The following is a 72,089-nucleotide window of genomic DNA, read 5'->3' on the forward strand; positions in this document are numbered from 1 at the left end:
TCAGCTTGTTGTCCAGAAGGACCCCCAGGTGGTTTTTTTGCAAAGCTGATTTCTGGCTCAGTCCCCACCCTGTACTGTTGCACGGTGTTATTCTATCCCAGATGCCAGACTGCATTTTCCTTCGTTGAATTTCATAAAATGTTTGTCAGACCATTTCTCCAGCTTGCGAAGGTACCTCCAATGGCAGCCATATCATCCAGCACAATGACTGCTCCCTTCAGTTGGGTATCATCTGTGCACTTGTGGAGGGCACACGCTGTTCCACTGTCAAAGCCATGAACGGAGATGTTAAACCATATTGGTCCCAATATGAATGCCGAAGGAATACCACTTATAAATAGCCACCATGACAATTTCAGCCTGTTGCTCCAGCCTGTTTTTCACTCACTTTGTAATTCACCCAGATAGTCCATATTTCTCTAGTTTAGCTCCAAAGATGCTGCAAGAGACTAAGTCAAAAGCTTGCCAAAGTGAAAGTAAATGACATCCACTGCTCTGCCCTCATCTTCAAATCCAGTCATTAGATGGTAGAAGGCAATTAGGTTGGTCAAGCACAATTTGCACTTGGTAAATCCATGCTGGTTTTTCCCAATCACATTCTTCTTCCTTATGTGCCTGGATATGGCTTACAGAAGGATTTGCTCCATAACCTTTGCAAGGACTGAAGTAAAGCCAACTGGCCTGCATTTCTTCCTCCTTGGCCTTCTGGAAGATGGGTGTGCCATTTGCTTCTGCAGTCATTGGGAACTTCTGATCACTGCAGCCTTTTGAAGAGATAGGGAACAGCCTTGAAGTGATATCAGCCGTCCATCCTGCTTGGCTCTGTGTTCAGGTTGCTTAAGTAATCCCTAACTCAGTCTTCCTCTAACATTGGCTGTATTCCACCAAACACATGGGAAGCCTGGGAGCAGACCTTGCCAGTAAAGACTGGGGCCTCAGCCCAGCCCACCTCAGCCTTCCATCTCCTTCATCACTAGGTCACCTGTCCACTTGGCCTTAGTCTTCCTCTTGCTGCTTTTGTTCCTACAGAAGCCCTTCTTGTAACCCTTCATGTCCTTCACCAGTTTTTACTCTGGCTAAGCTTTAGCTTTCCTAATTCAATCTCTGCGTGCTTGGGCATTGCTTCTTTATTCCTCCTGAGCAGCCCATCCCTGCTTCCATCTTCCATAGGCTTCCTTTTTCCATCTAAGCCCAGTCAGGAGTTCCCCATTCAGCTAGTCTGGCCTCCTCACGCCTGCATCATGTCCTGCAGACAGAAGTGGATGCTTCTTGTGCTTTGAGGAGGTTGTCCCTGAATATCAACCCACTCTCCTGAGCTCCTTTGTCTTTCAAAGCAGCAGCCCCTGGGAACTCATGCACCAGGAATCTTCCTGAAGTCCTCTCTATTGAAGTTCAAAGTCATTATTGCTAATTGCCTCTTTTGCGTTCCATCTTTAAATCCTATGGCTTGCTAGGAGTAGACCAAACAAGCCCAGTTCTTTTGTTATTAGAATCAGCTAAGAAGAAATAAACCCAAATTTTATTATTCAATCATTTTATTTAAAAAAAAATAAAGACTTTTGTCATGTTGACATGTATTAATAAATTGATCCTCAGAGTACGTTAACATGATAAACATTTTATTGTGCTCTTCTAGTGCAGCACCTTTGGCCTCCCTCACATTTTCAGTTGCCACTTTCTCAATGAAAATGCAAGTATCATATTTCTGTTGGTGCTTCTGCCTGTAAATAACATAAAATAGGTGTCCATAAAGACTCTACTGAAGTCCACTGAGTCCTGTTCATTTATACAAGCTGAGGAGCTGTTCCAGCTGTTGCTTCATGAATTCTCAAGGTAATTCAGATACAGAGCTATTATTCTGTGTCCATGAGCACCTCTGTTCCTATGATTTTTGGGCAGGTATTACAGTATCTGGTTGGTCTTTGTCATTTGGGCATACCTTAATATCGCCTTTAACAGATAGATCCTCTTCCAGTGCCAGGCTTCCCAGGTTTTGGTTTTAAGCATCCTGCTCCATTACATAGATAAGACCTAAAATTTTGAGACAAGACCTGAGGCAAAATAAAGGTTTGTGGCTAGATGCGAGGTTGATAAAATGTGCATGGCAGATAAAATGTGCATATTTTGTGCACCTACTCATATGCGATAGCTGCCTTTTAAAAAGCACAACAGTTTAGGGTGTCACCTTGCCTTCTGGGACTCCATTTAGCTGCCATGTAGAGTTGTGACTCTTACCTTGGGGACAGGTGACTTCACTCTCACCAGAGCTTTGTAATCCTGGTAGAATCTTCCCGACTATTAATTGCCTCTTGCACTAAGAGTGGATGGCTCACAGGCTAACAGCAAGCCCAGCACCACAACACCCTGCAATGGGCAGTGCAAACCCCTGCAGGAAGCACAGCAGCCCTCCCTGGGGATTTCCCTGCCTGTCCCCAGGCCGGAGAGATGGACGTATGGCAACTTTCGCTGAGTGGGGACAGGAGCTTGTAGAAGACAGTTTCAAGGTCCTTTACAAGGTAATGGCTGTTTTTCTGATTTCAACAACTAAGTGCCCTTATCTTGCATTATCTTTTTCTGCTCTTGTTTTGTCCTCTTAAAACACCATTGTGTTATACACACACACAACTACTACAAAAATTTCTGTTGAGAACCCTGCCAACTAAAAAGCTTTAGAACAGCCACTGCATGAAAATGTACAAGAAAACTCTTACACATTTTGTGAGAAATTTGGCATTTCACCATACAGCGTAGGAAATGGTCTGTCTTATACGTGTCTGGCTTGCCTACAACTACCTAGTGGGTCTTCAGGTTCTTTCAAAGCAAGGTCCTGGGGGCTCTTGCCCTAACTGATCATGCCTGACTATGGTGCTGGACAGACCTGTGAACCATGGGTTTATACTAGTGAGTCGACAAGACTTAGCTAACTTAAGGGAGATCCCAATATTTTTGCTCTACTCCATTCCAAAGAGCTGGAACTGTCATTGCTCTTCTCTAGGCTTGATTTCACCATCCATAAAATTAAATTAATAATACCTGCTTATCTCAGTAGGGTGTTATATGGCTAACCTGCTGTTCATAAAATATATAACCCTGTGGCAAATAGTTCCACATGATCTTCTGGGGATCACAGAATCATAGAATGGTTTGGGTTGGAAGGGACCTTAAAGATCATCTGGTTCCAACCCCCCTGCCATGGGCAGGGACACCTTCCACTAGACCAGGTTGCTCAAAGCCCCATCCAACCTGGCCTTGAACACTTCCAGGCATGGGGCATCCACAACTTCTCTGGGCAACCTCTTCCAGTGCCTCACCACCCTCACAGTAAAGAATTTCTTCCTTATGCCTAATCTAAATCTACCCTCTTTCAGTTGAAAGCCATTACCCGTTGTCCTATCACTATGCTCCCTTGTAAAAAGTCCCTCTCCAGCTTTCTTGTAGGCCCCTTTCAGGTGCTGGAAGGCTGCTATAAGGTCTCGCTGGAGCCTTCTCTTCTCCAGCCTGAACAACCCCAGCTCTCTCAGCTTGTCTTCATAGGAGAAGTGCTCCAGCCCTCTGAGCATCTCTATGGTCCTCCTCCAGACAACGCAAACCTCTAATGAGGACTGGCATTCGGGCTGTCCGTCAAGAGCATACAGATCTACAGAATATTCCCCTGGCAGAGTGAAAGACGGAATGTGTGCCAGGTCACACCGGTTCAGAGGCCCTTATGTAACTCCTTTACCACATTTTTGTCCTCCACACATCACACAGATAAAGGGTATGCCCAGCACCATCATCACCACCCATACTCACACAGGTACGGCAGCAGCAGCTAGAGACAGCGTAATAGGACACAGCTTGCGTAACCAGCACCCTTCCACCTAACTATATTGCTATAAGCGGCTTCGGCAGGGGACTATGCCCTACATTTCAGGCCATTACTAACACAGAAGCAAAGGTGCAAAATCATCCCTACAAACAGCTACACACCTTCAGGAGGCTGACACACCCAGTGAAGTGGGTGCAGTAGCAGTGACACACACCTATGGAAAAGGCTGGATTTGGTAGTTAGCGAGGTGCTGCAGATCTGACTGTACATGTTGCTGTTGTTTCAACATAGTGCCCTCAAAACATCAGCTGATAGTTTGGCATAGCCGTTCTCCGTGAAGCCCTCATTGCAAAAGCGTGCTTGCCACACCTCACAAATGATAGATGCTGTGACAGATATCGCTGCAGATAAAAATCTTAACTGTGTAAAAGTATGAGAAACCATGTAAGAAAAGTATCAGTAAGGCAGAATGAGATAGTATGCATACAGGTTTTTATCATCCTTGTGTCCATGAAACACTCCTTTTTAAAAGGAAGCTGAAGCGCAGGTAAAGCAATGAACGTCTACCTGCTGAGTATACAACACATCTCATATACTGTGTATTAGACGTTAACTTCTTGGTTAGGGTGAAATCTCCCACAGAGGAATTAATTAATAATTAATAATCTCTCAGAGTGGGGCTGGGAAGCGCTGGAATAATAGCTCCTCTTCTGGACCAGTACAGAACAGCAGCAGTTTAAGTTGGACGCAGCCCAGCACTGAAGGCCAGCACTTCCAGTCACTGTCCAGATTTGCAGTAAATGGGGTTAGTTCTACAGTGTAAAACCTGTAAACATAATGATCTGGAGTCAAACCATAGTTCTGTTGACTTGGGAATAAAACCTGATGTAGCTTGGGAGAAGGCTGTCCACCACTTCCCTGGTCTTCTTCTCGGGACCAAATTTTTGGGTAGAAAGATGGAGAAGAAATGTCAATACGTACATAGAGTCCTGTGGAAACAAAAGTTGTATTTACTTCACTAGGAATTCTCTCTGTTGGATCTGGCCCTCGAGCAATTAAGCCAGGATATTAAACATATTTTAATTCTGATATTTCAGATCGAGCCACAGCAAAAATGGCTGATGTTCAAAACATGAAGACGCTACAGACCAGAAGGCAAATTCAGTGCTGGTGCCGGCAGATGCAAGTGAGGCGGAACCTAGTGGGAACTTACATCAAAGGTAAGTTTTGGCCAAAGCCTGCACTGAGTATTAACATCTCTGGACACTTTCTGATGCATCATTCCAATATATTCGGTTTGGAAAAAAACTGTTTTGATGCAGCTGAATGTTTGAAAGGACAGATGGCATCTAGCCGATGGTTTAGAAGACAAAAGAGATGGATCTGTTCCAGATCCTCCGGAAGACTCCCTGTGCAAAAGCTGTGTAATCCCTGTGTGCCTGAGTTACCCCACCTCAAATTATGGAGTTAACAACATGTTACACAATAAACAAATTAATTAGTGCTGAAAGACACATTGTTGGTTTTCATGTTAATATTTTTTAAAAATTATGGTTGTTTGAAGACAGCTATAGTATAAAGCTGCCTTAAACCAGCCTCTGTACTGAAGCAGATAGCAGTTGTACTATTGCATATGCGTACACTTAAGCCTGTACTTGTTGATTCAGAGATCAGATAAGCTTTTTTGGCACAGCTAGCAGTCTTTATAATTCATATCAGCTAGAAAACTTCAATGCAAGGAGCACATAAATTTGACAGGCTGTGCAAGAAAATCCCATACACTCCAAATTGATGTGCTGATATATCATTTTCCCTCTTAAAACATGGATGGAATAAAATGAAAAAAATATTCAATAGTTAAAGTAATCAAACCACATAAATTTCTAAAGTTAAGGTCTTTTGAACAATTTTAATTTGGTCACGCTTAGCACATATAATACTCTGTATGCCTTCTTTACTGGGAAGTGAATAGGTTGTCCCTCACCACACGGTGTAACATTTAGCTCTCCTGTCAAATGCGTTGATTCAAGCACTTTTATGGTTTCCCACCAGGAAAGTTCCTGGTTGTTGCGATTCTCTTTGTAGCTAAGCACAGTTCTGCTGCTGCTGGTTTTGTCTTGTGGTGAGCTGCCTGGAGGGATCAGTGGCAGCACCGTACAAAGCTCTGACTACTTTCTTCCTACTACACTTCACAAATATTATCCAGCATACCCGTATTTCACCTTCCCCTTACAACAATCTCATTGCTAACCTGAAGCAAAACCCAAGTGGGAATACTTTCAATTAGTGCAGAACCATCTGCTCATTCATCAAACATTACAGTAGAATATGCTTCACTGAAATTAATGAATAAATGCTCTTTCACGTGCATTACTAAATGCATTGATCATCTGGACTTTGTAACATTTTTACTGCTATTTATTTGTGTCATGAAGAGGCAGAAAATGGCTTGAAATAGTTCTGAAATGAGGTATCTAATTGTTTTTTTACAAAAAGGTCTGGAAGGAATACAAATGGTTTGTACCTCCGAGTATAAGCAAACCTTGAATGGGAACAGGGAGGAGACCTTCCTTGGGGCAGGCTGTCCCACAGCTTCCTGTTACCTTCCGCGCCTGTCCTCAAGCACGCGGCTTGCCTGCTGCCAGCACAAGCACCCTGGAGCGCTGGACAAATGGCCAGAGCACAGCTGGGAATTCGTGTGCTCCCCTGGGGTCAGGCACCACAGGCCTGCCTTCTCCAAGATTAAATTTGCCCATCTGAGATGTCCAGGTTTTAGGAACGTGTAGGTAGCCAAGTAGAAGATGACAACACTGGCTAATGAATGATATTAAAAATACTGGCTAATTAATGATATTAAAAATTCATCTTTTTCTGACTACCATGCTGCAGATTTCCTCAGAGGCTGCTTCAATGCTATGCCCTTGGATACCCTCCTCCTTCTGCTCTCTTTAAGTAGAAGACATGGGTCTGAGCTTTCTTAGAACCAGCACATCCTGCTGGGTGCGCAAACATAAGAAACCAGCTGGGATGTGTTTGGAAGCCCTCAGACACAGAAGTAATTTTAAAACCATCTCCGCATGCTTGCAGGCTGAAAGTTAAACGAATGAGAATAGTTTGTCATAAACTTAGTCACATTTTCTAAAGCCAATGTCAATTCTTGAAGCACAGAAGAAGTTACTCTGGTTAGATTGTTCATCTTCTCCCTGTTCCTCATGCTCTGCAGCTCTGTTGTGGCTCTTCTCCAGACTTAATTGCTCTGTAAAATTATCTATATACAATCATATTGCCAATATAAAGAAGTTAATTGCAATCAAGGAGAAGTAATCTAATCTGAAATAGATGAAACAGTAAACTGGATTGTATAAATGTTTTATAAACAATAATTATCAGTATCAATTGTGCAAAAAAGACTTCCATGGAATAAATAAATAATGATTTTAATAAAGTAAGTATATCTACAGTATCATATAAAATAATTATTATGAAAACATATTAATATTGCTAATATATCTTATTCCTTTTTGTGCTTGGGTAGGCTGTGGATCTTTACTCCTTGTGTTGGTGGCACTCTGCTTAGTCCACATCTTGCCTGACATCAAGGACAGGAGGGGAGTGCAATCCTTTGTCATGTTGATTCATTCAGTGGCCCATTCTGTTTCAAACATGTGGCCAAGGCAAAGGGCCACATACCAATCTGAGGATTATGACTCATTCTTCTGGTTTCCTTTTGATATAAATGATAATGTTAAAAAAAAGTTCTGAAGCTGTGCTTTAGACGATGCCAAACACGCATCAAGTTCCTAACTGCCCAACGATCCACTACAGTGGTTTCACCTGAAGGAGGCACAGGAACCACGGCTAACACTACGCTGTCTGCCTGCAACTTGGGAAGCAGGTTGGTGTTCACCGTGCCCTACCCAGTGGCAGATCCATTTCTGAGCTCTCACCGAACCTCCTGCCATGATCAGTGCCACCAAAATAAAATGTAATACAAGTCAGTGCAATTCATGAAGAGTTTTGATTGACTTTTCTCACGTGAGAGAAGTAGCAGATGTCCATACATCAGCACGCGGTAACCTTGCTTCGGCTCTGACTTTCAGGCAGCATTGGGATAAGTTGGACTGCCTTGTCCATCCAGGCCTCCAGGGGTTGACAAAGCTCCTCTTCCTTTTCTGGGTGCAGGTGATCCCTGCTCCCAAACACTTGCTGGTTTCCAAGCTCCAGGCTCATGGTGGAGTAGCTAGCGATGGCGAATGTGCCTCTCCCATCCATAGGGCTGGGATCGCAGGTGCCAGGGTGGTCCTAGAGCTGAGCGAAGGGTGACTCACCCAGGAGGAGGAGTGCGAGCTGTGCTCACCAAGACCAAGTGACAACGAGCGACACAGGTGCTGGTGCACTGCGGGAGGGAGAGGTAGATACCATCTGATCTGCTGCCTGCCAGGAGGAAAGCTCACAACTCAGGTGGAGCAGCTCCTCTCCTGTCCCTTGGCAGGGAAACTGATCTTGAGGGCGTCATGCAGCCATCCACACTACGTGGATCGTGGGAGAGGGAGGGAGAGAGGCAAGCTGGCAGGAGATAAGAGGCAAAGGGTGTGAGGAGCAGCTGGTGCACCCACACCAGGCAGAGGGTTTCTTGGGGTTGAAATGTAGGATGCAGAATGGATGAATGGGGACTGCCCCCACAGCCCTGCTGGCCTTTGCCACGGAGGCTCCTTCTCCTGCAGCACTCGGCAAGGGGACAGGCGGGCAAACCTCTCTGCGCCCTGAAGTGACCACAAAGGCTGTACTCCGGGAGATGCAGGGGAGAGCGTGCGAAACGCACCTCGGTGGCACCTGGAGGCTGGGCAAGCTGCTGGCCAGGGAAATGCCACCAACCACTGCCGGTGGAGCCGGGAGATAGCGAGATCCCATTGCGATCGCTGGTTTTATCAGCGCTGGGAGGGGAAGCGATTTTAGCGGAGGCTTCTTGGCGCGGTCAGCTGAAAAGCCGATACCTCAGTACGAACAGCGTGAGGTAAAGCGAGCGCCGCTCACACGGGTGCCTCGGCCTGTCTGCCAAGGGGGAGCAAGAGGGGAAGGAGAGAGGAAGAAACCGCTAAAAAGAGAAAAGGAAGAAAGGAAATAAAAGTTGACTGAAATATTTATTCCCCCGACTGGTAAAAACATACCTATTTTTAAAAAAAAAAAGGCAAATTAAGATAATAAGCACCTCTTTTCCACCCCGGACGCCCGCTGAGGGAAGAGGGGCCGCCGAGCCGCCCTGCACCTGCTCCCGCTCCCCTCCGCCGGGAGGCGGTTGGGCGCCCGCACTGCGCCTGCGCGGCCGGGCCGGGCCGGGCGCCGCGCACCCCGCGGGCAGCGGCCGGCGGGCAGCGAGCCGGCGGTCACGTGACGCGAGCGCACCGCACCGCACCGCACCGCACCGCGTCGCGCGCTGCGGAGGGTGCTGCGGTGCCGCCCCCCCCCGCCGCCTCCGCCTCCTCGCCCTCCTCCCTGCCCGCGGGGCACGGGAGCCGGTGACGGGAGCGAGGCGGAGTCTGGAGGGAAGACACCGAGAGATAGAGATTTAAATCACATCCCCGGCTGTAGAAGGGCAGCAGCAGCAGCAGCCCCGGCGCAGAGGCACGGACGCACGCGCCGAGACAGGTCTGCCGGCTCCGCCGCTGCTGCTGCTGCTCACCATGGGTGCCGCCGCCGCCGACCCCCCCCGCGCCATGGGCCTGGTGTCCAGCGTGGTGAACGACACCCTCGAGTTCTACCGCTGGACCTGGAGCATCCGAGGTAACGCGCCAGGGCGGCCCGCGGCCCCGCCGTCGCCATCGCCGTGCCCGGCGCCCCCCGCCCGCTGTCGGCGAGGCGCAGCGGGTTCAAAATGGCTCCGTCTCCCGGGAGACGCGGCGCGCGCCGAGGGGGCTGAGGCGGCGGGGCGGGCCCGGGTCCCCGGGCCTGGGACCGCGGCGGGGGGCCGGGCCCCCCCGCACCCGCTTCTCCTCCTCGTCCTTCTGGGTGCGCTTGGGTGCTTTGTTTGTTTATCTCTCTTAATCCCGTGTAACGGCCCGGGGTGCGCCGGGCATCTCTTCGTGGCAAGGTGAGGGTGTCCCCCGGGCGCCCGCGGGCTGGACGGAGCAAAATCCGCTTCCCACAGCCGTCGTTCCTCTGGTTCCCTCACACCGCAGCGTGCCCTGGGGTGCTCATACGGGAACCTGATGCCGGAGGTAAGCGAGGCCCGCCGGTAATTCCTGCTGGAGCTCGGGCGGCGAAGCTGTGGCTTCTGCGGCAGGTGGGAGTCCTGCGACAGCATCGCCTGGACTTCGGCGAACTAAACGAGGAAACCATTGTTACTGTCAACGCGGAAGCTTTTCGTGTTACATTAAGCGCGTTTGGGTTGGTTCTGCTGTTTTCTGTTTTCAATATGCTCCGTTTTTTGTATTGGCACCCCACGACTGCAATGTGAAAGGTGCTGAAGGAAGAGAAAATGTCTGGGAATACGGAGAAATGGGAAAAAAGCAGCTTTCAGTGCTGGGACAGCAGATGAGATGGTAACTTGCTACAGTGACCGGTAGCTCTGGAAGCATTGGTCAGCGTGAATGGCTCGCTCTCGTTGGTCAAATTAAATGAGCAGGGTAGAGTCGCAGCTTTCGTAGTTGCTATCGTGAGTAGCCTTGGGCAGTTGGCAGAAGAGTCACTTCTCTGGATGTTTTCTTCATTTTTTTAGTTGTCCGCACAGCGATGAGGTCAAGGCTGTTTTGATTTAAACCTAGAAATACATGGAGCAAAACTCTGGAGTGAATGCGACTGTGGACGTATTTTGTGGCAGTGTGATAAGTGAGAACGTGGGGCCTTCGTTACAGACGGGAAGCTCACTACTGCATCAGCAGTCTTGTCTCTTCCGCCCCCCTCCCTTCTGCCATCTGTCAGATAATAAATTAATCTTATGTTATAGATGGAGGGAGCTCACTTTTTTTTCACAATTTGCCTTCCCAGCCTATCTTCTGGTTTTTGCCATATTTTAAAAATTAGGCCTGCGTGCATATTTTTTTTTTTCTTCTGTATTTAAAACCTGCCAGAATATGAGATCAAATAAAAACGCTTGCAGCAGCAGCAGCACTGCATTGTAATCTACCAGTGTTTGCTCTCTTTCTCTGCCTCTTGCTACATATAATTGTTCATAGAGTGCCAGGTAATGCATGAAAGAGATGCTGTTCTAGCCAATCAATAGCATTTTCAGATGGATATAAAAATGGATGTGGGTACGAAGTTGATATCCTTATGGATTACTTGATTTGTCTGGAAAAAGATTTCAGGTTCTGATACATTTCCTGAACTTCAAACGTGTTATTTAAGTCTATATATGGACCACGTTTGTTATAAGCAAAAATGATTGGGGGGTGGGAGGGGGGAAGAGGGATGAAAAGGGAAGTTTATGTAACAAATGTAAAGATAAGTAACTTAGATTAATACTACATATAGGGCAAACTTTTCTTTCCTCCTCCTGCTGCTTTGGAGAATCTTAAGCAGTAGTAGGATGACATTGTGATGGTATCTAAAATATGCTTAAGTCTTTTACTAATTTTCTAATGCAAATTATAAATTATTGGTCTAAGTTCAGTAGTGTGGCTGGAGAGTTTCTTGTTCAGATTCTGGATTTCAGCAGCTCCCTTCAAGGATAGTTTTGGACAGAGCCTAAGTCACATCAAAAGCATGTAACTGTTCTTATTTATCCCCAGTAGTACATAAAACAAGGTCCTCCTGTAGTTTTTACAGTCAGGTATGGATATGGGAAACATGTAATATCACCCAATGTAGTTACAAGGGAGATCCAGATAAGAAAGTGTCATTTATGAGGCCACACTGCATTGCTATTTAATGAAATCATATCTTAATGCCCTAAGTTCTGCTTAAATACCTGCTCAGTTTGCTGCTTTTTTGCATGTGTCTTCGTTTAAAAAAAAAAAAAAAATAGATTCCATTTGCCGTATCTGGGTGAATATATGTTAAAAGCATGAATTCAGCACTGTTGTGTGAATTCATGCAATTCACCTTTGTGTCAAGAACTATGGCAGTGATGTTGCTCAACAGAAAACACAAATTATGGCATGCAAGGCCATTGCCTAACATCAATATCATTAAATAAAAAACTATACCACGCAGCAAAGTTGCTCAACAAATGATGCCATGCAATAGCATTACACAATAAATCATACTGAAACACTACTACACAGCAAAATTACACAATAAAATGTGAAGAAATTTTATTCCCACTACTACTCCTACACAAAACCTTCTCATTCATATAAAACCAAATTTGCTTATTCTCTCCAGTTTTTGCTTCCATTTTTTATTGGACACCCAAGGTCTGTCTTTAGCCCTGGTCTTGGTATCCAGCAGGATTGTCCTGCCAGCAGGTGTTTTCTAATGCTGCCCTGGACTCCTGTGATGAAACTTGTGTAGAACTGTGCCAGAACATCCCACTGAGTCTTGTGCTGCTTTGTTTTTGTGCTGTAAAGATTTGGTCTTTTTCCTCCCCTGCTTTGTGCTATTTAAAAAGCAACCGACCTTTTCTGAGACCAAAAAGAACCCCAAAAGACTGAGTATATGATAAGCCTAACTGGATTTTTTTTTTTTAATGATGTCACGATGTTTTTTAGCATTAAGCATGCTATCTGAAGCTAGTTTGTTTGTGGGTTTGTGTTTTGGTTTGGTTTTTTGTTTTTGTTTTTTTAAATCTCGCATTTGGGAATAATAACAGTATTCTGTGGCTTTTTCCCTGTATATGTTATCAAATACATTTTGAGCCTTAGCTTAATATGTTTTTCCTTATAAATCTGTTGAAATACTTTTTTTTCTTTCCTCTCCTTCCTTGACCATCTTTTTAGACCCCTTTCATGGAAGCCTAAAATCCATTGTAGCCATATATTCACCTGAAAAGGCTGAAGGAGATCATTTAGGAAGCCATAAACTTCAAGGAGAGGTAGAAAGAACAAAAACATAGTCGTAGAACATCAGGAGAAAAAAAGGTGGTCAGTGGAACAGTTACTATCAGGAAAGATGATCTAGGAATTCCATGCCATTATTTCTGTAAGGGCATGGGACCAGTAACATGTAATAGGTAGGGCAGGGCTTCCTTCTCTCTCTCAGCTCGGGTAGCTGGTTGGGGTTAGATCTGCCGAGAAGGATTAAGGGTATGATTAGATGACTGAGCAAGTGACTTACAGGGAGGTTCCAGGCTGAGTCCAGGGGAACCATTAAGATGAATAACTCGGGACACAATCCAGGAAAGAAGAATGTGGAAATCTCAAGACATGGGAGGGGGAGTAGGAGGCTGTGGCTCGACAAGGAGATTTGTGAAACCCTGTGTCAAAAAGATTTATTTTAGAGGAACTAGTTAATTTGAATGTATTGAGCTAAAGAACAGAAGAATCTACCGACTGGGTGAGAATGATTGTTCTTGGAGCTCAAAGTTGAAAGAAGGCAGGGCCATCCCAGGCCACATGGGACTGCTTTGGAACAGCAACTATTTACAGCTGTTGCAGTTAATAAGATTACAGACTTTTTCCATCAGGAGGAAAGGAGAGAGGAGAAAGATGCAAACTTTCACTTTAGTGGTAGTCTTTTAAGTAGCATCTTGTTCAGGAGCAGTATCAATCGTAGCTTTCATCAGTTGGGTTGGAAGTGTAAGGCAGTGAGGATGGGAAACACAAGAAACTTACAGCTGCTTGCCTTAAAAGTGTTCAGGTGGAGCAGCTTCTGTGGGAACTCAAATTGCCATAAAAACTTTTGCCAGGAAGATCTTGGGACTAAGTTAAGAATGCTCAGGAAGTTCAAGTTCAGTATCTTTTTCAGTCCAGGCAACAGAACTGGAAGAAAATGCAGTCTTATTCCCTCGTTCTTTCCCCCATGCAGAAACCAAGTGTGGCCAAAGGGTCCTGAATGTTTATGCTTGAGGAACGTTCATTGGGGTGGTCAGCAGAACAGTCTGAGTGCAAGTAGTACCTTGTTGTGTTTGAGGATTTGTGCCAAAGCTGGATGCAAGTAGAATCCCGATGAAAGCTCTTCAGAGGGTGACGATGAGGAGAGAGAGTGAAGGGTGAGATGAAGGTTCATGAAGCCTGTTCCGTGGAAACAAAGCAGAATGTGTTCCTAAGCTTTCAGAGGGCTGGCTGAGCAAAAGACTCAGTGATTTGGCGTGATACTTGTCTTGCAGATACAATTTTGTTCTCAAGGGAACAGTTTTTTCCATCTGTGACCATGACTGTGTAAAACACAAGGATTAGACAGGAGGAAAGGCACCAGAAACTGGAGAGGCTAGTGTAATTGGGTTTGGCTGTCTTATGGCAGAAACACAAACCTGTGGCAGAAGCAGCACTTGAAGAAATTGATTACAGAAGTAACAAATGTTGAAGGCTACATTATGAGAGTCTACTGTCAACCAAACTGAGCAATAGAACCATCCCAGTTTACTTGATTCATTTAATTGTGTCACATTTAACTGCCTGTCAGTGGAGGGAGGGACTTTATTAGTGAAGAAAAAACAGCTGTCGGTACTGAAGACAATTGCTGGGTGTTTGAGAGAAATTCCACCCATGTTTCATCACCCAGAGATTTTATCAGATTGCAGAACTCAAAAGACAGATAATCAGAACAAACCAGATACCAAGCACCTTTGGAAATGGAAACATCATTCAGAAAAGTACATTACCGAAGTGGAAATGTCTGCTTAGAGACTTGGGATCACCAAGCTTCAAGAACTCGAGCCTGAGGGAGTAGCCTGAAGCAAAGCTGACACTATGGATGAGGAGCTGAGTTGTGAGTGGAAGACTTCTCTTTCCCAAAATGAAGGAGGAGGAGTTGGCGGTGATCACCTGCAGCTCTCAGCTCCAGCAAAGAGACGAAACAGAAAAAAGCTTTCAAAGAGCACCAGCAAGAATGTTATGCAGACTTCTGTTTGGGCACTCATCAGCATATTCCAGAAGCAAAAGGAAACATTTGGACAAAATGGCAAGAACATAACTGAGCTCCTGAAACTTCCTTTTAAGGCTGTGTAGATAGCGTGTCTTGAAATCTCTGGAGGAAATAAGATGTTACGAATACTCTTAAAGCAGATTCCGTGGGAAAAGGTTGGGAAACTGCTTTGTACAAAATTTAACCAAGCTGATTGCCTGACCATAGTACTTACTGCAGAAGGCCAAATGACTGGATGTTTAGAATTGCAGCACACTGTACATTACTGTTGTGGAGTTCTTGGCAGATCATGTTTCTCAGCTGAGGCTGCATGCCATTAGTGAGGTGCAAATTGGCACGTGCTCCTGGAGCCACATACTGCAACAAGAGGTGAAGAATTCAGTTGAAGCAGTTGAAATACCTGTGGCATGAAGCAGATGCATTCATCCTGGGTACTGCACTGGTTAGATAAATTGATTGAACGTAGTGATTGAACTGTTATTCGTAGGTAGCTGTCTCTAGTTGGAGAAACTTGACTAGAATTTGATCTTGGTAGCCATTCTGTATTTATGAATGAATGAAAAGGCTCTAAGCAGGCATGGAGAGAACTTTGTGAAGAAGAATTTGCTAGAACGCAAGACTAGGAGGCGAAAGGCTGTGGTGTGTAAAGAGGTTTTTGAGGTAAGGCAAATGGGGCTAAACATGAATGGCCTGAAAAAACTGAGAGTTCATTTAGCTAAAAAGAATTGGCCATAAAAAGAATGAGCTTTCACTTTTTAAAGAGTGTTGGTATGAGTGGAGTCTGCCTGGAGCACAGAAGTTGGAACCGTGTGCTTTTAAGGGCAGATCTGATCCATGGGGTCGGAACTCTCTGACTAGTAAACTGTTACATGACAGGGCTTTGCTTACTCGGACTGTATTTGAAAACAAAGTTGAAGCTACTGTTGCATTCCATAAGGAACTCTTGTGTGTGGGACTGTCTGACTGAAATCTGCTTTAGGAAGATATAGATGGGGGATACATAGTTTCTGGATCTTGTTTAGGTGGCAAGTGGGTACAACCATGCCCAATTTTGTCAAGACCGAAGTGCTTCTGAGTGTATAGACTTCAAGGCCTTGTGGCATTTTAAGGACATAAATGAAGGCAGCTCTGAAATTCAGGTCTGCCGAGACTTAGGTGTCAGCTCTGTGGGGATTTTCAGGACTACACCCTAGGCTGTAGGTAAAGCAATAAGTAGCTCCAAGGCAAGCCTACAGATGAATTGAGTGCAACGTGTTTTGTATTAACTCCCATTGTGTGCGCTTGGATCGCAAGATAAACATGAGCTGGTTTACCTTTCTCTCCTGGAAGGTGAGGGGGAATAAGCTACCTCAGTTTGGTTTACATTTGATGCAAGATAACGGCACGCCTGTGGGCATTAACCACTCTTGGTTGTGTCAGGTTAATTCACTTATGTGCCTGCAACTCAACTCCTTTCTTTATGTACTTGAATAATTTCAGTGGTTTGATCCTTAACTCCTGCCCTGGAGTGTTCTCTCTCCGTGGCATTGTGTCTGCTTGTACCATGAGATTCTTCCCTGGTTTCAATCCATCCATCCGCCTCCCACAGGTACTCCTCTGTTTCAGCATAATCGTGGACTCTTGACTGTCTGGTTTGTTTCCATCATATTTTCCTATTCCTCTTACCTTTTCCTGCAGTATTTCAAAAGTGTCTTCCTCCAGCTCTTGTATATGTTATGCTTCAGTTTGTATGCTTGACCATAGTATTTTTCTGGTTTTTTTTTGCTTTTTTTTATCTGCTTATAGATATCATCTCCTTGTTTCCCTCTCCCAGTTATAGGAAATATGAGAGATTGTTTTACTGCTTTCTAAATGCTCACAGAATGTTGCTAGAAGAAGGGAATTCATAACCCATGTCTTTCACTTTTTCTGTTGAGCCAGTAAATCTTATCTCTGTAGACAAGATTTTATGTCCTTCTATTCCTAGAGTGTTACTGTAACTTCTTGTTTTTAAATGGTTTAAGATACTCTAAAGGAAAAAAAATATAGGAAATACAGATGCTAAATTGAATAGCTGGACTGTAAATAGGAGACTTCATAACCATATTTTCCGAGTTTGCATTTAATATTTAGTGGTTTACCAGGAACAAATGTGCCCAACAGAAATACTTACACATAGATTACCCCAAAATGCTTTCATATTTAGGTCAGATTTTCTTCTACTCTGTCTAATCTCAGTTTCAGTGATCCATGAATTTTTGATCAAGAGTGAGAAAGTGTATTGCAGAAGCCATTAGAGAAGCTTAGATTTGGGGGCCATATGTTACCATGAAAGGTAACACGACTGTAGAAGTGAATAGACTTAGTTGTAGCAGTCATTTGGGTATGGCATTATCTAGCTGCCGAACTGATGATTTTGCTACTGGATACTTAGTGAGTGAAAGATCCAGGCACCAATCAGTCTTCTGGTCATCTTTGGGTAGAAGAACATTTTCTCATTTTGTTCATGTTTTGAAAATCAACATTTCAAAATTAGTCTCTCTTCTGTGTGTTGTGTTCACGCCCAATTTTTGCTGATGTTGAAGGTATGTTGAGGAAATAAGTTCTAAGTGTTCTGTAGTGTTATTTTTCTTTGGAGGCTTTGACTAATGTAGTTGTGTTAGGCTAACAGAAGACCTAATGTACCTCGCAACTGTAAATTTTACTTCTGTCCCTGAACTTTGAAGATAAGAGATAATATATTTCAGTAACTCCTTTTGTAGTTTTTACTCAAAACAGAATTCCCACCTCATTCATCCTTCTGTAAAACCAAATTGATGACCAGCATCCTCGTGCTGATGCAAACAGAAAAAACGAGTAGTTTATCAGAGAGATTTCTGTGCAGCTCCTTACAAATGTTCTCCCACAGCTTTCTGGTATTATTTTTAGGTAGATTTCATTTGTCATTGCTGGTTTTCATACATGTTCAATCACTGCGTCTAGGAGCCTCTAAATGTTCATCTGCAACCCCAAATCATTCTGTGTTACGAGAGCAGCAACGTAAGTTGTTTATATTTGCTGTGTAGTTAACCATTGGTATCCTTCCTCTGTGTTAGCACATTAGCAAGACATATATCAGCACTGAACTTACTGTCCCTTGTATGCTCAGTGTGTAACACGTCTCTCTATGGTGGGTAAGGCCTTGCAGAGTTATTATTAAAGTGTTATTAATAATCCTTCACATTTTTCAAGGATGTTAGCTTCTAACTGAGGGAATCCAATAAAAAAATCTGTCTATGGAGAAGATTTATTCCGTGATCAGCCCCTTTGGCATTATAAAACCCTGAATAATACTGGATGGGCCAATAGTCTAATCTGTTATTGCAACGCTGAATGTGCATGAATCCTGTGTTTGTATTGCTGCTTACTGATACCCCTACAACTATTTTCATAGTACCAAAACCCACTACTTTTGTGTGAAGTGATGACATCTCCAGTCTGAGCTGTCAGAAATACAGTTTTGGCTAAGACTAGAGAAGTTTGATTAAAAGTTTCAATAAAGAAGACACTGTAGAAGGAAAGCTTGTTGAAGTGTTTTTTATGCAGCACTTTTATTTCTTTAGCAATACAGAGACATGGGCTGGATCATAGGGTTCTGCAACTAGTTCATAAAATTGCATCCTGTGGGTTGGTTGGTTTTTGTTTTGGTTTTTTGTTTTTTTTTTTTTTTTAATCTGTTTTCTTCAGCTGTTTTCTCCGTACCTTGTAACATTTAAGCAAAGGCATGCAGGTATCACTGCATTGGGAATGCATCTTGCTTTTGTGATGTTTGGAAAAGTAAGATTTGACAAACGGAAGAATGCTACGTGCCTCAAGGGCTTACTATCTTGCAAATCTTGTGTAAGCTTCAACGAGGATTATATTTTTATTATTCCTGGAAGCAGAGTGTTTGCAGTGTCCTTACAAATAATCATAATCAACGGAGGAGGTAAATCAAAAATAATTTGAACATGGCAATCTCTTAGACTTGAAAATCCTGAGACTTGATGGTGAATTGATATAGCTCCTGAACTTCATAATAATTCCATTATTACACTTCTTTCAAGACAAGGATATCCTGTAGTTGCTGTGTACAGGCACGAAGACAATATGATATTAGTGGTCAACTGATGGGAGTCCCAAGAAGACTAGAATGCTAGTTAGAATAATGGGAATATTAGTTAAAATACACCTGACCTTTTAACAACAAACTGGGATTAGGCATTCCTGTTACTTTAATGGGAGTTTATGAAACACATGCATATTACACAGGTGTTCATTAGCCACAGGAAATGTTCTTCTTAGCTGTGTGGTATTTTGATTTTTATGTTGCTGTATATAGCTTTAAAGAAGACTAAACAGACAATTACAGAGCCCTGAAATTGAAAACAAAGCCACAGCTGCTTATGGGCAGTATGTGTTAGTCTTGTCAGTAGTCCTTTTGGTTTTGGGGCAGGCATATCTCATTTCTCAGTGCAACAGGATTTGTACAGCTTTGTCTGCAAACTTTTAAAATCTGTGGGTTTTGTTGTTTTGTTTTTCAGAGTATATGCTTTCATTATTCATTATGCTTGAGACTGAATATTTTTATTCTTGCATCTTAGCTTGATGCTTCATAGCTTCTTAAAACAACAATGCTTTGCCATAAAGTTTTGATGTCTCTTGTTCTTGGCCCGAACAAATTAGTTTGTTCTTGGCTAGTTAAAGCTTGAAGATAGACAAAATACTTTACTCAGATGTTTCCGTTCATTCTTGAAGATCAAAGTAAATGTGTTTTCTCTGTACAGTTCTGTATTTAAAAAAAAATTACTTAAATCAGGACAGTCATTGTGCTTTTTTGTGCCAGGCTTTGGGAACCTTAGTCCTTATAGCATCGTGTGTATGTCATCCTTAGTTTACCAGTAACAACGAGTAACAACCTTGTTGTTTTCTTGCTAATCATTACCACCACTGATTCTATGATGTTATTGTGATAATACGGAATTCTGTGAGGGAAAGCGGCAGTGACTTGATTGGTATAGTTAATTTTCCCTGTCAAACATGTGCAAGGCTGATTTAATTATTTGTAGAGTATCCAGAGATGAGCCATGAAAATGATTGAAGGATTGGAAAATACGCCTTCAGGTGACTGAAATAAGGTATTTCTTTAAATAAAATTTAAAAAAAGAGCAGCTAGTGTGTGACCTGATAGCTGCTTATAACTACCCAAATGAGGAGGAAAAAAAAGTGGATAAAAGATGGGTCTTCAGTCTGTCAGAGAAAAGTATCACAAATTGGTTGAAGTTTAATCCTAATTCCTTTGGATTTAGGGAGCAAATTTATGCAGTTGGTCTAGTTAACATTTTACAGCAAGCTGTTATATGTTCTACTTGGTCCTCTGCCTCTGACAAGTAAAATGGGAAATTCTTCTAAGGAAGATCTCTTAGCTAAAACATGCATTAAGGGAAGTTTCATGGCCTTTGTTTTGTAGATTATACTAGATGGCAATGTTCCTGAGTTAGGTACAGGTATCTTTGACCCTGTCAGACTCCTTAGAAATACCCATATGCCAGAAGACTGCACACGTTGCCAAGTATGATAGGTGAGATAAAGGTGAGAAAGAAGCATAAACTGGACATTCCTTGTGTCCCAATCCTTTTGCTTTCATGCAGCAATCTGTGTGCACAATCTTTCCTAGGAGGACATAGACTTTTTCCTGATTGAAAGAGGAGTGAGGCAATAGACATGTTATTTTAGTTCCTGCGCTAGCTTCAATCCTCTGTCATAGGATTTATCATAAAGAAACTTGATAAACAGAGATAATTGAGGATTAGAGTGCAATATGTGCAACGAATAATCAATATCAAAGCGCAAACAAGTTAATTCAAGCACTGGAGACCTTTAAAAGAATTGTTCATTTTGAGCCATATAAACTGCTCTATTAAAATTGCAATAAATAAGTGAATAGAAAATTTTAACTTCTGTAGATATCCAATGCAAAGATATATGGTCTCTCAATTTTGACTCTGCAGTGGTACTTCTCTAACAGTCTTCAGTCTCAAGTTGTGCAGCCCATGTAGTTAGTTGTGTACTGTTTTAAAGGCTAAGTTTGTAACTTCAGCTGTTGTTCCATTTGTATGTTACGAGGTTTTAGTTAGTCAAAGACTGAGCTTTTTCCTTGGAATCTGTACAAACCGGTAGCAGTAAATGTACTTTTAAGTGATTCCGATGGATTACTCCATTTAGTTAAAAGCCTAGGGTCTGGTCATGTAGATGCTTCTACGAGTTTACTTTCAGCTGAGCCACTCTGCAGTGGCTGTATAGCCACGGTGAACCTTATATTCACGTGTAAATATTTACAGGACTGAGCCAGTATTTCTAATACAAATGCAGAAAAAGAAGTATGTTGCATAGTAACCCATAACCAGAAAGAAAAGGGGGAGAGTGGGGCGCTAAAATACTGCAAAGGAATTTAATGTGAAAGCTTTGTAAACATTTTAAGGTGTGTGAAGTTTGTGTTTCTCACGTGTTTTCTTGTATGATACATGTTTTTCATTTTGTAATATCCTTCAATTATAGTGCTGGTGGGACTAACAAGATGTGTGAAATTCTTAGATATTTAAAACAGTGTAGTTCATAGAACAATACTCCCAATTAGATAATACTGGTTTGCCTTCCTTATCTTGTGGAATTAAAATTTCACTCGTTTAAGGAAATCTTTCCTAAACTTGAGATTGGGCTTTGAGGGGACTTCTTATTAAAATAAACGGCGTGATCTGCAGAGAGCTCTCACTGTTAAGAACTACTTTTAAACAGTCACCATCATTTCTGCAGTGTCTTTAGAAATGTAATTGGACAGATGGATGTGCTGGATTGGCACTGTAAGTGTCTTTGCGCTGAGAATAGTATCAATAGCTATTAATAACTTCGAAAGGCTCTCCAGATAAATTAGTGAGTAGCAACCTTATAGCTAAGGAATACATATGTTGTTACAGTAAAAATAAAGACTTACTAAGTATTGATTTTTGAATCTAATATGAATGCAGGGAATTTCAAAAGTCATGTATTTTACTTATGTAATATTTTCTCTAAAACTAATATTAAAAGCAGAGATAGTCACCATTATACTGTTTCAGGATTTCTCCTGATGAATGTGGGAGCTACTGTGCTATGCTTTTGTGTGCTTATTTTTAAAGTTTATACTTCTTGAGGAAGGAAAAATAAATTGATCATAGGCTCAGTAATATGCAGGAAATTTAAAAATCCTCTCTATTGAAAAGGAAATGTTGAGCCACATTTAACAGAAGTATTTGCATATTAAAACACCTACAGTATGTTTCACCAAAGTTTCTTGTGATTTTTAACTCTAGATCACCATTATTGCAGCCTTACTTATTGAAATTTATCTTCGTTTGCCTTCCATATTTCAATATAGGTTAATTATGTCCTCTTTGGACATTACTAGGTAAGATACTGAGTCCTTTTCACTGGTCCTGCTCTTGTTCTTGCTTTGGAGGAAGAAATCAGAGGGTTTCGTGTGTATTTCCCGTTAATTGCCCCACATAAAGAATTAAATCCTGCAAGGGTAGGTGCCTCAGGGCAATTTAAATAATTTTTATATATATGTATATACATATATATATATGTTCTTCTTTTTCTTGTCTTGTCTTTGCAATGTGAAAATGTATATACACAAAATGTCAGGAAAACCTTGTGTATATAAATATTTCATATTCTTTCCTTACATAACAGTAATTTTCTATCAGGAACGTGTTAGCAGGTGCTTTATTCTACTCTGACTTCACTTTTACAATTGAGTACAACTTCAAATGTTTGTTCTAAAACTTCTCCCACCTTACAAAAAAAGCACTGTACTACAGGCTGTGCCATCACAACAGATATTTTATTTGTGATCGAATTAGAATCTGGGTCTTAGGATTTGAAAGACAAACGCATTAATCCCCTGAAAGATGCAGTCAGTCTCTGTCAATTCTAATCAGGTAAAGGCATTGGTCATTTTGCTTCAAAGCAGTTGGAGGGATTTTTTAATTCAGGGAGCTGGCCTTTTTATTTCAAGCTTATTTAATCTTTCATATAATAATGTACCTATTGCATGTGAAGTACTGCAGGATTTAATACACTCCTATGTCTCCTTAAGCTATCACAGTTCTCTGTAATTTGCAAAAATCATTTGTGGTCATCAGCACCAGCTAGTAAGTAGGACACGAAATTATGCTGGTTTTGTTACAACAGGGTGGGGGGTGGGAGGGAGGAGGGTGTTGGAGCAGTTTGGGAGGTTTGTCACTTAAGCAGATGACTTGAGAGAGTGAATTTATTTTGGTTTGAAAGAGGGTATCTGAAAAGAAGTTTGGAACAAGGGTCTGCAGGTAATTGTGTGTTTTCTGTGTAGAACATGGACAAGCAGGCTTGCCTGGTAAACCAAAATGAAATTGGTTTTGTAATACCTTCTGTGCAACAAGAATGGTGTGTGGAGCTGATTTAAAACTGAACAAATTACTTTGCGTTATCCAGGCAAGATCTTGTGATGAACGAGTTTCTAAATCTAGCAAGTTCTGGGATGAATAGTAGCATGTTTTCTGATGCCACAGTATTAGTAAAAAATAGTCGTATGCAGAGTCTCCTAAATGCCCTCAAAATAAATGCAAGGTGTTGTTCTTAGTTAGCGCAGTAGGAATTAGAATAAACTTCTTGACTATTGATAGGCTTCTGTTTTGGCCAGGATGTACTCCAGAACTGAATCGCGTACTGTATTCCCTCTCATACAGGCATTTTGTGTTCAAAAGGTAATTAATTGCCCCAGGAGAGGTCAGGCCCCCAAAATCCCAATCAGATAGATTCCCTGGGCAGCGTGTTTTGCGGTCTGTATCAGTGAGCTATGCTTGTCTTGCACATACTTTGACATGTCTCTGAGAGGTGGCTCACTGTCCAGAAACCGTGTGTAGGGGGAAAGTAACAGGCTGAAACCATGATATGGGTATGGAAGTGTAATGGCAGCTGCCCAGGTGCTCTTATGTTGTTGTCAGAGTTAATTAAATGGGTTTCTCCAGTTAAGTTCTTCAATTTGTAGTATTTCTGGAAAGTAGGTGAGAGAATTGTTTACAGCCCTGATGAAGCGTGAGGCAAAGCTCACTTGCAGCTGGGTTTTCATAAAAGTTGTCCCTTTGTCTTTCCTTTCACCCTCTAGCGAATCCTCATTCTTCCCACTAGAAATCTTTGTCTCCTGCCACAAAAAGAAATCTGGAATAGGTCATGGTTTCCTATTTTCAGCAGAGCATGGTAACATTCGGCTCCTGGGTAAAATTCAAATCTTCCTTTTTCACATTTTTCATATTGTCACTTTAGCATTCAGGATACCATGAAATACTGGGTTAGAAAATAGAAGACACGTTCTCTAATATGTCCATGCCTCTTCATATTGCTTAGTGCAAAAAGGCTGGGAAAGCAACCGGGTCTCTTGCCTCACCTGCTCTTAACTCTTTGCATGCTACAGCATCTGAAGTGAGATGCAGATTTGATTAAAGCGTGTCACACATTGGCTATTCCCAGAGCTGTCTCTTACTTAAGAAGTGACACCTTGCTTGGTGGAGATGAGGTTTTGCCCATTACTTTGTTTCAGGTGAATGATGAGGTTCTCTATTTCTCTTGTCTTTTAAATGGTGTTACCCTTTATTTTAAAATTCAGATTAGTAGAGCAATTGCTAAAAATAAGCAGGACCTAAAGTGTAAGGGAGATAGCAGTGTAATAATTGCAACGCAGCGGTGTGATATCAGCTTCAATAGGTAGCGTTCTGTGAGGTCTGGAAAACGGGGCTGTTCCTTTACATCCCCAGACACTATACTGTACTACAAAGCAAACGTTCTCATGTTTTATGGAGTACATTATATTGTAATAGAAGTGTCTGTTCCAGGGACTTGCTGAAAAGTAAGAGGTAACTGTCTTCTCTCACTTTTGTTCAGTTGTGTTTTACTGCCTGTGTTTCTACAGCCAATCTATCTGAAGTTTTTGCCACTCCTCCCTGTACTACTTGCCCTGTCTTGCCCTTGGCTTCTGTTGGTGGCTGCGGTCATAAGGCTGACTCCCATCATTCTGGCAACGTCAGCCCTGCTGGAGGTTTCCATGCATTAGTATGACTTCTGTCTTCTGGAATTAACAGCCATAATGGAAGCAGCTAGCCTGGTTTCTCTTTCTTCTTTTCCACGTCTTTTTAGGCCTCCTGGCATCTTACTTGTGATGTGCAGGTCAAGTATTGTTGAATCAACTGGAAGCAAGAAGAGTCAGTGCCATGCCATGTCTTTCTGTAGGTCACAGTATGTGTTGTTTATTAGAAATAGAGGATCTCATGAAATCTGCTCCTAAAATGAGGTTCTAATTTATGATCTTAAGGGCAACCAAGGAAACGAGGAAGAAGTGGAGGAGTAATAGCAGTGCTGTTCTGTACTTTCCTCATTCCATTAGAGTTCCTAATTTTGTACATAAGAAGGGTTTTCTAACTTACCTGTTAGTATGCTTGGGATCAGGAATTAATTTATGGTGTAGATTTTTTTTCACTGTCTTTGGGTTACCATGAAGAAAAACAGTTCTCCAAAAGAAACTTGTCCTCTAGGTAAGTCTGTGGGCAACTGCATTGCTATTTGGGAGTTTGCCCACAAATGACTGAAGGCAGGTGTTTCAGATGTCTGAGCTTTCCAAGGAGCCCTGTGGTGTGATTTCCACTTGAACTCCAACTGGCCTAAGCATCTGGAAAATAATCCAGTTACTATTGTAGAGCTGTGCAGTATCTGAAGTATTGAGAGTTACGGAATAGTTACAGAGTAGTTATCTTTTATCTCTTGCTATAACCAGAGATTAGCCTTCATATTGGAGGGGTGGGGGGGAGGAACCACTGAGTAAGGAGGTGTCCCTGTAGCCTCTCCCTTCCCTCCTCTGTAGCAGAGCCATGTTCTAATCCTAGATGTCACTGGTTCATCAGGCTAAGAGCGCTTTTTTGATACAGATCCAGGACTTAATATAGCGTATTCTGGGCCCTGGAGTATGTGTAACTCTGGATCCCGTGAGTGACTGAAGCAGACTGTAAATGAAACCTTTGTCTCCCATATGGCAGCAGAGATTACTCTAACTAGAACCATCCCTTTAAACTCTCTTATTTGATTGTTTCCAGTAACGTTGTTAGTATTCTGTCTGAAACATATGAGACTGACCTACATCAAATAGCAAAGGTATTTGGTTAGCATCCTACAACCTGTATAAAAGTAATTGGAGGCTTTTTAGTGCCTAATTTTAAGCTAATAAAAGCTATTAATTTTATCAATATTTTTGCCAAATTTTTATATCTTTCATTTGCAGTGGTGTTGAATATTGGGTTATGTTGCTGCTGCAATCACTGTTCATCATAAGCAAAACTGAGGGATTAGTGGGTTGGGTTTGGGCTCATGTGATTCTGTTGGCTTTATTGTTTTGGATTGTAGAACTGGACAATAGAACTTGCATGTCACCTCTGTGTGAGGTAATGTGATATAGTGGGGTTTTAAAAACTATTTTCTTTAACCTTCCTAGAAAGAGTGAGTGTATTGTTTTTCTACTATCTGATGCAGCTATTCCAGGAGAGAATGATACTTAACAAATGCAATGCTTAAAATGATGATGAAATATATTCTGTTCAGACCTTGTTGACTCCTTCTGTTTGCTTCACCCCCCCCAGACAAACGTGTCGATGATTGGCCCTTGATGCAGTCTCCATTTCCAACACTGACTATAAGCACTATTTATCTCCTCACTGTCTGGCTGGGCCCCAAATGGATGAAGACAAGAGAGCCCTTCCAGTTACGTTTCCTGTTGGTTGTTTACAACTTTGGAATGGTTCTACTCAACTTCTTCATTTTCAAAGAGGTGTGTATGCCCTCTTGCAGGAGGGAATTCCTATTTAAGTCTGAGGGTGTCTACAGATTGCAAAATGAAAATAATTTTACATATTCATGTTGTCTATTGAGGGTGAATGTTTTGCACAGACTTTTTAAGCTGAATTTGCCTTTGATGTGTGTATTTCTGTAGCTAGGTACGTTCTGTTTGAGAATAAATGCACTAAATGAGTCTATAGAGAGAATTTGTGTACTAGCTATTCCAAGTTCTTCTTAGATTTATGTTAGTGTAAATACTGGACAAATTAGCTAAAATCCACAGAGATTTAACACTTGTAACTGATTCCTTTTTTCTTTTTAATAATCCTAAAGGGTGTCAGAATGTATCTTGTTAGAAATTGAACTGTTTTTTGGTGCCTTCAATGTGTTTATCATTTTTAGAAATTCAGATGTCCATTGTCTGTAGTGAGGAAAAGTATCTTGTCTGTAAGTTGTCTTTTACATTAAGAATAAAAATGTAGTAAACTGTATCTTTAAATAAAAATAAAAGGATACAGTCTTCTAATATTTGGGTTGCAACATTCTGAGTGTGTTAATAAATTTCAGTGTTGCTGCATTTCTCCTTCGTTAGGTTTTCTGTACAGAGGAATTGACTAGTAACAATGCAGTGGATCAGCTCTTTAGCAGTAGCTAAGTGGGACTACAGTTTGGTAATCATTATTCAAGGATAGCTGTCCAGAATATAACTGATGTTAAGGAGTAGTTTATGCTGCTGTGACTTTGCTCATGTGGATTGAGTCTTCTTCCTGGAAGACCTTGGATCATAAATTTGCAAAATCTGTTTCCAAAAGTAAGCAAATGAACAGAGCAGTTAAAATTACAGCATTGCAGAACTCTTTTTCTGGCTGGTCTGTTCTGTACTTTTGCCAGGAAAGCATGGTGTATCTGATGATGATCTACATATCAACCCTTCCCCAGAGCTTCTATAATAAAATCATTAACTGATTTCAGCCTTTTTTTAAGACATGGTTCAGTAAAATTTTAGCCATCACACCTCAGTCATTATTTGTCTAAATTGTTTCCTTGCACTATTCAACTAAGTAATAAAATACTACAGATACAACAGAATTCAGTGCTGATGCCCAAGGATAGTTGTGGGAATGGATGAAATTCGATCATCTTGGCAGGTTAAAACTGAAGCTCCTTTGAAATGAATTCTGCGGTGGTTTTGACATGTCTGTCCTTTTCACTTACTCTCTTAAATTTGTTTATTTTATCCCCAAGCTGGTGACTTGTGGTCAATTAATTTTCAAACCTGTGTTGCTTATGGGATAACCCATGTGTTTGCATGGCATTTCCAAATCACTGAATTAACGTAAAAATGAATGGGACTGCAAATACACATTTTCTGCTGATAGGCTGAAAGCTTATAATTTTAGACACAGACAGAAGTTCTAGTTTCCTTCTGTTTCGAATGGTAGGAAGTTAATCAATGGATGTTAAGGCTACGGATACAACATTTACAGGAATTGTCTTTTCTTGATCTTAGAGACTGATAGGAGGAAGGTGTTCAAGTTTCAGTTGTTCCCTTTAACCAGGCAACTTCTGCCTCAATCTACATGAGATTTACAATACCAGTGTGCCACAGTTGTAATTCACATGAGTAATGTAATTGTTATGGGTAAAATGATACACAGTTTGTATTTGTGAATGGCTGTGTAAAGTTTCCAGGTATGCCTGAGAACAGAATTTGAATGTGATATGCCTGCAAATGTTATTTAAATAATCAGCCTGGTGGCAGCTGTATTGTTCATCTGTGATAACTTATGTTAAAATGGTAAGTCCGTAGAGCACTGCTAGGTTGTGTAGTCCAAGACTCCCATATGTTGGACTGAAGTTCAGATTCAAATTATGAGCAAATTTTGCTTAGAACATGCAGAAGTCCCAGATGCGTAGCCCCTATTTTGCCACAAAATCTTGAATTTCTTATTTTACTTTGAGGCAGTCTGGTGAAGTCAATTTACTGCCTTTTGCCAGGTGAACCTTTGGTCAAATTACCCAGTAGGTCACAGTAGAGATTGGTTAGTTTCTGTAACAGTGCGGACTAAACTGTTCCCTGCACTTCTCTGATATTATCAAATGTGCTCGTGCCTGTGTGGGACCACGCTGGAGAGCAGTGGCGTTACGGCAGCTTATAAATGGATTTGGATGATGCAGAAGTAGTTCAGTTTCTTTCTTAGGATCATTTCTGTGTACAGTTCTTTCACTTCCCTCCTTAACAGACATGCAGCAAATAAGTCCAGAGTTTCACAAGGTTTTGTATGTTGGTTTTATCTGGATAACACTTGTCTCTGCATCTGTCTGCACTCCTGGTGCTGTATGCAAGTTGAAATACTGTAATAAGTAAACTCCAGTTCAGTCTAAATGAGATGGAAGTCAGGTTAGTGGTCAGAATAGTCAGTGCCTACCCATGTTTATTTTGGAGATCTTTTTGTATCACCCTTCTTTACTTTTACAGCTCACAATTTACAGGTTATGTCTGCTCTACTGCTGTTCTTTTTGATCCTTAACAGGGTGGGATTACTTGGCTTTAAAAAATCTTGGATCATAACATTTATGAATGTCAAGATTAGAAGTATTACTTTAACCTTGTACAGCTCTAGGCAAGTGCGCTTCTTTCCAATGGGAACTTGCTTAAATGTCAAGTTTATTTTCTTCTGTTCAGGTTATTGCAACATGCTTTATTTGGAGTTGCCCTACAGGAGCACTTCATGTGCTTTAGGCCGTTTCTTTTGGCACCAGATGGGGAACTTTTCTTCATCCAGTTTCTCTCAATATGTTTTATGGGTGCTCAGCATTGACTGTTCAGGGCTTTTTTTTTTTTTTTTTCTGGATTTTGATTGGTATACCATTTTAAGAATAGTAGATCCAAATTATCTAATCCCTGTCTATTGGAGAGAGTTCTCTAATCCATCATGGGAATAGTGTTTCTGTCATTCATAGTGAAAGCAATTAGGTATTTTCTGTCTCTGAAGCTAGAGCTGTCAGAGGGAATACTCATGTTTGAATAGCTTAGGGTCATACTGGAATTCTTACGAATTTGTACAGGGCTCTAATTATCTGGGCAGATACAAACAGGGAAAAATGAGTACTTTCTTTTTAATTTACAAGAAAAAAATAGGTACTGTGTAATAACAGGTTGCTAGAACTAAATATTAGTTTTCTTCAATAGTATTCTCAGGACTGATAAGGATATTTTAAGTATTTCTGTTCAGGTAAGTTTGATGTAGTGAGAAACTTTGCTGATAATTGTTATGAACGTGTTTTGTGTAGCATCTTTCCCCTCATTCATGACTTTAATATTTTCAGCTGTTTTTGTCGTCAAGAGCTCGAGGGTACAGCTATGTCTGCCAGACTGTGGATTATTCAGATAATGTTTATGAAGTTAGGGTGAGTATTTCTTTTTTGTATTTGTATATGAATGTGTGTAATATATAGCAGTACGTGATGGTTTAAGTCTTGTCCGAAAATAGTATTTCCAAAGTTCTGCTGTCAGCCATGATATGTGGTGGTTTAACCCCAGCCGTGGTTTAACCCTGTATGCAGTAACCAGCATAACGGTTACTTGGGAAGACAAACGCCATCACTCCGAATGTCCCTCCTTTCCTTCTTCTTCTCCCAGCTTTATATGCTAAGCATGTCGACATATGGTGTGGAATACCCCTTTGGTCAGCTGGGGTCAGCTGTCCCAGCTGTGTCCTCTCACAGCTGAGAGTGCACCCCCAGCCTCCTCGCTGGTGGGGTGGGGTGAGAAGCAGAAAAGGCCTTGACTCTGTGTAAGCACTGCTCAGCAGTAACAAAAACATCCCTGTCTTACCAACACATTTCAGCCCAAACCCAAAACATAGCCCCATACTAGCTACTATGAAGAAAATTAACTCTACCCCAGCCAAAACCAGCAGACTGTATCCCGTTATATTCTCACAGATTGCTTCAGGTTTGACTACATTGCGCATAGCAGGTTTAATCAAAGTGCATCGGTGTATTTGCATTAGCTTTCATCTGATTGCTACAAGTAAGGGTAGTCTTAAAGATACCATCCTTGGCTTCATCCATGGTTGTACAACCCAGGATAAACTTTGTATACATACTTTGGTTCCTAGACCTTGCTGAAGTTGATGATACCAGGGTAACCACAATAAAGGTGTAGTGTTCTAGCTAGATCAAAGTAACTGAGATTTGTCAGCACATACTGTGGTTGCACTTCACTTATACTGGTTAGGCAACTTTTTGTCTCCTTACCCATGTTTGGCTTCATGAGGTCTTGCTGGCTTCTGGCAAAAGTGTTATCAGTACATTTCATTGCAGAAGCTTAGATTTCAAATGTGTATTTTTTGGAAAGCATTCAAATTAAAATCAAAGTGCAGATGCTTGTTAATTTCTGTAACACTGTTGATTAGCTCATGTACTAAACCTTATCTTCCGGCAGAGCTGACACTTGAGAATCTCTCAGCTGTTCTCGCAAGTTTCATCTACAGATTAGAACATGTTCCTGAAAATGTCATGGAAGTGTGTTATAGTCTAAATACATTCAATATTTATAACACACTTTGAAAAATTTCTGTCTACAAGGTGACCATTCATGGGTAGTATTACTCAAAAGCTTGTGCATGTGGCAGGGGTAGTAGTGAGAAGGATAGGTTTGAGTCTTATGTCTTATGTATAATGGCTGATATTGCAGAACAACTCTGTGTGTAGGTTTTTTTGGCCTTGTGGTGGTCGCTTATCTTTCACCTTTGCCAATACTGCGCACTCACTATTTCAGTCACTAGAATACTTCTGTTAATAATTTTGTTTAAAAACAAAATTTAACCAGGTATAAAAAATGCTTGACAGGTTTGGGTTTTTTTTCAATAGATAAGCAAAATAGAATGCCCTTGTACTCAGCTGAATGACATTGAGAACTGGTATGGCATATATTGAAGGAATTTTTATAATAGCTAAGTACAAGAGGTAACGACTTCTAGTATGCAAAAATTCTGTTTCATAGCCTCACTTTTAGGTGCACTTGTTTGTGGAAGGCTGTGCAGGGGTCAGACCTGCTGAAAAGAATTATTTTCTGTTTGGTCATTATGACAAACAAAGCATTATTATACAATGAAATAAAGGCAAAATGACCTGTACAACGTATTTATTGCATATGATATGTCCCGAAAAGAAAGGTTGCTCTAGCAATATCTACTCTTTGGATTTCCTGACTTTCTAAGGTTTTTTGCAAACTTGTGGATTTGCATGAACTTTAGAAAAAGTTTTAAGTTCTAACATGTTCAGTTTGCAACGGAGACAGTTGAGGAAGTAGGGAAAATTGAGTTTTCTCAAGTTGTTGCAGCAACTGTATAGTATGTTATCAGTCAAGACCCTTATCTTGATTATTATCCAGTCGTTCTTTTGCATGAATTCTCAATTTAGATAAATAAGTTGCAAGTGCAAAACTACACTTTCCACGAGTGTACTTTGTCTAACTAAAGAGTCTAGGATAAGTTTCTGGCCTGCTTTACAGTGTATCATGCTCCGCATTTAGAAGGTATGTTGTTAGGTTTTGACACTGTAGGAAAAAAAGCCCAAAGAAACAAACAAACAAACAAAAAAACCCAAAACAAAACCTCCTCAAGATTCCTTTCACCATCGTTTTTCTTAATATAAACCTACAAAAGCAGTTTTAAAATGTAAGTAAATGTGGGCTTCTCTTTGCAGTTTTGAGTTTAGAATTGATAAGCCATCTCTCACACTTTTTTAATAGATCTCGACACTAAATGTCTAGTATCTATTAGCACCAGGTTTTCTCTGAAGAGCAATGCTGCACTGCAACAGTAGAACTAATTACAAATGCAATAATTTTATTTGTAAGAGAATCGGTAAATGAGTTCTGTATTAGTCCAATAAAGGAGACTGGGACTAACTCAAATGGAAACAGCACTGATCCCAGAAAGCGCTATGAAACATGCTCTGGAAAGCATCAGCTTCATATATGACTTTATTGTGGGGCTTAGAAAGCTGGAACAAATACTGAGAAATGTGAAACTAATTGCATGTGGTGGTCTAAATGGAAACGTAGAAGCCCTGGTATGACCTGTTTGCTATCTTTTTGGGAATGCGCCACTATGATGTTGCCATGTAGTGGCCCCTTTTGACCAAAGTTCCTGCTCAAAATGAGGGGTCAAGAAACCAACCTTTGTACCTCAAGGGAATACAGAGAGCTGGTAAATGGTTCAAAAAAAAAAAAAAAAAAGTTTGGCTATCCTGGGTGCCAGAGAATGTCTTTCCTCTCCTTTCCAACCCACATTGTGTCTCAAGACAGTAAGCCAATGGTAGTTTCAAGGCAACAGTGCAAGGGCATGTGGTGACACTTCCCGTGCATAATCTAGCAACACCAACGATCTGCGGCTCACAGACCTCTTAAGTCAGACATAGTCTCTTTGTTTTGCCAGTTTTTAAGGGGATATTCTTCCATGAATTTGTCTGTATGCTTTCTTCAACTTTATCAAGCTTCTGGCTTTCACTGACAGTTAATTTTGTAGTTAGTTTACACATAGTATGAAGAAGTTGGTCCTCCTACTTACTGTTTTGAACCTACACCTGTTAATCTCATCCAGGCTCCCTTGGCTGTTGTTCTACAAGAGGCAATGGATGACTGGCGCAAGCAGGGATGGAAATTAGTTTCCACAGTTGCAGAAATAAGCTCCTTTCTAAAGGAGTGTGTTTTGTAATTGGTTACATAGAAAAAAAAAATAAAAATGTTCATAATAGAGAAGAAAGAAAAGGGGGAAGAAATCCCCAAGAAGGGATTTTGAAGGAGCTGTAGCTGCACCTTGAAAGAACTTTTTTTGGTTGTAACTTAGGAGTCAAAATAAGGAATGCAAAGGGCTGAGGTGTTAAATCCATGCTTTGTAGTACTTCTTTGGAAGCTCCAGTATTTGGAGTTTTCAGTTTCCTAATACTGTCTAACTTCAGGCATGTTAGTGTCTGTGAGTAGTCACTTTCCCCTTCTGCTTACATTTGTGTGTCCTTGTTTCCCAGGTCAAGGTTCATCTATCTTATTAGCATTTCTGGAGAGCTGAGAATTAGGAATCTGGAGCTGTGTGAATTAGGTCCTAGTTTTAAGTGTGCTGATTGTAATCATAAAACTGAGCTATGATTGTCTTCTGTATTGTAATTGTAATCTGTATTGTTTGTATTTATGTCTAGAGCTTGAGTAGTTTCCTCTTACGAAATAAATATAATAATAATTTACTTTCAAGTTCCCTTTTCACAGAAGTTTACTTAACAAAACAGGTTTCATGGTCCTGTGAACAAAATTCTATAACTGAAACAGGGAAAAGAGTTCTCTTTAAAAGCCACTTCAATTTTTCATGTTACTGTTACCTTCTAAGAAGTACCTGTCCCTTGAAATCCTCTAATGGTTAACTGTCTCCAACCTGAAATGAGGAAGGAGGGTGCGGGAACAGAGTCCCATATTAAAACAGCCCTCTGTTCAAAAACTCTGCCGCAGGCAGAGGTCACGGGATTGGACCTCTTGTTGACCCCCTTAATCCTAGGCTGTAATGTAATCTTTCTGTGCCATATGGTGTTTTAACAGACTTAGATTGGTGCATATGAAAATTGCCAGGAAAGGTATGGTTGTGACTAGTACTATTCATTTTGGGTATATGCCGTTTTAATGCGTATTTTCTTTTAAGCTAAACCTTTCTTTCATGCTGTGTCCAAAGAATGATGCTTTGCAGAATAAGTTTAATAGTAGCCATCTGCTCCTGACACAGCTTACATGTCGGTGTATTGTTCTACTTTATTTCTGCCCTCTGTCACTGATGTATGCATGGCCTCAGCCAAATGACTTAACATCTGTTTCATTTTTTTTCTTCATCTATAAGCTAATGATCAAAACATCTGCGTAAGTCATTGGGAGCACTGAAATAGATCATCAGTACACAAAACCTATCAGGTTTGAGAATAAATGGTAGTAAAATTTGATGATGGGAAGAGAGCAGAAGAGCTGTCAGGCAAAAAAATCAGGAACACAAAAATCAGCAGGTATAATCCTGCAAAGAAATGGAGGCTATTTTTGTTCTTAAGCGATGGGAAGCATTTTGATCAAAAGTTCAACTGATTTTGATCCATGGGCTGTAATTGCTTTCTGTGCAAGGCAGGTAGAATTCAAAAGAAGAGGAATGAGGTGTGTTAAATTACTTGTCCAGGAACATACAGTGAACCTGTGGCATCTTGGGCATAAAACATAAGGTTTTTTGTTGAATTTTTCTCCACTCACATTTTGCTCTATGTCATACAGTAATTGGCTATTTGCTTATCGGCTATTTGGCTTATTGTTCCACTGTTTCTTTAACAAAATGCACATTGGCTTTGTAAGAGATTTTATGGCAGTTTGCTTGTAACTGACCTATTGATTCTTTAAAAGTTTTTCAGTAGGAAGGACCTCCAAAGAGCTTGAGTATTGTAGTGCTGGCTTGTCATTTTATGGATACAGTCCAAAGTGTTTATTGTTAACTCATGAGATGAAAAGATGCTTATCTTAATTTATTTAAGAGATGCAGCTTTAGCAAACATCTGTAAAAGGTGCTGGACTGTTATGCTAATCCATGGGTGTGAGACAAAGCCTTGATATAGGTGTTATTAAACACCTGACTACCTGTCCCAGAGGCAGAACTGTACTGGATATTGAGCAACATACAGATATATGTGTGTGTGTGGAGGAGAGAGAGGGAGAGAGAGAAATGGTTCTTGCAGCTTACCTGTGTGTCGTTTTCCTCTCATTAAGCCTCTTTCCAACTTTTGACAGATACTAGTATCTTTCTGTATAAAATTGACAAAATCTGCCTCCTCTTCCTGAGACCTGAAGTAGGCTAAATCACGTCCGGAGAGTGAGAAGGGTATTCATTAATGGATACATAGAAGTCTGCAGTTTGGCAACAGTAAGTTGTGCAGTCCCTTCGGGAAACTGCAGAGTCTGCAATGCAGATCTGCAGTGCTCTTTTGCTCCCGTGCTGCTTTTTTACTTCTGTTGTAATCTCTCCTAAAATGTTTACCAGTCCAATTACGGCTGTGACGAGCTTGTTCTGAGGAGAGATGTATTCCTTTCCCACTAGTTTGGAGAGGTGGAGGAAAACACCATGCAGGGCTGTAGCATTGCTCTGTGCTGCTCGTTCTCCTGATTCCCCTTTCTCTCACTTGCCTAACAGTATGTGTGTATTTGGGAAGAGAAGCTACTGCTGTCTTAACTCTTTCTCTTCTGTCTCCCCTGGGGACTGAGGAGATGATGGGGTTGTTTCACACCATTTTAAGGTAAGAAAGTGATTTGCCATCAGATGAGTCCTGAAAGACCAGGTGAACTTACAAACAGGTGTGTTGTGACATTGCCTGCCCTCCTTGCTGGTGGTGCCATGGTGCCATTTCCAACTTTTTTTTTTTTTTTTTATTCCATTCTCTATGTGAGTCACCATCTGGGATATGTTCTGGTCCCACCCTTGCATAACGAGCTAGATGACTTATGATGCCAGCAACTAGACTCGTTGCTATGCTTTGAGATCTGGAAGGGAGTCCCCACCACCCCACCACCATACCCCCATGTCATAGTATTAACAGATTGCTGTGCAGAGCTTCTGGGCTTTACCTGGTACAACAATATTCTGGTTTCAGCAAAATGCTATACTCATGTTGCATCTTGGGCAAGATCCACTGTAATGGGTGGATTAGAAAAAGAACTTTGGGTGTGTAGCTACCTGTTGGATAGCTGGGTTATATCTCCACAGCTTGTGTTGCTCCTGTGGTCTTGTTTCTTCTCTTTCCTGAATGGCACAGAGCCACTGGAGGAATGCTGGTTTCCAGAGGCAGGGGTACTGAGCAGGCCAGAAGAAGCTGAGAGGAATATTGCCCTAAGCGATGTGAAATCTGCACCGTACCTAGCTTGTAAGAGTGATTTGGTATCTTCCCACCCATATGCCTGTGGTACTGAAAGAGTTTTATGTAAGGCTTCAACCTTTGCAGCTTCATTTTATCGTAATGTTTCTGCCTCATTGTTCTACCGCATCAAAGTGTTGCCTCATTAGTATGGGAAGCCCTGTGGTAGTCTCCTCCTGCAAAGCTTAGGATAGAGAATGAGGACACAAACTCCCTATGTTTAACTGGTAAACTGTTTAGAGATGGTAAAGGTTTTAATTATGTTAGCTCTCTTTTATGGTTGTGATTTGTGAGCAGTAGATTCAAAATAATACTTCCATGTCCAGAATAGATGAATGGAATATTGTTTTTGTTGCTGTTCTCATATCGTTAGATGTTTGATGACCCCACCTCAACATTTACCAGAATTTGGGGAAGGAAGAGGTATCCTTCTCTTGCAGCAGATAGGTGGAAAAAACTATTCCATTCAACTTGGAATCAATAAAACTTCTGTGTTGTCTTTTTTTCATTGCAGATAGCTGCTGCTTTATGGTGGTATTATGTCTCTAAAGGAATTGAATATTTGGATACAGTATTCTTCATCCTGAGGAAGAAATTTAACCAAATTAGTTTCCTTCATGTCTATCACCATTTTACCATGTTCACCTTGTGGTGGATTGGTATTAAGTGGGTTGCAGGTGGACAAGGTGAGTTCCCTTCCTCCCATACCCTTTTGACTGGACATAAGGGAGAATTATTATTGTTTGGGATCAATGGAAAAAAAGTTTTCATAGATTCAACATTATAATATACAAGACTGTTTAAATAGCACTGAAGCAGTGTAGTAGCTTTAATGTGTACAGTCTTCCTCTGTGGGAAATGTGGGGGAGGAAAAGATAACAGGGGGATAATCTAATGAATTGCAAAACTTTTTTTTTTTTTCCTCATGGGCATCGATTGCAAGCCTGAAGTTCTGTCTTCAAAATTATCCTTGTTCTGTATGAAATATAAAGATGAGTGTGCCTTGCCTAGCTTTAGTTTTTGCAGATACAGAGAACTGCAAAATGCAATTACGGCCCACAATCCATATGCAAATGTAATAAAGTTAATGGAGACATTATTTTGGCATTATATCCGAGTTTGGGGTTTGCTTTCTTTTTTATAGAGAGGCATGTATAAAATTCTGAAACCTTTCCTTGAATAAATCTGTCAACTTTAAAACTTATTCATAATGACACTAGTCTATAATTCATTATCAGCCTTTTTTTCCTTGCTTCCTTTCTAAAGCCCCCATCAAAGAATTCTATTCCACTGTACTTGCCATATCCTCCCTTGCCTGCATTTTTCCCTTGTTCCTGTTCTTTTGCCTTGTCTCTCTCAAATTATAAGCTCTGCAGAGCTGAGGGTTCAGGGAAAATACCCTGAACCCAATATACAAACAAAACAGATTTGTAATGTGGTTTGTAGGCTTAAGACACTGAAAATAACATCTAGTAAACACGGGAACAAACTAAGATTTTGGGGTTTTTTTTTGTCAAACAACACTGATACTTAATGCATGAGGGTGTTATGCTCTCATTTACTCTAGGTATCTTATACTGAGTGGTTACTTGTATTGAAAAGAAGAAATATTTAAAATTAGTATCTGTGACTATCCTTGAATTTCTCCCAAGTAATATGCAGGAGGCAGGTACTCAAGCAGGCATTTCATGATCTTTATTGGCTACTGCACCGCTAAAATAAGTTTATTGGAGACTGGATGCTTACTTGTAGTCTTACTTAGAAATTCCCTGGATGTCTCAAAATGCCCTCTCCCTTGTTGCGTTGTCAGACTTTCCATGATAAATATCTGCAGTTTTCAATACAACAGTTGCAATGAATTTCCAAATTTATTTAAAGTTTTGCTGTTTTTGCACTGCCTCTTGGTTTCTAGCCCCTGCAAAAGGAAAAGCAACAGTTGCTTTTCCGCATTTATGTAGCACTACTGCATAAATGTGGATAGATCTATGTTCTTCTGTTTTCTAGTTGATAGCACATTGCTTACATAGACAGGTCTATTATAAACTAGACCCTATTATTACCAACTGGGTCTAGACCACATGCGTATCTGAGCTATTTGATGTCAGCAGCTATTGTCTCTATTGCCCTAATCTTATACATTGGAGCCTTTTTGAGCCTCTCTGGCAGTGTACGAATACCTTAACAAGACATAATTTGTTTCTGTTAAATGGCTGCTAATCTTGACAGAGCAGAGAGACCTTAATGCAAATGAGAACTATTGTCTTTGTTTCCAGCATGGATCGTTCTGGAAAAAGTTATGCTACACATTTACATGTTTAAGAATGCTGGGTATTTGACCTCATAAGTAAGGAAACTAAAGATGAGCAATTTAGACAAACTAACTGGGCAATGCCCTTAAACATCTTATAACCACAAGTGAAGTTTTGCTTTGTATGATTTTTTGGCCTCTTTAATCAGACTTCCACATGAGTTTCTTGACTTCTTGCTGAGAGGTGAACCTTGTGTATTTAGATATACTTTAAAAGATTTAAGTTCAGAACCTGATATTGTATCCTTTACGTTGTCAAATACCATTTTTAAATAATCCTTTTTGCAAAACAATTGCACTTATACTACAATAGCTAATGTGGAATCCATGTTATTCATGTCTGTTCAACAAAAATCTTATGAAAAGCTTTTGCATAAGTAGTTCCATGAAAGATGTGACATACTACTTGCATGAACAGCTATTTTTGTCAGCACATGTTGGCAGTCAGGTCTATACTATAGTACTGAATATTTCAAAGATGGAAGCCTGGCATGTCCCGTGCTTTATAGTTTTTATTATCACATGAAAAATACTAGAAAAGACTTCCGTCTTTTTTCAGAATTACATTACAATATTCCCTTTTGTTCCCGCACAGCTTTTTTTGGAGCTCAGATGAATGCATTTATTCATGTTATTATGTACATGTATTATGGATTAGCTGCCTGTGGCCCTAAAGTTCAGAAATACCTGTGGTGGAAACGATACTTGACCATATTGCAATTGGTGAGTAAAATTTCTCCCTTTATCTCAGAAGGTATTGCCTCTGGGTGGATTTGCATTTGCAGAGCTTTGAAACAGATGTTGCTCCTTCCAAAAGCTCTTAGCTGTCTGATACTCACAGCTCAAGTTGGACTACTTCCTGGAGATAGAAGTATTTATTTCATTTCTCAAAAAATACACAGCATAAATAAGAGTTGTGTGAGTGAAGTCTAATACTGCTTTACTGGTTGTTTCAACTGAACTGCAAAAACCTGTTCGAAAGGTAGAGAAAATCCAGATCTCTTAATGTCTTCTCATTTTCCTATTTCTGAAAACTGGTGCCAGGTACTGCAATGAATTTGATGTCCCTAGTGAAGCATATGTGTGCATGCCCGATGTGACAGCCAAATACAGCTTCCTTACTGCCTCCCAATTTAGCAGTTTTCATAACTTAATGCATCGGTATACATTGGTGCAGTCAAACCTACAGAATATATCCAGACTTTTTGATTCTGTATTTTCTGTCTTTCAGGTGCAGTTCCATGTGACTATCGGCCACACAGCCTTGTCTATTTATATTGATTGTCCCTTCCCTAAATGGATGCACTGGGGTGTAATTTTCTATGCTGTCACCTTCATTTTCCTGTTTGGTAACTTCTACTATCGGACATACAAGCTGCCCAAGGAACCTGTAAAGAATGGCAAAATAGCAAATGGTGCTGTTGCAAATGGAGTAAGCAAACCAGAAAATAATGCAGTGGTGGAAAATGGAAAAAAGCAGAAAAAGGGAAAAGCAAAAGGAGAGTAACTTGATCCAGGCCTTAACCATTGTTGGCAGTGAGGAACCTCCAGTTTGGTTTATAAAAGGAAGAAAAAAACCACTATCTGTACCAATTAACCTTAGGTTACTGAAGAGCTAGAACACAGATATTTTCATTATTTATGAAGATTGTTTTAAGAACAACACTAAAGTTGAATTTCTATTGTAATTATGTAATTATCATGCATATGGTCTCTGTGTAAACTTGTAGACTGCTGGTGTTGGTGAATATAAGGAAGAATTGCAGTTGAATCCATGTTTAGCAGTCCAGAAGTTAATACTACCATTGATACAGGCAGTTTTGTTGGCACCCGCATTTCTTTGGGGAGGGAGGGGAAGGAAGTAGCATTTGGATACTTGTGTTTTCTTTCCAGAAAATTATTAAATTTCAAATTATGACGTATTATCTAATCAGAATGTGCAACTTTTCTTGTCCTCCTTGGAGAGTATATCCAGACACATTATGTTATGTTCTGTCAGAACAGCATTTGACTTTTCAGACATTATTTGATTTAACTGAGTGTCTGTTACAGGGTTTGTTGTTTTTGGTTTGGTTTTTTTTTGGTTTTTTTTTTTGGTTTTTTTTTTTTTTCCTTGTGTGGAAATATACCTACCTCTTCATCTGCTGAAAAGAATACTGAGCATTAAATAACTGGTTTCTGAAATATAGAGTCCTCTAATATAAATATCTGTTAACACTAATTCAGGAGAAAATATGATTTCCTGTGGGAGTAAAAGGAATTTTGGGAGGTATTTTTCAGTCAAGTCATCAATAACCTTTTTCAATGTAAACTTAAATTTTTTGGAATGGTACTTTTAGTATGGCTAAGTGAAGAAAACATTTTAAGAATGTATAAATATGAAACAATACATTGTTTGAAGCAACCAGTAAAAGTAGGCCTGCTGCTTGTTGTCTGTGACCTGCATTAAACCTGTGGTGCTGACTGATACTGAAAATGGTGAGATAATAGTATGGTGGAGAGAAAACAATAATGTGTAATTCTACTTAGAAATGCTGTGTGTATGGGTAGTCATGCTAAATACAAGACAGTCACTTTACTGGGAGAGAGAATTCAGTTAAAAAGTACTAAGTACAGCAAACATAAAATGTTGAAAATGCTGCTGCTGCTTGATGCCCATCAATACTCTATTTGCTTAGACACTTGCAGGCAAAGTATTGCTAGCAGTCAGGCCACCATTTTAATGTGAATGTCAAGAGATGGGCTTCTGAAACTATTCCCAAAATATTCTTGTCTCTTTTCAACCTAATTGACAGAGTGATTCTGCTAATCATTTTTTAGTCAAAACGGCTAAAATAAGTAGAAATCTTAGACAGCTTTTCATCTTACGTGATACATTAATGGACTTCTTACTGCTGCTTTCGTGAAGATAATATGGAAAGAGTTATTCTCCTTCCAAACAATGTGATTACTAAGAGAGATATTTTGAGCTGCTCAGCATGCAATGAGTATAAGACAGGGATGGAGTTAGAAACCACATCCTGAACTCCCATGTTCCTTGCTCATCACGGCAAGAGCTGCATTGTTGCTGTCTAAATGCATTCTTCCCAGCTCTGGTCAAAAACATATTCATAGTTAGTGACAAACTTCCATCTGGCAAGTGACGCCATTGTTGCAGGAAAAAAGTACACGGAGCTGTAGGTGTAAAGGGTGTGACATGTTTACTAGTTTTTGCATCTCGATTATCCATTTGTCTGTTTATAATATGCAAACAGGTCACATCTTGTCTGTCTCAGGTTTGTCCCTTGTCTCTATACTAAAAACTGTCTACACCCAAAAAAGGTCCTAGGAGAAGAATGGTTGGATATAGTCTGTTGTATGCAGAAATAACTCCTAATGCTGGAATTGATTCAGCTGGAAGGTAGTTCATCCATAGTCTCCACCACTGTGGATTTTATGGCAGCATATAGGATTGTGAAAGAATGTCTCTGCTGAACTGTAATGCATGTGACCATTAAGTTTCCTATCTGCTATGTCTTGCGATTCTTCCAGCCTTTGTACTGATGCTTTTTGCATTTGCATAACTCTCTGTATTTATGTAGTGTGGCATGGGGCAGGGGGACAGTGGTCTACCCTTCCTTTGTGGACCAATGCCGCTACCCTTAACCAAGCCAAAATGCTGACTGACTGGGTAACCTTGGAATGGCTAAAGGAGCAAATAACTGCAGAGTAAGCTAGCAGATTTACAGCACGCCTGCTACTCCAAGGTGATGGCTGGTGTGAATACACTTACCCTACTGTAAATTCAAGGTAGTTTACCCCACTTTGAGTAACGGGTAGCTTCTTTCTATTTGCCATGGGATGTGGGCAGCTAACTGGTAAATCTGTATCATTCCTTGTATTGTGTTAAATTGGTTGTTTGCTCTGTCTTTCTTTTGGCAAGCCAGATCAGATCAGATAAACTGATGCTCTTTATGTGATCTAGCTCTGAAAGAGCATACTGAGAAGTATTCCAGTAGAGGTTCAATTATGTCTTTGCTACACTTTGTAAAGTAAGAATTACATCTTGCATGTTGGCAAATATTTAAAAAACTGAAAGTCAAGTCTTCTCTCCCCTCATCATGCATGGAAGCTGCTTAAAGTTGATAACAACTTGAACCTTACTGGCAGAACTTGAATAGAATCCTACCCTCAAACTCTGGAGCACTTGGTAACTTTTAAGAAAAAATGAAACAATGCATTGTGAGAATGCATGCGTACGTACGCATCATGTTGTCTGGCTCTGTAAAACTAGTTTGAGAGATTGGCATTTCATGGAAAAAAAATCAGTTATTAAATTGCTGGAACACCGCTGGTTTGAGTCCAGCTTCCACAATATGGCTTTCCTAGGTCTATTTATGATATATTTGATTGTTCATGTGACTTGAGTCCCATTATGAACTTGAATATAATGGCCTTATTAAACGTGCATTTTTGTAGGCATGGTCTTGAGTGCAATACTTCTGTTTCTGACTATGCAGCCAGACTCACAGAATACAGGGCTGAACTTGTACAGCTTTTTCTTTTCCAAAATTTGAGGCAATGATGCACATGTGAGATACTGCCAGATTCATTAAAGTCATCATTGAGTCCAAGGCACCTCAGAATTTGCCATGAAAATAATAGAATATATGTATAAATGTGTGTGTCTGTTATACACAGAACTGAAATTTAAATTATAAAATCTACTTTGCATGGTATTTTTTTAATTTTCCTAAATGCTTCCGATTTCTTTGAAAGTGAAATTCAAAGCATTTGGGACTTTTCTTTTTTGGCAGTGAAAGATACTTTTTTTGCTAACAGTTCTGAAGCTCTTGGACCAGAGTCTCATAATTATTTGATGCCATATAAGTGACATCATTTCATTGAGCCTCATCTCTAGCAGTGACAGTTGTTGGATTCTTTTAGCACTTTGTCAGTGTAAAATAAATACAAATTATCTATATATGTGCGTATATATATATATGTGTACACATACATAGTGTATGTGTGTATATATATATATATGGGTTCTTAGCAGGTTCATTAAATATGTGAAGTAAATTATCTGTCTTTAATGTGACGTTGGAAGGAGCTAACAGAACAGTTACTACAGCTCGAGCAGTAAAATGAAGCAGTTTTCATTGATCCATAGATCCAATATCAGCCTTGCAGACATAAATAGTATTTGTCAGTCATTTTAGACATAGGATGGCAGACAAGCCAGAACCATTTATCCCAGTGTAATAAATATTTGAGGCATCGGTTATAGATTCTGAGGGGAGGGACCTCAACTCGGAGGAGCTGAGGAATTATGGTGGTTTAGAATAGGGATCTTTTTAGGAAACAGTATGAGTAATTTGCTCCAGGTAAGTCTTTGAAGTCATTGCGATCAAATTCTCTGTTTAACAGAATGGTTTTTTAAATAAATAAATAAGTGTTTCTCTGTAGGTTCAAAAGCATGACCTATTTGATTATATGACCATTAACTACTTCCAGCTCCAGATCAGGAGAAAAAGATCAAGGCAAAATAAAAATGCTGAACATTTTTTTTCAGGTTAACCTTAGGGCACGTTTCTTCAGAGTAAGCGCTTGACCTCCATGTGCTGGGGAGGCAGGTAAGAAAGGAGTGAATAGCTATTGTGCTGAAAGGTGTCGCTCCTAAAATAGCTTATAAGCACACTTGCTATCTCTTAAAAACTTGAGTAAAATTGTTCATGGTGCATAAAGTTAAACCTTGCATGAAGTTAGTGTGGGATGAGAGTCATGATGTTTAAACAGATATTTAAAATTAGATCTATTTCAGTTAAAATCGAAGAGATGGAGAGCTGCTTAAGTGTCTGGATAGTGCATCTTGGTTAGAAGCACAGACTAAGCCAATTTGGCACCTAGAGCAAGTCACCCATATGACATCTCATTGTGTTGCGGTCTGATGAGTTGGCCCCTTTGCTAACGTAAGCAGTCAGAGCTCCATGGAAATTGGTGGGGTGATTCCCATTTACCTCAGCAGAGTATGTTTAACCCTAAAGAACAGAGAAAATACTTGCTTTCTGCCAATATCCCAGGAGGATGAGGGAAATATATGGTTCAGGATGATGCTTTTACATAAGGTGTTCATGCTTTTGTAAACAATAAAAATTACTTTTTTCATGCTGTTTGTGTTTGGTTTTATGCATTCTGTACAATGTTCTTGTGTCCAATCTTGCTTCGAGATGCTTACTAATTTTACAGTGTTGTGCACATTGTGCTGATGTAATCTGTTTTGTAGCCCAGAAGTTTGAGAGAAACACTTTTGTGGCACATCCCCCCATTTTAAGGTTTAGGGGACTTTCTGATCTTGAATATTGCCCAAAATGGTAGTCTAGTGGCTTCCCTAAGTCACCCTTAGGGAACTGACTGAAAATAGGATGTCCACCTAAACAAAAAACAAGCCTCCTGGAATATATTCTGACTGTGCAGTGCATGTATCAGCATCCCATTTGGTCCAAATGTCATCTTAAGGCTGGGATAAACTGAAAGTGTCAGATGGAGTTGGCCTTCGGTACTACCCCAGTATGGCTTGTGCCTTGGGTATGCAGGAGAGGGAGGGAGGGAATGATCAGCAAAGTGAAAAATGGATGTAATGTCTGAATGTTATGGTTCTAGCTAAGAAACCTTCTCAATCAATCTTCTATTTTGAGCAGGTGGTGGTAGAAGAAGCTGCACACTGTGCTCAAGGCTCCAGATTGTTTGGTCTGGGAAGTATTAACAATTAGGAATGCAATTAGCCACATGGTTTAGCTTTTGCTGGACACCGCATTTGTGTTAATGTGATGTCTCTCGTCCCAGAGAATCTGGAGCACTCTTGGCAGTAGGTGTAATTCACGATTACGTGTTGCTGTGTACGATAAGTTCCTTCATAGCTAGTCCACCAAGTATGATCTCTGTAATCAACCTTGTAATACTGAGTTGTACCCATGTTGCACTCTTGGCACCTAAGTGCAAATAGCTACTCTGGATGTCAGGTAGCAGAGAATCAAGTCTGCCATCATAAGAAAATACGGTGTGGTCAATTATCTCTTGCATAATTTGCAGCTGTTGCTTCAATTCATTGCTTACCTCCTCCCTGAAATCAGAAAATACACAGTGTTCAGAGCAGGATTTGTCCCTTAGATGACTAACATATGCTGGTGGTAGGCCCTCTGCCCAGGCATCTTTTCCATAATACTTATTCCCCACCAGTAATTAAAAATAAGCACAGGTGGTCGAGTTAGATTCATCAGGTGATTGGTTAGAATAGACTGGATCCTTTGTTTTTCATGTTTGGTTTTCTTTATCGTATCACTTGCTTTTTAACGTCCAGGAAATTGGGATTGGGGGAAAGATTTTATTACCTGTTTGCTTGCTCACCTCCAAGCACTGGAGTTACCACAAGAGACTGGGTGAGTGCACGCTGTGCTCTTAGACACAAATGAAGGTTTGAAGGCAGTACTTTCTTTCTATGGACTGGTGCCTTTCAATGTCTTTTTACACTTGAGACTTCGAGGTAGCCTAATGAATGCGCACACGCTTTTCTGTTGATTGCCTGGTGCGTCAGTGATGTCACGTTTGACTTAATTACAAAGACGCTTATTGATGGGCAAGATTATGGTTCTTTTGATCTTTGCGGTGCCAGTTGTCCAGGGCCTGGTTAGTGCACGCTGGTCTGATAGTGCCAGTAGTTTCTGCCAGAGCACCATACAGTCCGTACAGCTTTGAGGGGAAAAAGCTGTTTGCATTTTGATTCAATATGTGGGAGTTGATACGAGCTCGTATGGCATCACTGCGACCTGTCAAATCAACATCAGATAGGTTTTAGTCTGCTAAAGGAGAAGAAATCTTTGATTCTTGAAATGATTCAGAGATAAATGTTGTCTGTCCTTCTCTTTAGGTTGAGAACTGTTATTCTTGCAGTGGTATCATCTTAATTTGTTTCATGAGAAAACCAGCTTTATGCTGGTATCTTTGGGAGTGTGTTTATGAGAGAAAACTTGAGAAATACAAGAAATAACTTGGGTCAAAAACCAGAGAACATGGAGTAGTTGCTCCTCTAGTTTTTTCCCTTGCCTCTAGATGTTGCAGGAGTTTAATGACTACTCTGTAACTGTTACTGCTGTGTATTTATTGTCTATAGATGCTGTAACAGCACACAAGTAGTGTGCTTGCGCATAAGTACTTTCTGAAGTACCTAAAAATTGCTTTGTCTTAAATTACAGTAAAGAGAGCTATTTATCTAACTACAAATGCTTGTAGTGGAAGTAATGATGAACATCCTAGTCCTGCATTGGCAGGACTCACAAATAATTTGCATTTACTCTGTATTTTCTGTTTAATAGTCTTTTTCAGAGCTTCTGAGGAGCTTCTTGCAATAACACAAAGCTTTGTGAAGATGAAAATTGCTATATAACTGCTAAAATCCTGTTTTGCAGAGCTCCTATTATTGTTTTACTTCTTTCTTATGAATGTGTCTTCAGGTCAGATGCTTGCTTACTGAATTATTCCAGAGTGGGATGTACTTCATAGAAAGAGCTTGTAGTAGTTCCAAGTGAGTAAAATATTAAAGTGGACTCTGGGGTGTTGTACAGTCAAGGGTTTCGAGTCCACGGCATGCCTTGGTACACAGGCTTCTCCTCAAATGCTGCTCTTGAGCACAGGGAACAGCAGTCTGGGTCCATGTAGCCCATGATGAAGTTTCTTTACGGGACAGCAGATTCTCACCTGGGATTTGGTGTCTGACCTGGTTTCCACACATTTGGCAGAAGGGGCAGGAGAAGTCCTTGGGCCAAAGAGAGAAGGTTTTTTTGCAGTTCTGCCTACTCTCAAATCATCGAACTTGGCAGGGGGTGTTGGAACAGTCCACTGGCAGCTTGAGGTACAGAGCTTGAAGAAAATGGGGCTCTGGATTCAGTATTTGTAGAGAGCCTAGCATGCTTTTCAGTTCTTAGTTGCTTGACATAAACCAAATGTGCTAGAAATACTCCAGTTAAATAGACCAAAAAAAAAAAAAAAAAAAAAAAAAAACCAAAACCAAAAACTTCTAGGATTTCTTCAGAAAGTGAGACTTTATGTAGTAGCTAGGTTTTTTTACTGAAAACTTCCCCTTTTTTCCCCTTTTCTGTCTTTAACCGCCATGTATGCCCTTCTGCTCTGCTTAGGGTGGCTCCTTGGACGAAGATAGCGATGTGTGTTCAGGAAACCATTTACTGCTGGGATTTGTCACTGGGGCATTTGAAGTGACTTCTCTTACAGGCTGAAATACCTAATAGCAGCCACACGGTCTGAGCAGGCTGACCATACTTCACATGTAATGGTCTCAAAGCATCACTACAAAACTGGGTGTTATGGATACAATAAGCTAGAAAAAGGATCAGGTTTTATGAAATTTTTGTCTTCCTGCTTGACAAATACGGGGCCACAAGGACAAACTCCAGTTTTGTATTCTGTGATAGGAAGGCGTGTTGTACACTCATAACCAGAGCTTATGGCTGCAAGAGACAGGGAGTTCACGGCACTATAAAATCACTTTGTTAGAGATTTTATACTGAGCTATTCTCTTCTGTGATCGGAGTTTAATAAAAAATGGATTTTTATATAAATCTGACTTTTGTTTTTTATTTCAAAGTCAGGTAACTAGTACAAATACTTTCTTGCACAGGTAAAAATTCTCATGCTGACTTTTTGATGCTTTTTGGTGTTCTCTAGGTGAAGTTTCACTTATTTCAGTGAGAATTTTCACTAGCTAAGGACACTCCATGATGCTAGCAGAATTTATAAGAGCTCAGTTACCGCCTAGACCTCACATTGCACACTTAAGATATTCAGAGAATAACAGAAAAATAATTACCAAAAGACTTAATTTTTTTTCTATTATTTAGGTTTTTTTAAAGACTTTACAGTGAAGATATAATTACTTTAGTAAAACACTAGGAGAAGTGGTGATGTTTTTCGATCTCGCGCAGTGTTGGCTGTGGCAGATTCCTTACTGAGAAAAAACCTGCTTTGTGCTGCAGACAAGCGCATGGGAAGATTTTTTTATTATTATTATTATTTTCCTTGCTTTCTGACACTTTATTAAATATGCTTTTGATAAGGGCTCAGCTCTGAGGTTGCATGTGCAACACTTGTAGCTCAGACTCTCTTGAATGCCTCTGGTTGCACCAGCGCTACAGAATACACCTGTACTACCGTAATGATAAGCAGTTGGCATAAGCTGGCTGTCTCACAAGTTTATAAATCCCTTGGATCTAGAAGGTCTTGTCTAAAGCCCGTTGAAAGCTATAGAGGTAGCAATTTACTATAATCCTTGCACTGTTAGGAAATGGACTATTAGGACGACAATTTGAATTCTAAATTATGCAAGCTTGTATTTATTTTTTTTTTTAATATACTTAGACTCATGTTACCTTGCAAAACTATGTTTCAGCTCATTTTTTATCACCTGATTGAGGCAAGTTCTCATCCTTTCAACACCTTCAGTCTTTGACTTTTTGAGCATTCGGTCCTGCCACTGGCTACCAGGGAACAGCACTGGGCTCTCGGTGGTTCACTGCAGGTATTAGAAGATGGCTGCTCAGCAACTCTAGTAGGTGATGCGTTAAATAGAAAGAATTCATTTACTTGTCTGTAATGTGTTTTCTTTGGAATTTTAACGACTGACTAGGGCCTGTGTAGGTATTTTAATCTGATCAAAATATTCCTGGTATTTTCTTCACGCCGCATCTTGATGCATGGTTTTTTTGAGGGGCGGGGTAGGAACATATGCTGGGTTACAAACAGATGCACAAAGCGTTAGTGGTTTGCTTGCTTTTGAATTGCAAGGATGCTGAAAGTAAGGCGTTGTTTTAGCCAGACAAGTGATTTGGGGCTCTGTTCTCAATTTAAATTTTCATGTAGCAATTTTGGCAGCATAACACCTTGAAGCAATGTGGTTCTTTTTCTGTTTGCTAGAACAGGCACAGAATGCTGTGCGGTACCTCCTTCACCGAGCAAAACTCCTGTTGTAAGCATAATGCTAGACACCAAGATTAGCTCTCAACATTGTTGTGACCTGGTGAGCAGTGTATTCTGGATCTGATTTATAAATTTTAAAAAAATTCCATAATCTGACAGAAAGTAGATACAGTCAACTGTTTTTTTTTCAGCACTGTGGCTAGGCCAGGATATGGAGATCTGTGCCATTATATTAGCTGCAAAAATTATGTTTAGGAACCAGAAATTCAGAAAAAAAAACCCAGCTTTTTTGTGTCCTATATCCTTGATTTAAATAAATAAATAAATAAATGGTTGGACTCGATGATCTTAAGGGTCTTTTCCAACCTTAATGATTCTATGATTCTATTTATGATTCTAAATTTCAAAAGTCATTCCATTCAACACAACTTTGTCACCTCTTTCCTCAGCATCGAGGAATAAGATAAAGAAGAAAAATCCCTGAAGTGTGCTCACTGAGGTTATTACTTACTGTTCTTTTTGTGCCCTCTGCTATTTTAGTAGCAGAAGCAACCAAATTAAGAAATGTCCTCATTATTGCTTACTAATGCTATTTATTTTAAGAAAATCAGTATCTCAGGTTTTAAAGCCCTAGCTGGGCTCTCTTTGTTGCTTAGATAAAATAGCCTTTACGGTGGAGAAGAATGCCGTAGAAGAGAGATTAATGATATACTCAATCAGAGATGGGGGGTGGGCTAATATGTATTTCTTGATTTCTTTTTTTCAGCTGTTATAATCCAGTCTGAATGTTTGAGCCAGAATTTCAGTTCCTGAAGCTGGAAATTCTGGAGCAGAAGCAGCATTTTATGTTAGCAAGGAGGAATCCATACATGCCCAGCGCGATTGCCCTGCCATCCCATGGAAGGTGAAAGAATTAGAAATCATAGGAATATTTGGCCCTGACCCCCTTTTAAAATTACAATGTTCTCATCACTGGTCGTTCCTATTCCTTGTGACTGGTTTACCTTTAGAGACTTACGTGATTCACTGAACAGCTATTTAATTACATAAATAAATAAAAATAGAGGGTGCTGAATTTCTGCTGTATGCAATTTAGTGGGGAAGGTGAAAATTCCCATAGCTGGAGACTGCATCCCTGTGCAAAAGCTTTTCTAGGTGGCACTTGGATTTAGCAGGTTTTGCACAACCTGCGAGCTGGTAGCAGATTACACCGCATAGGGATGGATACAGGTGAGTGGTGGTGAAGGCAGAGCCAGCTTGATGATACATTTCACTACAGTGTTTCCTTAGGAACAATTGGAGCCTTTCCTACCTACGGATGTTTTCTAAGGAAGAGCTAAATAATGTTCTGGCGTCAATAGGTAGGGCGTTTCTGCAGCTCCACCTCCTTGCCTTTAAGAATTTAACTGATGGGTCATCTTAAAGTGGCTTCTCTAGTGTCCACCTGCCACCAAAAGCAAATGCTTTCAGCTGCTCTTTCAGGAGCTTCTCAACACCAGTAAAAGACCCCTTTCAGGTTTTTCAGCTTTGGGTTTTTTTTACCTTAACAGGGAAAGAAAACCAAAAGAGACGACCTATAGTTTGCCTGGAATGGCTACCGTGCTGTTTAACTGCAGGAGGTTTGTATGCTTTCCAGTGGCTACAGGCAAGGATCAGAGAGGACTGAACAAGTTTCGAGCAGACACCCTTTCTCCGGTGTAGTGTCATGCCTTAACAATAGCGTTATCCCTCCTGGCAGCGCTATAAAGGAGGTTATTTATTCAACAATAAAAAGTGGGGTAGGTAATTTGTGTTAGTGCTAGCCCTTTGTTAATATTTTTTTCCAATAAAAGAGAGACATTCACAAAGTGGTTGGAATACTTGGTGAACAACCAGAAGCAAGACTTGCAAGAACTTGGGTAGTGATGACTCTCCCCTTTGATCCTGTTCCTTCTGCAGCTGCGGCAGGCTAACGCAAAGCTGCTGCTGCGTCTGCAAGCTCTGCACGGGACTCATCGCATCGAGGGACTGGAAGTGAGGTCCCCCGGCCACTGCTGCCTCCCTGGGCACGGCCATCTAGAGAACTGGCAGAGCTTTTGCTCTCCTGCCCGTCCCCAGGGCAGCCTGAATCTTCTCGTGCGATGAATATCCTGCAACGCGCCATTTGCACCATCACAACTTCTGCCATTTCTGGTCTGGCATAGGAGACTGAATTAGTTTGCACAGCATTAAATACGAAATTCACTGAATGCTGAAAGCAAACGCCAAATCCTACTATCTTGTTCATTAATAATAAAATCTTTTTAATTTGGGATGTAATTAGCTTACATCATGAAAATTTTCTAGATAAGCCTTTTCTAACAACCAGCCGAAAAGCAGTCATATGGAAATAGTCATAATTACATGAAACAAAGCTAAAACGATTTTGCTTAAAAAGCTTCCAATGCAACTGCAGTTGTGTTAACCATAAAATCAGAAAGTGATTACTTTTGCTACGTGTGTCTGGATATACACGCCCAGCCACCCCCATTATGGAAATTATGATGTTGCACTTTTCACTTTGGTCAATCCTCCTCTTTCCAAGGTGCATGTGTCATCTCTTAGGTTGAGTCTGTACAGGCTGTTTTCTGAATTTCTAATGTTAAAATGGAACTAATCTGCTGTTGCTGTGTTTTTCTGCAACCCTTGCAAAGTAAATTGTACAAACCCCTGCCATCTTCCTGGTGTTACTAAGGAGAGGTCCCTGATATATCTGTTTAGCTGTTCGTATGCAAGCCCTAAAGCCTTTGTCAGCTGCATAAGGACAACTCTTCGTTAGTTTTGACGATCTCTGAGCCATAAGAGGGAGATTTTTTTGTAATGCCACAGAACTGCCTTGTCTTGCAACTCCAGAGCTCCTAAAGCACAGTGCCAGTGATCGGCTGGTTTTACCGTAGGTTTTACTTGTGTATTTTATCACCCCCTAATGAAGACTAAAAATGTGACTGTACGGCAACTGGCAACAAAAAATGCTACAAATAGAAATCAGCACAAGGTTTGAAATGCCAGCAACAGCTCAGGGACGAGGCTGGTGGCTCCCCCTGAAAGGCTCATCCCCTCGGTGGGGTCCGACCCCTTCCCCTCGTCCGGAGGGCGGGTGTCCCCACGGGGGTGGCAGTCACCTCTCCGCTCCACCCCTTCTGTTTGTTTCCCAGCCTAACCCTCCGCTCGTGCCCATCACTTATGGAAAGGATTGACCAATCTGGCTCCCACCACAAGCGCTGGGTAAGGCAGGGAAACGTGCCGAAACATCACCAAGCAACCAGGAAACATGCGCGGGTTTGGTTTTGGTGTCGCCCAGGCTGCTGCCACAGAGTGCTGCCTGTGCAAGGCAGGCCTGCCCCTCGCCTGCTGACAGCCCTGCCTTATCTCCCCTGCCATCCTTCCCATCGGCTAATTTTGCTTGGCTCTGCTGGTGACTCAGTCTATTAAATGGGCGTCATATTTTATTACAAACCTGAGCTGATTAATTACATGCTGTTAGGCAAAAAAATGCAGGGCAGCTGTAGAGGGGGGGTGGTGATGCAATGGAGGTGCAAACAGAAAAGTTGTCAATCCTGGAAAGGGAGAGAAAAAGGATCAAGGAGCTGAATGTAACCAGAAGAGCTGCTTTGCCCAGTGGATCCATCACCAGAGGCATTGGGAGTGTGTCACTGAGCGCGGTGCCCGCCCACCATGCCAGCCCCCTGCGGCTCCCCTTGCAGGGATGGACAGATGCAGAGCTCCTTATTCCTCTTAAAAAGTAGTCATTGCCTTCTCTGCTAATTACAAAAAAAAAAAAAAATAATGCTTTTTAGGAAAGATTTTGAAGGTTCTTTGAGATGGTGAGTGGCTGGGCTGGCAGAGGGGGATTCAGCACAAAAAAGAGGAGGGTCTGGAAGCACCATGCTCCTGCAGCCCCCAGCATTCCCGGCAATAAAGCAGGGGGAGGAGGTACCCACACGTCCCAGCTTTCCATTTGGATCAGCATCGTAACTTTGCAGCCTGACAGCACATCAGCATTCTAACTTCGTAGCCTAATCAGAAAAGGGCAAGGCACCCCTTGCCAGGGAGAGCCAGCAGGTTCCCAGCAGCTCGGTGCCTCAACTCTCACCCGTGGGGAGGGAGAACGCGGCTCCGTCCCTTCGCGGGGAAAAGCAAGCGTGAGCAAAGTGAGCAAGGGAGGGGAGGAGGGCGACTTCCCACTGCCAGCCCTGTCTCTCGGGGCGCAGGCTGGGAAGGCCTCTCTTTCAAAAGAAGGCTCTGTGAACACACACACACAAAAAAAAAAGGCTTTTAAACAGCATTTGAAAAGTTTGGGTCCAAGGCAAAGAGTACGCGGTGTGGTTTAAAAAGCTGGGAACATCAGTAGACAAGCGCGTGAATCACTGGAGCGGCCTGTTGCAAAGGGGAAGGTGGCAGGTATCACATTGAAATTACCATGGGTGGCAGCTCACGCCCTTTGAAGTGCTGGCTAAGCCAATTTATTTTTTGCTATACGTGTTTGTTGCTTGTGCTTGAAATCACACAGAAACAAACACTTCCACTTGCTCTGTAAAACAGACTGTCTCTTCGGTGCTTGAGCTGGCACATCCCTGTGAGGTGGGTTGACCCTGGCTGGATGCCAGGTGCCCACCAAGCCGTTCTGTCACTCCCCCTCCTCAACTGGATGGGAGAGAGAAAATACGACAAAAGGCTCGTGAGTTGAGATAAGGACAGGGAGATCACTCAGCAATTACTGTCATGGGCAAAACAGACCCAACCTGAGGAAATTAATCTAATTTATTGCTAATTAATAATGAGTAGGAGAATGAAAAATAAGAACAACTAAAAAACACCTTCCCCCACCACTCCCTTTTTTCTGGGCTCAACTTTACTCCTGATTTCTCTACCTCCTCCCCTCAGTGGTGCAGGGGGATGGGGAATGGGGGTTGTGATCAGTTCATCACTTGTTTCTGCCACTCCTTCCTCCTCAGGGGAGGACTCCTCACACTCTTCCCCTGCTCCAGCGTGGGGTCCCTCTCATAGGAGACAGTCCTCCACGAACTGCTCCAACGTGAGTCCTTCCCACGGGCTGCAGTTCTTCATGAACTGCTCCAGCGTGGGTCCCTTCCACAGGGTGCAGTCCGTCAGGAGCAGACTGCTCCAGTGTGGGTCCCCCGCGGGGTCACAAGCCCTGCCAGCAAACCTGCTCCAGTGTGGGCTCCTCTCTCCGTGGGTCTTCAGGTCCTCCCAGGAGCCTGCTCCAGCACGGGCTCCTCTCCACGGGGTCATAGCCCCTTCGGAAACCTTGACCAACCCAGGGATGCGGCAGAGGGAGGCTGAAGGTGTTTCAAATGTTAGTAGAGAGGGGGGACTGTGTAGAATCCAAAGTAGGAGGTTAGAGAGAGGGTTCGGGGCTCAACTGGCCCGTCTTTAACCTACGTGTATATAGAGAGAGCCTGGTTTACTGTCAAATCATGACAAATGGACAGCCAGTTACTTGCTGGAAATCATGGTGATTCCCAGCAAAAGCAAAACTCCATCCATCAGGGTAGTTCAGAAATTGAAGTTTCAACAGTGACCAATATTCAGCGTAAGAATGGCGCGTGAGGTTCAGCTTCAGGAGCCACAGCCAAAAGCTCCATAAGCAAAGATGACATTAAAAAATGAGGTGAACAGCAAACACACGACCAGGAGGGGTCCAGCAGCCTTTTAAGCTGGTGGAGGTATTGTATTTTTGTGAAATATGCAGCAGACCAGCATGGAGCTTGTGCTCCTGGAGAGAAATGAGACGTGCAAAGGACAAAGCCTGATGGGTATCCCTGAAAAACAGCAGGCAGAAGCAGCAGCTCCCTATGAATGAGATGGGGGAGAAGGTAAAGACAGATAAAAATTTCTGTTATGCATTTAGAAAGAAGCAGGATGGTATAGTCAAGCAAAATGAGACAAGTCATATTTTTTAGCTGCTAAGTTATAAGTGAGGACATTAAAAATCTGTATTAGACGTAAATAGGTTTAAGTCTTGCTACATACTCAGGAGGCCTGGAAGATCTGCCTAGGAGATAATTGGCCCACTCATCTTCATTTTTAATACATTCTGGTGTGCCAGGGAAATTCCTGAAGCCTTACAGAGTATTAGCATTAAGCCACTGTTAAAAAGGCATAAAGATGAGCCTGGTAATTGTCTGACATCAACCCAAGGCGAACCGATGAGACTGCTGACAGAGGGATTGGACTGACAGATGACAGGAACAGAAACTCATGCTGCTTGCTGTGATGAAGAGGAGACAGGCATGGAGGGTTTTTCTGCATGGAGATGATTTGCCTGCACTCTGTGTAGGCAGATATTTGGCTTTCTGTGAATCTTTTGGTTCGGTACCATGCAACACTTTATTGAAAATATTATCTTTAAGTTGTATCAGAAAGGGCAAAAATGCTGGATGGGCAGAGGAGGAAAGAAAAAATGAGAAATAGCAGAGGGGACACCAAGGTCAGAGGAGGAGAAGGAAGGGGGCAGGGGAGGAGGCACTCCAGGAGCTGGAACAGATATCCATCGTGCTGTTGAGGACCCATACTGGAGCAGGTTTATCCTGAAGGACTGCAGCCCATGGAGGAACCCCCACTGCAGCAGAAGAAAAGCATGAGGAGGAAGGAGCAGCAGAGAAGAGCTGTTATGGACTGACCCCAGCTCCCATTCCACATCCTCCTGTGCAATGGGGGGAGGGGGGGGGGGGGAGGAAGTAGAGGCGTTGGGAACAAAACTGAGCCTGGGAAAAGGGGGAGAAGAAAGTTATCATGTTAATGTTTGTCTTTGTTTGTCACTACCTGAATCTATTTTAATTGGCAAAAAATTAAAATATTTTTCCCCCAATCAAGTCTGTTTTGCCTGTGATGGTAACTGGCAAGTGAGCTCCCTGTCCTTACCTTGACACAAGACCTTTTTCATCCCATTTTCTGAGGAGGGGGGTTGAGTGAGCAGCTGGGTGGGAGTTTGGCTGTTTGCGAAGGCTAACCCGCCACCTACAGTTCAGGGGAAGCAAAGAGCAAACGCCTTAGCTAATTTTTAAAAAGGGATGATTAATAAAGGTAATAAATAAAGGGTAAGGAGGCCAATCATGAGGATATATCCTTGCTCCTCCCAGGATCTCCCTGCCATGATTTCCAGCCTAGCCTTGGATGCCGTAAGTCAGGGGCCTGCTGCCATCCCAGGCTATTCCAAAAACTGAAAATGAATACTATTGGCAGATTTATTTTTCCTTGCAGGTATTTTTGGCCCTGTACACATCTACTAGTTAAAAAATCTTATGCAGTTTCTCTCTGAAATATTGATTTTTAATCTTGTTTGCCCTTCATGTTTGATTTAAGTAAAGAGAAGGAGCTCTTGTAAGAATTTGCAACTGTTAGCATGTGCTGTACTTACTGTAATCCATCCCTTGTGTATCTTAACTATAAACACAAGGCTTTCCAGAGAGCTGCTGCCAAGTCTCCTGAGAGCAATAAAGAGCTGAGCTATATTTTCCAAAAATATCCACTAGAGGGTACTCAATGACCTTCCAGTGAAGGCAGGTTTGCAATCTGGCGGCTGAGAGAGGAAAGCCAAAAGAAAATGTCACTGAGGGTTGCATTAACAATAGCAGAGCACAATACAGGACCAGAAAGCACTGTAAGGAGGATTTTAGGGGAAAGAAATGTTGGACTAGCTTAAATCCAGCAGGAATATCTCTGTATCATAGCTCCAGCGACCCCAAGCTGCCAGATGGAAAAGGGGCAATGGGAAATGGGGGCTTGGTTGCCCTTTGCTGGGAAGCGGAGTGGGGAGCGTGAGCGCGCGTCCGGCCCCGCTGTGGGACGGGAGTGCGGGGCTGGCCGGGAGCCCAGTTTGCACCCCCATGACAGCATGCCGCTGGGTTTTCTTCCTTGCTTTCCTGCTTTTGCTGTCCAACCTGGAAGGAGAGAAGCGTTGGGGTGACCTTCGTGCTGGCCGGTTTGACACAGCTGAGGTTTCCTGAAAAAAACGTGCCTTTTTTTATACTGAGGGCCATTGAGAGAGTTGATCTGAGATACTGGGATATAAAAAAAACACATCTTGTAAAACAACTGTGTTTGCTATTCCACAGTGATCTATTTTTATTGTGCTAACCACTCATGATCATTTTAAATGGGCAGCCGATGACTGTCCTTTGTAGGCAGACTAGAAAATGAGATGATTTTACCATGCAGGTAAGTCACAAACATCCACGGAGGCTTTATAAACCTGGTGAATCCCCTGGTCACAAATTTCTCTTTGTATTATTATTCCAGGTTTTTATTTCCCCATTAAATGCTACAAAGGGCATGTAAAATGTTAGGCATAGTCTCGGAAAGGCTGGCCCTGCAAGGATATGCCACTCATCTTTTGCCTTCTGCTTCCGAAAAATCAATAATAAGCATCTTATTTCAGGGTTGAAAGAGAAGATTTTTACTATCCAGCAGGACATCTGAGTTATTGACCTTGAACGCTAATCAGTATGTTTGAATGTTCTCATCAGGTTTAGAGCCGAGGCTAAAAAAAAACTAATTAAATCAGCAGGGGGCATGATTTCTTCAAAATATCACAGGATTACCCAGCCGTGTGGGGGGTTTTCTTTCTATTACACAGCGCAGGGCTGCCCACCAATACTGGTTTTAAAGATCTAATGTGGTTTCTCTCAGTTAACCTGTTCAGCCCCTGAGTTGCCCCATGGGGAAACTGCAGGTGTTATCAATGTAGTTTGGGGTCCTGCAAAGGGACCCTCCACCCCAGCAGTGGGTCAGTCCTTCAGGGTGTCGCTTTAATCATCCCAGAGTCCTTTTTTCTCCTTTTCCTGGGTGTCCGAGTTTCCTGGGGGCAGCCCAAGCTCCGGCTGCTTTGCCATTAACCTGCAGTGTGCTGAAGAAGTGCTGAATCACATCTGCCCGTGGCCGTGGATCATGGGCACCAAGCCCAAAGGTCCTGGTGGGCTGCAGGAGGCTTGCCTGCGCTCCTGAAATCCTTCTTAGCAATAAGCAAACAGGAAGGCAAAACTGAGACAAACATAGACCAACATGCGATGTCTAGGAGAGCAGGGGCCACTTTCGGATGCAGCAAGAAGAAAATCTGGGCGTTGTTCCAGCAACACAGGGACTACCACACCAGGAGGGACCCTAGAAAAGATCAGAGAAAGGTCCACCGAGCTCAATGCCCAGGCTCTGCCAGGAGACAGCACGTCTATAGAGACGGTGTATAAAAAGACGGCACATTTAGGGTATCCGTCCTCTTCTTCCAGAAATCAGTCAATAGCATTGGGATTTCTTGAGGCTGGATCCAATGGATGGTGCCTTATAACCACAAGTGGCTTTAGTCATGGAAAGGCTGTAGTGGGGAAGCAATCGAACATTTTGGGTCACCGTCCTCCCAGCTGAGTCTAGCTATGGCTTTCTATTTTGTACCAAATCTTGAATCTTGAGAAGCTCAGGTTTTTGGTCCTGTTTTTTCCTCTGGAATCTTATCTTTAAAGGATAGGCACTCAAGCTGTCTGGCTTTCCAAACAAAAAAGAGGGATGAATTCCTGAAAAAAAAGACTCTTCTCATTTTTAATTAGCAAACCCCAATTAATAGCTATGAGTAGCTTTAGGTGTGTGGTTTGTTTCTTTCACAGATGTACCCATGAAACGGCTTTACCTCAGGGAGCGTACCTAAGAGGGCTGGAGGTGACGGCGGCAAAAATAACCAGTGCTGATTATGAGCGTGGATGAGGGAGCACTGTAAGGACTTGCTGTCAGAAAACATGGTGTAGCTCTTAAAGAAAGCTTTTAAATGCTAAAATGTTGAAAGTGAAGATCTTCCAGTAGCTTCTCAGGGAATTTATTTTTTTTCCCCATATTTAGCTTGTTCCCAATTACGTTCCATTGCAAATGCTCTGCTTAAATACACCTGCAGACTGGATTCAAAACTGAGGGACAAAGCAAAGGTATAGTCAAGGGTAACTGTAGGTGAATGGATTTTACCCACTTTTAGTTCGGAATAATGCAATTTTCCCACTTCTTTAGCATGCCAGCTGGGTGAACTTGCTGTTTCTTTACCAGTTACACTGCCAGCTGGTTTTCATGGTTTTCACCTGCAGAATAGGCAGGACAAAAGCAGTGAAGGTGCAGAAGGCGGCCAGTGGGATGCTGCTCTGAGGTAGGAAGCGGTCAGGTCTGAGTGGCCACAGCGGTATGGACAGATGACAAAAGAAGGGAAGAGATCCTTCTTTATTTTTAGTATGTCATCTTGGATACCTGATCCAAAGGCTCGTGCTATTTTCATTATGAATTCTTATTCAAACTCCACCTCAGGTTCTTGGAAAGTTCAAGTTCACGTTTAGTCTTTGATCACTAGAGAAGGGGATTTTCTCCTTGGCATCAATGATAGCACATAGATTTGGGGACTCTGACTGTGTTTGTTTTGTCTTGCTATAAAAAAGCTGACAATTAAGACATAACTGTGTGAGCCGATCAAAGTTCAGAATATGGCATAACCCTAAATATGTGGTTCATCGTGGTTTATAAAGCAACACATTAGTTATTTTAATAATTACACAGTGTCTTTTTGTCTCATCCAAATTCCCTACTTTCACTTCAGTGCACTTATCTAGGCCTCTAATTAGGTCCCTTTGCTTCAGCCACTAGTAACTTTTCATGTGCATCTCCCCCATTCCGTCTTTTTAATACCTCAGAAAATAAAATGGGGCTGGTAAGAGGCCTGTTTGGGCTTCATTTCACAGGTCTGAGCCGCAATATGATATTCCAGTTTCTGCTAAGATGCTGTCAAGAGGACACCTGCATGCTCAAGCAGACTTCCCAGAAGATGAAGTATTTCAGCTTTGCTGCTTCCCCAGTGAATATGCAGGTGTGGATTAAGGGCCACCCACCTTCTTCTCATCTCAGGGATAAATCACGCACTCCAAAGTGGGCACATGTTACTACGACTGCCAGTTGCTAGAAAGCCTTGATGATGCATTTAAAAGGAGCTATTAAACGCTGAGAAAAACAATAAACAAAATATACAAACAGCTGTTTTCCACTTGAGAAATATTTTCCAACCATATTTAATGAAAAGGCAGAGGTGATAGAAGCCAGGCTGCAAGAAGCCTGCTTTTTCTTTCTCCCTAATCCCCCAACCAATGCACATGCAACTCCCCACGCAACACGCATCTGCCAGGCACCTCCTTGTTCTGGACCTGTAGGTCTCTGTCTCCTGCCTAGCCAAGACCTGCAGACTTCCCAGGTTAGTGGTTGAGTCTCCATCCCTGGAGGTATGTAAAAGATGTGTAGATGTGGTACTTAGGGATGTGGTTTAGTGGTGGACTTAGTGCTATGTTAACAGTTGAACTCGATGATCTTAAAGGTCCTTTCCAACCTGAACGATTCTATGATTCTATGAGGCTTATATGGGGCCCACGGCCCCTCTGACACTTTGTTGTAGACATACGTGCTGAATGGGTTGACTAGGCTGGATTGCTCGGTAACGTGGCATGAGCCACCTGAAAAAGCAGTGGCCTCAGGAATAAGTATGGTTCCATCAGGTAACACTGGCAACTTACTGTCTGGGTATTCCCAAGAGGGGAAAAAGGAAGAGGACATACACAAATAAAACCTGATTTTGTAGCTTCATGGTTAAGGAGAGGAGCAGATATTCCACATTCACTCACAATAAAATCCATACATCTCACCCAATGGATATAAAATAAGGAATATTTAGGTGTTCTTGGTAGCTTCTGGACATTTTCTTATATCCAGAGGACTGCAATTTCTTCTCTGACCTGGTTTCTACCAGTGCACAATCTTGCGAAAGGCTGCACAAGCAAACCCCTTGCTGTGGCAGCTGGCTGATCTGCGTTGGTGTCTCTCCTAGGAGGCTGCTCACGGGGGGGATGCACTTCTGCAAAGGTGGCTGGTAGGCCAGTTTGTGATTTGCAGCCCTCCGTGACATAGAACAAGTGTTGAAAGCCAAACTGCTCTTTTGAGACGAATGGAAAGCCTTCAGCTACTTCCACCTCGAGGTGGAAGTAAGAAGGTCTTTTCCCTGTGTTCATTTGTTTGCTGACCCCTCTCTGGAGCCCATCAGTTTCAGCCTCATGTGTTTTAAGATGAAGTGACCAAAACCAACTAAAGCATTCAAAACGCAGGAGGACCGCTGACTTGCTGAGTAGCATTTTCTCACTTCTCTATCCCAGTCCTTTCTGTGTTTTGCTGAGGGTGCCTAGATCAGAGCCTGCTGTTGGATTATAGCCCCAAAGGTTGTCCACATCTTCTCCAAAATGGTCAGATTTAACTGAGAAATGAACAAGGGCACAGGACAGCTCAACTTATTTCTGTTAAGGCTCATTATCTCATTCTAACAACAGCCAATTTCCTCTGTCATCCTGCTTCATAAGTGCCTTTCTTTTGCCACTTTTTCCTGGAGTTTCCCTAGTCCAGGAGAGACCGATTTACCTGAAAAAATCCTGTCCTCTGCAAATTGTTACCTCCAAGGTCTGTAATTTTAAAGTCTCTAAATGTGTTTTAAAATGGTTGCTACGTTTGCTTTCTCCCAGTCTCTCATTTCAGTTTCTGCTTTTAGCAAGAGTTTGACCTTTTTTCTTTTGGTTTGGTTTGGTTTTCCCCTTGTAAACAGATGAAGAAATCTCTTCTATGTAGCCCCTGCTCCTTAGCCAAAATCATAACTGGTTTGTGATGTGTGGGTGGATATACATAATCTTGAAAGTCTCTGTGACTTATATCATGTGAACCACCTCCCATTTTGCTATTTATTTAGCAAAATGTAAGGGCATTATTTGTTTTTCAGTGTGTCAATATGTTTCCAAGTAAATGCTATGTACAAGATGATCATTACGTAAAATATTCATGAACTTAGGGACTGGGAGAGGAAGTCCACATCTGTGCTTGCAAACATGCCTGGTACCAGTCTTTGGCATAAATATATACATATACACACACACATATATATATATATACTGTATAACCTGCATACTCTCCAAAAGAGGGATGCTGCATCCAGGTTGTCCGTGGGAGCAGTGCCTCTGGGAGCAGCAGGGATTAGCCAGGATACTTCCCAGCAGGGTCCATGCTTGTTGGGAAGAGCGAGTGCTGGCCCAGGCTCCAACAAGCTTGTTGAGCTGGAGCAAACCCCAGGCTTTACATCACGGGGCTCACACCTTTCTCACACCACTCGTAGGTGTCACCCCCATCTGCAACTGCTGCATCTGAGCCACCAATTTGGCTTTTGGAAACCAAAAGGAGATGCAGCGCGGCGGGGAGGGGAGTTCAGCGGGCTGAGTCTCACAGGGGCTCTTTTTGGTTTTGTTGCCCTGCAGGAGAACTGCATCCCCTTAGATATATTTTGTCCCATTTTTAAAAACTGAGGCCATTCAGCTGGCACTCAACTTATCATACACACCCATTGGGCTAAATTTCTGAAGCAAAACGAGTGATATTACAGCAGAGATGGGTTTCTCGCTTTACTAGATTATGTCGTCATATTGATGTATGGATACCCGGGAACGCATCTGTCTTGATTTACTCATTGTAAGTGGGCAATGCTCTTTTTGTTTTCCAACTTCTCAGCAATGCAGACCATTAATTAAAATGTATGGCTCTCTCAAGTGCTATTTTAATTGCATTTCAATTCCAACTTAAAGGGCCAGCAAATAATAAGCTGGGTATTATGTACACTTTGAAATGCTGAGAGACGTAGGGGGAATAGACAACTCCTGCAATCAATTTGCTCTCACACACTGCTCAATTCCTGAACGTGCCATTTGTTTGATTAATGGATGTTATTTTTTTCTGTAAAAATCAACAATTTTAATATTGTTTTCCATCACAAACTATTTGTGCCTTGCTTGTGGATTAAGGACAAAGTTCTTTAGCATCTCTCTCACGTGCTGCTGAAATCATTAATAAGAGCAGCCTCTCCTGACCTGGAAGGATGGGAGCTCTACCAGGCACCTGCACGCACGTGGCTCGGTCACTCCGCCTGCTCCTTCGCATCCGTATTACTCTGTTGCCTGCCCTCCACCTCCTCTCAACGAACCTCTCCTGGCCTTTTCTTCTCACCCTCCTTTCTCCCTTCCCTTTTCATCCTCCTACCCATTTCGGTGGGTGGGCTGTGTGGAAAGCCCGTGTGCCCATCCAGGGCAGCCTGCGGTGCTGCAGGGCGGCTCAGCTGGCCAGCAGACAGCAAAGGCTCAGTGCTGCATCAGCTACAGTAACAGGGTAGAGGTTCACACCTCAAGCTCCCAAACCTGGTAGGGCCATTAATACCTTCACTTTCATGTTCAGCTCACTGGCACCAAAACTCACATTGCCTGTGGTCCTGCCACCCCCTTCTGCCCCACGGACCCCAGGTCCCACCACAGAGGGGACATCTCTGCAGGGAGATGAGAAGCCCCAAAGCTGAGTGGCAAGACCTGGATGTCACTGTCGTCTCACGCGCCCTCTTCCACGGGGATCTCCTGTCCAAGCAGCTTGACTCATTCTCACTCAGCATTTATCAGCAGAGCTTTAAACTTTCCCTCTTTGTTCAATGCCATCTTATCAAGGTTTTCTCTTGATAGAGAGATTAAGTAATTATGTTATGGTTGAGCAGCTGCATCCTGCTCCTGGTCACCACCAACTCCATCAGAAATACCTCCTGAAAGCATTTCTTCCCACATGCCGCTTTTCTTTCTTAGCAGGAAAATCAGACAAAAATTGTAGGATTGAAAGATCTTTTTAAAGTTCCCATTAATATTCTTACTAGAGGTACTGAAAATATATATTTTTTAAATACAGGAAGAGCTTTCTAATAAGACGGTCTACTTCTTGCTTTCTGTAGCGCTTTCTTCTCCAGCCTCACTTTTTTTGACTTGGCCGGTGCAAAGGGCTGGAGCCCACCCTCAGCCGCAACCCATCCTCGCACGCAGGTTTCCTGGGCTGGGGCAAAGCCGTACTATCTGCTTGCGAGTGTAGCAGAGGAAGGCTTGCCTAGCAGTTTCCATTCAGCTGAGGAGGTTCTTTTGGCTTCGGGAGGTTCCTGGTTGTTTCTGAGCTTTGTCAGAGACTTGGGGCATGACATGGGTGCTGCTGGCATGGACAGCAGTTGTGTTTCAGCTCTAGCTTGCCTTTGCCAACTCAGTCCTCAGCCTCCCTCTTCCCCATTTCCAAAGTGTCACTAGCAATATTTCACAGCTTCACAAAGGGATGGTGGTTCACAAAGAGTTTCAAGAGGCTAAAGGTTGTAGAGGACGCAGAGGCACGTACATTTAAAGGTAGTTTAAAGTCAGTATATGGATATATATTTGTGGGAGCCGTACTTGTAACAGAAGTAACTGTTTCTTGCTCTGTATTCATGCTTTCCTAAACATACCTCCTTACATGTGCTGAGCATAGCATCCGTCTGCCCATTAATTTCATGTCCATATATATGAAAATTAGGATTCCTAAATCATCGTTGTAGAGGAAATATTTTTCGTTATTAACTATTAGCCTCAGAGTGGCCCATTCGGATGCAGTCCACTTGGCACTCTCATAAATTTTATACCCCTCCTAGGAATATATAGATTAATCCTGTATTTAAGAGTGCAGATGGTATCAAAAACGATGAGCAGATGAAGAGACCATTGCCTTTGACAAGAAGAATCTGTGTGATGCACATATGAGCAGCTGAAATGGGCAGCACCTGATGCCTGCCATAACATCCCATTACTGAACACCAGACATGCTTATCGTGTACAAACGGTGAGGTTAACAGATTTCATGCCAAGACTCCTAAATTCTCATACTGGGACTTCTCATTTTCCATTTGAATCACAGACCTTTGAACCATCTTGCAGACCCAGTTATTAATTTTTTAAAAAATCCAGTTGCAACAGATAATTCTTTAACTTACACAGTATAATAGCTTTACTGCCTATTTCATCATTTGTTTCATCACCTATCTGTTACATGTTAAAGCTTGTCCCCTTCAGTGGAGGAGAGCATTCCTGACTTAGACAGTAGCAGACTTCTGATTTATTGAGATTTCCTCTCCCTCTTTTATCAAGATGAGCAAGAGTCAGCTAATACAGAGAAGAGCGTGTCTAGTACTTGCTAGGCAATCTGAATTTGTCTAGTATTCCTTTAAATATTTTAATCAGACAAGTGGGAGGAGGAAGCTTGGTCTCATTAATCAGTACACTGAAAATGTTCATGGATAAGCTCCTGAGGGAAGAGTTGCAGGATGTGGGTTATTTTAAGCAGCATTTGCCTGTCTATGCAGAACTGGAAATGCTTGTGATCTACAACAGTTGACAAATAAAAATTTGAGCAATTAGGTGAAGCCAAGGAAACCTGTTCTGTGCTGAATTACAAATCACGCTACATGGACAGGTCCGAGGGAGCAATTGCACTGGCTAATGAAAGGCCAAACAAGTCTAATTACATGACAATGACATCAAATCCAGCTTTTTCTCTCCCCTCAGACCCACATCAATATGAGAAAGGGAAAATCTTGGCATGTTTAATTCATCATCAAGCATTTAAAATGTATTAAACACCCGGGGAGCCTTAAGAACTTAAAACCTCTGCTATTTTGAACAAATTAAAGTTGGCTCCGAATAAATGTTAATTTCCCTTTCACATGTTGCCTCTTAACTCAGTAACGTGTCATCCCAAATCCTTTCCCAGTGCAGTGTGCCTGGGCAGGTTTGGTTACACCAGTCAGATACTGATGTGGGGCATGGTTAAATTGCTTCAGCCTATACTAGCTAGATATATAGATTTACTGAAAGCACATTTTAGGTCAGTGGTTACCCATAACTTAGCAGCTGACTTACTCACGGAAGACACCAGCTATACTGCCTGCCAGGCTGCCGTTTGACAAAGATTCCCTTTGATGGCTCCCATCCTGCCCTGTCTCTCAGCGCTCCCAACCCCATGCCACTGCCTCAGTTTTGCCTTCACAGCTTTTGTGGGACCATAAAATGACCCCAATCTGGGTCTTAAATGAACCTTCTTTAATGGATTACTCTTAACTAGACCAGTTCCTCAGCCTGGTTCACTGTATGGCCCCAGACACAGAAGTATTGGTGTGATTTTCCCACCAGCTGTAAGTGGGATAACCGCTTGTTATCTACTGTAACTATGATTATAGAGTGACCTATAGCATTTATGAGTTCCAGAAATAAGTAAACAAACACATAAATAAAACATAATGGCCTTCACCCAAATGGCCAACTTGTGTAAATCTGCTTAGGTTTGCCTGATTTACAACATTTGAGATCCCAGATCCCCTCTACCTCACCGCATACAAACACAGGACGTGTAGATAGCATCTGAAAAGAACTGTCCCTTATCTTAGCACACATAAATTATTTAAGCTGACAATAGTTATGCAACAGAGCCTCCTATTGCTGCAGTACCTCTGCTCACTTACATGTTTCATGCAGACAAGACCACCACATGGGATAAGGAAGCATCTTCACAGAAAGAAGCGCTGAGATTTTTAGAGATAAGAGGTCGACTTAGAAAAATGCACATTGGCACCCAAAGATGAACACTTCTTAAATTTGCAGAAGTGCCTGGCATGCTGAACTACCACTGAAATGAAATATGCATCCAAGCACATTGTCCAAAATTCACATGGGACATTTATGGTGGAAGTGACTGCAAACAGGCCAGCTCCCCAGCCCCAGCCATGGAGAGGCACTGAGAATGACTATTTTGGACTCAGTGGCCATATTTTTGTTAGTAAATGAAAGGGACCAGAGCTCACTTTCTGGCCTGATGCTTAAGTGGCCTGGCAGAGTTCACAGAGGACATTCCCTGAATTCCCTCTCCCCCCACCGATGTTTAAATGTGGTGGACAATCACGTGCCAGGATTTGATCCAGTACCCCAGCTCCATTTTATCTACTCCAACAGACAAGTCCTTTGAATATCAGAGGCAAGTAAATAATGAATTAATTAAAGTGATTGAAAGAAAGATTGAAAGTATAATTAAGGTCCAAGACACAAGGCAGAAATATTTCAATCACCTTGATACATGCAAAAATGCAAAACAGTTTGGTGGTGAAAAAAAAAACAGTCTCTAGAAAGAGTCCAAACCCTTTCTAAGGGCACCTGGGCTGTTGCCTGGGGTCCTGTGAGGTGGTCCTGTGACACCCTTCCATTTCCACCTGCACATTTGGGCTGGCCCTCCCTGCTTCAGCCTCTCTCATGTTGCCTGAGTGATCCTGGACATCAGTTACAACCCACGAGAGTCCATGCTGGAGATTTTCACAGCTATAACTTCAAGCCTGATTTAGAGCCACTTGAAAGAGGCTCTTTGGGATGTGTCTGTAGAAAGGAGCAAGTTCTGGGCCAGCTTCTTCTGACCAAAATCAGGACACCCTCTGTTAGTGAATTGGAGAGCACCAGAGGTCCCAAATGTCTCCCTATAGCCTTCATCCCACGGAGCCCACAGTAGGATGGGCTGACGGAGACGAGCCACCGGATCTGGGAGTCCCTGGAAAACGCTCCCTTTTTCCCACAAGAGTGGTCTGGAAACGTACACACCTGCTCTCTTCCACCTGCATTTCCACAATGGCAACAGCAAGCTCACAGCAGCTTCAAAGTTAAGGAAGGGAGACTGGGAGACTCTTTTTTTAACACTGAGGTGCCATACTCTACCTGTTTGTTTCTTTTGAACACCCACACACCTTGGGTGCAGACTTCAGCCATCAAAACATGCCGCTGCAGAAACGAGCTCCTCCAGGAGCTCTTTTGAAATAGTGTCAGGGAATGGCACTATTTCAAAATAGTTGGTTAGGTCTTATGACAAGAGATAACATTACCTATATCTAGTCTCAAAAGTCTTTGGGAATCTTATTTTTTTAAGCTTCTAAAGCTTGCTGTGCTTGCTGGGCAGCAATAAAATGGACAACAAAACCACAGCTGAAATATTTGGACAGATGAGCTACTATGAAGTAGAGTTTTAATGACAGATGATGGAAGTTGCCAATAAGGTTAAAATTCATGGATTTCAGTAAAGTACTAGATTTCTACTTAAACCCCAAGGATTTGTTGTAAAGAAGTACTTGCAACCTTCAATAGCCTCTTCAAACCATCTCTGTCATAGCCTGACTGCATGCATGGGTATTTTATTAAAGATGGTGCATGGTACTTTAGTGTTTAGGGACACCAGATTCATGAGAGACATTGTACATGTTAGAGAAAAGATCCCTACCCCAAAGTTTTTGGATGAACTGTGGGCACTGGGGAGCCGAAGATAAGTGTGAGACAGTGTAAAGTGACACAAAAGCAGAAGCCATGTTCTGCAGTTGCAAAAAAAATATTAAATTGCTGCTTTGAAGACATCTTGATACTGCAGTTGTGACCATGAAATCAAGCTGAGGTTTTGGAAGAGAATAACATGGTAGAAGGATGAGAGGATTTTGTGGGCTGTGATTTGTTTATTTGAACTTTTCCTTGCTCAGAACTTACCCCTGAAGCAATCTAATATCCCATGGAATAATGACCCACCTACATTCATCTCAGCTCCATCAAATACTATGATTTAGAGAACAAAGACAACATCTTAAAGGGTATTTTGTTACTGTTGTTCTAATGGAGCTAAAAAAATAACATGAAAGAGGTTAGATATGTTGCTTGCTGGTATAATTCTTCAAGTTTACTTTAGCAGCTGTATGAACCAGGTTAATAATGTAATTACAAAAGCCAGCAAGTTTGATTCAGTGTTAAAATAATGGCAATATTTATTCAGAAAAAATAACCCTAAACCACATTTTGTCAAGGTATTGATTATGAAATGCATGTTGGTTGTATATAAACTATATTAAGGGAGAAATTTTGAAACACCTGGAAGGGACAAAGCTGTGATTATCTCTAGTGGGAGCTAATGCATACCCTAAGAGAAGACAGAAAAAGTGAAATGGGACATTTTGTGCTATGTGTGTCTCTTTTTCTCAGCATAAAAACCAAATATATATAAATAAGCAGCTGGTCTCCTTCCTCCCCCTCCCAAAAAAAGTAAACAGATTTTTTCCAAGTAGCAGGAAGATGATGTGAAATAATTATGATGTCTGTAATCTAGGAATGAGCAAAACCACCAATTACCATAGCAAGACACTTCAAATGCCATCTTTTGGGAAATCTTACATTTCTAAATAATGCTGTCTAATTAGAATCTGACTGTCACTGAGCATATATGCGCATAAAACTAAATATTAAAAGCAATGAAGTGTCTGGAGTCCAAACGTGAGAGGACCCACAAAGCGAGGATGCAGATGCGTTTCTGGTAAGCAGAGCCTTACAGAGCAGTAATGCAGCACTGCAGTTTTGCTGCTTTCAGGGTTGCTGTTTTCCATTTGCAGTGTCCTTCCAGTTATTCCTCATATATATTCTCTTCACAGAGACGGCGATATGCTCTGTGTCTCTGATAATACTGTGCCATAGTCAGACTGCCTGCTATGGCACAAAGGTAAGTTTTAGTGTCATCTCCCACACCAGAAAGCACCGAGTTGTTCAGACTTCCAAAAACCTGGCGTGGTCATGCCTTGATCTCTGCAGTCCAGGGATAAAGGGCCATATTCATGTAGCTCATGCAGAGGTGTCTAACCCAACTTGCCCAACTCCCTCCATCAACCATAGGGATAGAATATGGCAATGGAAAGTCTACATCAGTCATTGCTATCTTCGACGCTGGCTCTGTTGCAGATGGTCTGAACACATCCTTTTGTGACTACTGGCTGTTTTGTATTTATTTCTCTACTAGTTAATAAAGCAAGATACTTGAAAACAGAAAGTTAGGATTTCAGATCTCCATTGTTTTCCTTTTGCTCAGTTGTTTGGGGTTTTATTCCAGATGATGGAGATGCCATCTCCTGTCACCAGTCATCTAATTCGCTGCTCTGATGCTTGTGATGAGCAAGCTGCAGGCATTACAAGGAGGCTGGAGATGTCCCCATTGGTTTCACTACAGTGCCGATTCCCAGCGTACCAGAAGTCATGGTCCTAGCCCAGTGCATCGGAGAAAGGACAGAGAATAACGCCCAGCTAGAGCACCTCTTTCTGACTTCAGGTACCGAAGGGGTTCAGGGGGGCTCTTATGTCTATACAAGCTTGAGTAAAATTCACTGAAGTTTCCTTCTCGTTCCTCCTGCCTCCGCTGCGAGCTTGCCTCGGGCCAGCCCTCAGTAGGTAGCTGCATTCGTCACACTGTGCCTCAGAAGGGCTGGAAGCAAGGCCAGCAGCTCCTCTCCGCTGCTGCAGGCATGTTGTGAAGATAAGTTAATTAATGTTCGTGAAGCAGTCACATTATGGGGTAATGAATGCCACAGGAAAAAGTATTAGGAAATTAGTATTTGAGAGCAGGGTTTGGCTAGCATGCAGTAAATAAGGCCTGGGGCCACATGTTCAACAGCGAGGAAAAACAAAATATTGAACAGCTTGCTCCCAAAGCGGGGCTAGTGCCTCCCCAGCTCCAGACGGGGCAGCAGCCCTGAGGGAAAAGCCAAGCAGGGGCTGGTGACGACCACGCACCAAGGGCCTGGCACGGGCTGCAGTGCCGCCCCAGCGGGGCCACCGCCTCTCCTTGGAGTGCTTTTAATGCAGCTCCGCGTGTGTGTGCGTGTGTGTGCGATGTTATTACCCAAGGAGAGGTAAAGCAAAGCGTGCTGAGCTGCAGCTCACAACCTCCTACTTCCCACGAGCTGGGAGACAGTACCAGACAGTGCTGGAGGTCCACAGCAAGGTCCAGCACTGGGATTTTCTGTATCCCCACTGACATCAGGGCTGTCATGCAACCTTAAGCACTATAAGAAACTAACATGAGAGAGGATAATTTCAGCCCTTACCATGTAACTAGTCTTTTGTTTGCTGAACGCGTTGAGTGTAGAAATGTATTTCAGCATAGAAATGTATTTCTGTGATGAAGAGAGCTTGCGGTGAGTTAATCATGCTAGCAGCATACTTCACACTATCGCCCAGCAGCGTTTGTCTAACTACCGTAGCATCTCATTAGACCTGGAGCTCTCCCTAGGAAATACTGTTTGTATGAAGAAGTGGGGAAAGGAGAAGTGTTGTGACTGCAGTGAGCCAGATGTCCTGATTTACCTTTTTCATGGAAATTTGGATATGTAAATGGTCAAGGAAATGTAATACAGGTGCCTCCAAGCTTTATTCACAGGATTAACGTGAAAACCACATTTCAAATCAGCAAGGGGAGGAGGGGAGAAATAGTCTGATT

At 41.9% G+C, this 72,089-nt stretch overlaps 1 protein-coding gene across 1 annotated transcript; it reads left to right on the forward strand.

The window, feature by feature from the left end:
- Positions 1-9,489: 9,489 nt before the first annotated feature.
- On the forward strand, positions 9,490-40,520 carry ELOVL4 (ELOVL fatty acid elongase 4; the record flags this gene model as incomplete). The annotated part of the gene is made up of 6 exons (XM_082307744.1): positions 9,490-9,589; positions 26,467-26,654; positions 29,993-30,073; positions 37,107-37,278; positions 39,496-39,623; positions 40,132-40,520. 6 exons carry the CDS (start codon positions 9,490-9,492, stop codon positions 40,405-40,407), a joined length of 945 nt encoding a protein of 314 aa, XP_082163870.1. The 3' UTR covers positions 40,408-40,520.
- Positions 40,521-72,089: the final 31,569 nt, after the last annotated feature.

Source organism: Platalea leucorodia (genome assembly GCF_965183815.1).
Source record: "Platalea leucorodia genome assembly, chromosome: 3".
NCBI lineage: Eukaryota > Metazoa > Chordata > Aves > Pelecaniformes > Threskiornithidae > Platalea > Platalea leucorodia.